Source organism: Natrix helvetica, assembly GCF_964273705.1.
Source record: "Natrix helvetica genome assembly, contig: HAP1_SCAFFOLD_214, whole genome shotgun sequence".
Classification (NCBI taxonomy): domain Eukaryota; kingdom Metazoa; phylum Chordata; class Lepidosauria; order Squamata; family Natricidae; genus Natrix; species Natrix helvetica.
The window spans coordinates 4,973-76,689 of NW_028113562.1; the positions used below are offsets into that span (position 1 = coordinate 4,973).

Sequence of the window (71,717 nt, forward strand, 5' to 3'; positions counted from 1 at the left end):
GACACATTTAGGGTGACATCTATTAAACCAGGATGACATAGAAACATTTGTGGTGCTGGCACGCCCTTGCGCAGAGCCCGCTAGAGGTATGAAAGTGCTTAGCGCATGGTTTCCTATGACGCTTGCTGACATCACCACCACCACTTCTGTCTCCTGTATCTCTGAGGATGGAGTTGAAGAGGAGGAGGAGGAGGGGACTGGGTGGTCCTTGATGCTTTCTGAGCATGGTGGTTTCCTTCAGAGGTTTCATGACCCAACTAGGGGACATCATCACTGCTAGAAGGGAGCAGGATTTGGGAAGGAGGAGGAGGAGGAAGAAGAGGAGTATTTGGGGTCCTTGGTGCTCTCTGAGCGTGGTGGTTTTCTTGCAGACATTTCATGACCAACTAGATAACATCATCAGTGCTAAAAGGGAAGGAAGTTTGCAGAGACCGCCTTCCTCTTCCTCCCTGCAAACCCAACACCCTTCTAGCACTGATAATGTTCCCTAGTTGGGTCATGAAACGTCTGCAAGAAAACCACCACGCTCAGAGAGCACCAAGGAACTCCACAATCATTCTCCTCCTCCTTCCTTATAGCACTGATGACATTATATAGTTGGGTCATGAAACGTCTGCAAGAACACCACCAAGCTCAGAGAGCACCAAGGACCCCACAGTCCTCCTCCTCCTTCCTCTTCCTCCTCCTCCTCCCTGCAAACCCCATTTCCTTCTAACACTGATGATATTATCTTGCTGGGTAATGAAACGTCTGCAAGAAAACACCAAGCTAATAGAGAACCACAGTCTTCCTTCACCTCCTCTTCCTCCTCCTCCCCACAAACCCCCACTCCCTTCTAGCACTGATGACGTTACCTAGTTGGGTCATGAAACGTCTGCAAGAAACCAACCAAGCTCAGAGAGCACCAAGGATCCCTCAGGTTCTTCCATGCTCAACTCCTGCAAGGGAGGACTTGCCTTCACACAACCCAACTCTCCCAGCCCTGGAATTACACCATTTTGGGGGGAGGGGGGGGGCAACACGATTCCTGGCCCTAACTCCGCAGTCTTAGGTCCAAATCACTGGAAAATTAACCCAGGTTAAAGTCTTCTCCACTCGGCAGGGCTTCACCTTTGCTTGTTCGTTGTTAACAGACGTGGTTAAATGTGTTCTTACACAGCCAGAGTGACAGGTAAGAGGGGTTTTTTTTACACTGATGAATTGCATCCTGGCAGCAGCTTTTGTTAATTTTCTTCTCATCAATAAGTCAGTGACTTTTTTCCCATTATAAAAATCCTGTACATTTAGTGAACTTTTTAAAAAGACTCCCCTGAAGTTGATGGATGCAACATTGCTTGGGCTCCTAGAGACCTCCCGAAGCTACCATAAGGCAGGCAGTCCTCAGCTTACGGCCGCAAGTGAGCCCAGAATTTAGGTTGCTAAGTGAGAAATGCGTTGTCAGTTTTGTGCCGTTTTACGACTTGCCTTGACCACAAAAGTTGTGAAGTGAATCACTGCAGGTGTTCAGTTGGTAGCACTTTTTTTCCTTTGGGAGAAAAGAAAAAAGAAAGAAAAAGAAAGAAAGGAAGGAAGGAAGGAAGGAAGGAAGGAAGGAAGGAAGAAAAAGAAAGAAAGAATGGAAAAAAACAGAAAGTCCAGCTGCCTCCTGAAAAAAGCACCTTTGTGACCTGGAGGATGGAGAATCTCTACGGACTTTCAGCTCTACAATTTGGGATGAAGACCCTTGGAACAGGGTGGGAGCAGGAATGGATTTCCAGAGGAAAAAATTGCAGACTACAGGAACCATTTGCACCACTCAGGGGACCTCCAGGTAGCCTCAAGGACCCTCTAAAAGGATGCAAATGACCAGCCGTCTGCAAGGAGTATAAATCCTTCCCTTCCCCACTATCCTGTCAGAGCTGAAGAAGCTTCCTGGGTGAGAAGAGAAATGTCTTCAAGGAAAAACAAGAAAGTCCAGTTGCCTCTTGAAAAAAGCAACTGTGGGGCAACTAAGACCTTGGATGGTTGAGGATATCCACAGACGTTTACGACCTGAAGTCAGAAGATTTAAGGTAAATGTTCCCTTCCACATCTGTGCTAGTCGTTCCCAACTCTAGGGGGCGCTGCTCATCTCCTTTTCAAAGCCGAAGAGCCAGCGCTGTCCAAAGACGTCTCCGTGGTCATGTGGCCAGAATGACTCAACTCCCAAAGGCACATGGAACGCTGTTCCCTTCCCACCAAAGGTGGTCCCTGTTTTTCTACTTGCATTTTTTACGTGCTTTCGGACTGCTAGGTTGGCAGAAGCTGGGACAAGTCACGGGAGCTCCCTCCTTTACGCGGCGCTAGGGATTCGAACCGCCGAACTGCCGACCTTTCTGATCGACAAGCTCAATGTCTTAGCCACCACGTCCCTCTAGTCCTCAACTTACAACAATTCATTTAATGACCATTTAAAGACTCGAAAGTCCAGTTGCCTCCTGGCAAAAAAATGCTCCCTTGGGACTATCTGTGCACCCAAAATTTATTGCAGGAAGGCCTGGTGTGGGAAGGTCCTCATTTGGCCTATCAACTCCCCGCAAAATAATCTCTTTTAAAAATTTAAAAAAATAAAAATGAGGTCCATAAGCATTCAGCTGACCTTGGCTGACCTCAGGATGCCCCAAATGCAAACTGAACACAAGCTGATTTCCGAAACTCTTTCATCAAGCTGTCAAGGGAGGGAGAAAGGTTTGCAGAGCAGCACGTTTTCCTGCTAATCAGCCCATTAATATTGGGATGATGCTCAGCCTGGTTTCCAAACAAGTTGGGGAGATTAAGAGATCCAGATGTCTGCCATCCATCAGCAAAGGTTGGGGGAAGATCTGGGATCTACAGCACCTGGAAGGACATTTATTTTCCACAACATCAGGAAGGCTTTCTGGGCGATTGCAAAATTGGAAACCCTTCCCAATGCCTGACTCTGCTGTTATATTATCCTGCTAGCTACTCTGTTATTTTGCTATTCTCTCTTATTTTCTTATTCTGCTACTTTCTTATTCTGCTTTTCACTTATTCTGTTATTCTGCTACTCTCTAATTCTACTACGAATTCTACTACTACGAATTCTACTACTCTCTGATGCTGTCATTCTGCTACTTTGTTTTTCTGCTATTCTTTTATTCTGCTATTCTTTTATTCTGCTATTTTGTTATTCTGCTACTCTCTTATTCTGTTATTGGGCAATTGAACTACCCATGACAACATTTTGAAAGCGATAAACAAGCTGGGTTGGCCCAGCTTGCTAAACCAGCTTCATTAAAAGTCTAGCATGTTGTGTGAATGTGCTAACTTAGTTTGTGGTGATGCAAGAAAGGGACTGGTTTAGTGTCTTGTGAGAAGCAAAACCCTCATGGGGGGGGGGGTGTTGTGTGAACCAGGACATCAGGTTAAGCCACAATTTCTCAACCTTGGCAAATTAAGATGGGTGGACTTCAACTCCCAGAATTCCCCAGCTCACAAACACAACAATATTTCCTCCCTCCCTCTCCCTCCTTCTTTCTTGCATTTTTCTTTCCCATTTCCTCCCTCCCTCCCTTTCTTCCCTCCTCTTTCTTTCTCCTCCCTCCCTCCCTCTCCCTCCCTTTTTCTTTCTCCCATTTCCTCCTTCCCTCCCTCCCTCTTTCCTTCTTTCCTTTCCTTTCTTTTTTTCCTTCCTTCCTCTTCCCTCCCTCTCCTCTTTCTTTCTCCTCCCTCCCTCTCCCTCCCATTTTCTTTCTCCCATTTTCTCCCTCCCTTTCTTCTCTCCTCTTTCTTTCTCCTCCCTCCCTCCCTTCCTTTCTTCCTTCCTCTTCCCTCCCTCTCCCTCCCTTTTTCTTTCTCCCATTTCCTCCCTCTCTCTCTCTTGCTTTCCTTTCCTTCTTTCCTCCCTCCCTCTCCTCTTTCTTTCTCCTCCCTCCCTCCCTCTTTTCTTTCTTTCTTTCTTTCTTTCTTTACTTCTTTCTTTCCTTCTTTCTTTCTTTCTTTCCTTCCTTCCTTCCTTCCTTCCTTCCTTCCTTCCTTCCTTCCTTCCTTCCTTCCTTCCTTCTTTCTTTCTTTCTTTCTTTCTTTCTTTCTTTCTTTCTTTCTTTCTTTCTTTCTTTCTTCTCAAGTTGGCCAAATCCTTCTCCCTCCCAGCAGGCCCCCACGCCCCTTAATAAGGCTTCAAGGACCTCTACTGCCACCCACTTTCTTTGGGGTCAAAGTCCCGTAATCCTTTAAGGCTCCATCACTGCTGAAGTGACCCTGTGACCAGCTCAGCTCAGCCGGTGGGACATAAACTCCAATCTTCCCTAAATGGTGTTGATTTCCTTTGATGGTCCTCCAAAAATGCATCCAATTTGTCCACTAAGCCAGCCTTTGATCTCTCCCAAATTTCAGCCTCTCAAAGAAAAGCCGTTTTCATTCCTTGCTCGTCAAACCCTCCCAGGTTATTTTTCCAAGTGGAATTGCTTTTGGCTGGAGCCCCCGGCCTTCCCCTTGTAAGAGAGCGGTTGAAAACAAAACGGGTAGTCCTCACTTAGTGTCCGTTCAAGGATTCGACAGGCAACCCCCCAAAGGTGCTCACAACCTAGTTTTTAGGGTGGCACTTTTCACCCTCCTGCGTGAGGATATTTTCTGGGTACTTTTGGCACCCAGATCACCTGGTTGTGATGGAGGCTCTTCTTGTTTGTTCCTTGATTAGACTATGATTTTCTGCTTCATTGTTTGTCTGGGGTTAATCCCTGCTTCTCTGGATGTTGGATGCTGGAGAGGAAGCGTTCTGGTCCAGCCTGATCAAGGAGCTGCTGCCAAGGAGGAGAGCCCATTCCCACCAATGCTGGAAAGGGGGAACAACAAACCTTACAGTCACTCACACTGATGATGTTATGCAGTTGGATCATGAAATGTCTATAAGAAAAGAACCACGAAGCTCAGAGAGCACCAAGCAGCCAACAGTCCTCCTCCTCCTCTACTTTCTCCTCCTCCTCCTCCTCCTCCTCTTCCTCCCTGCAAACCCCACTCCATCACTGCTCCCATCACTGACTACATTACCCAGTTGGGTCATGAAATGTCTGCAAGAAAACCACCCAGCTCAGAGAGCACCAAGGACCCCACAGTCCTCCCCCTCCTCCTCCTCTCTAAAACCACCATCCCCTTCTAGCATTGATGATGTGACCTAGTTGGGTCATAAAATGTCAGCAAGGAAATAACCAACTCAGAGAATGCAAAGGCCCCCACAGTTGTCCTCGTCCACCTCCTCCTCCTCTCCACAAGCCCCACTCCCTTCCAGCACTGATGATGTTCCCTAGTTGGGTCCTGAAACATCTGCAAGGAAACAATCAGGCTCAGAGAGCATCAAGGACCCCATAGGTCATCCCTGAGCTACAAATATTCTCCATTATAGAATTCTCCTTCTCCTCCTCCTTCTTCTTTTTTCTCCTCCTCCTCTTCCTTTTCTTCTTCTTCTTCTTCTTCTTCTTCTTCTTCTTCTTCTTCTTCTTCTTCTTCTTCTTCTTCTTCTTCTTCCTCTTCCTCTTCTTCTTCCTTTTCTTCCTCTTCTTCCTCCTCCTCCTCCTCCTCTTCCTTTTCTTCTTCTTCTTCCTCTTCTTCTTCCTCTTCTTCCTCTTCTTCTTTTCTTCTTCCTCTTCTTCTTCTTCTTTTTCTTCCTCCTCTTCCTCTTCTTCTTCCTTTTCTTCCTCTTCTTCTTCCTCCTCCTCCTCCTCTTCCTTTTCTTCTTCTTCTTCCTCTTCTTTTCTTTTTCCTCTTCTTTTTCTTCCTCCTCTTCCTCTTCCTCATCTTCCTCTTCTTCTTCTTCCTCCTCCTCTTCTTCCTCTTCCTCTTCCTCCACTTCTTCTCCTTCTTCATTTTTGAGATTTTTTGGCCTGTTTCCCCCCCCCCCCCAAATGGGCCAAAAAAACCCTGAAAACGGGGCGTGCAGAGGCCAAACAATGGCTGGCAGGTGGGCGGGGCTTTGGCAATATTTGTTCTATCAGACACACAAACATTTTCAGCCCTTTTGGGAGACAAAAAAGTGCGTCTTACAGTCCCAAAAATACGGTAAATAGACGTGGCTTTGGAAGAGAAGGCGGCAACCAAGCCAACAACCAGTCCTGGCCTGGGGGTGGTGCGTGGGTCTCAAAGAAATCAAGATGACAGTTGGAGTGACAGAATTGAAGCCTCAGCCCTCTTGATGGGTTCTTTTTAACCTCGCCCCAGGGAATCCGGAGATGGCCTGACAGTTGCTGAAGGCTTGATGTTCTGGGCGTCACCCCAGAGGACCAGATGGGGAGGACAGAAGGAAAAGGAAACCGTCTCTGTGTGAGGCTCATCCAAAGCGTTGATGCTTGAGGCATAAATATGATAGCATCTTCCAGTATTTGAGGGGCTGCCCCAAAGAAGAAGGAGACAAGCCATCCTCCAAAGCCCCTGAAGGAAGGACAAGAAGCAACGGGTGGAAACCCATCAAGGAGAGAAGCAACCTAGAGCTAAGGAGGAATTTCCTGAGAGTGAGAACAATTAATCAGTGGAACTGCTTGCCACCAGAAGTTGTGGGTGCTCCAACATTGGAGGCTTTTAAGAAGAGACTGGGCAGCCATTGATCCGGAATGCTGTAAGGTTTCCTGCTTGAGCGGGAGGTTGGACTAGATGACCTCGGAGGTCCCTTCCACCTCTGGTATTCTGTTTTGGGGTACGTCTAGTTTAAGGAAAAGAAAAACTAGGGGTGACATGATAGCAGTCTCCCAATATTTGAGGGGGTCAAGCTATTCTCCAAAGCCCCTGAAGGAAGGACAAGAAGCAATGGATGAAAACTAATCAAGGAGAGAAGCAACCTGGAACTAAGGAGGAATTTTCTTGACAGTTAGAACAATTTAATGGGTGGAATGACTGGCTTTTGGAAGTTGTGGGTGCTCTGGAGAAGTTTTGGAAGTTTTTATGAAGATTCCAGGCATCCATTTGTCTGGAATGGGGTGGGGTCTCCTGCTTGAGTAAGGGGTTGGACTAAGATCTAAGATCTTTCCAACCCTTTTATTCTATGTGTCAGGGTCCCAAGGAAGACCCCCCCCAACGAAAGACGACTCTGAGACTTGAGTTTCCTCAAAGATCCACTTTATTAGAGACGTCATATTGGCACATCTGGGAAAACCCGAATCTGAAAACTTCCATGTTTCCCCCACCAAACCAAAGTCCAAGCCCCTGCCCAGCACCCACGTGCCCATCACATGATCCAATCAGGCGCCATCCAAAACTGGAGAGGCCTCCCAGCCACGCCACCACCACTGCAGGGCAAGGTGTCCTTGACTCTCTGAGAAAGGAATGTTATTTTGAGTATATATATCACCCCTACTCCATATCATCCCCCTCCCGTTTTCCCACCGTAGGAAAAGTGGCAGGCCTGAAGGCCAATGCAAAAGAAGATGGCTTCCAGGCCTGACACTCGGTTAAATTAAAGTCCTCGATAGACTTGTAGAACAGATACAGATCCTCTAAGACAGGGGTGTCCAAACTTGGGAACTTTAAGACTTGTGGACTTCAACTCCCAGAATTCCCCAGGCTGGCTGGGGAATTCTGGGAGTTGAAGTCCACAAGTCTTAAAGTTCCCAAGTTTGGACACCCCTGCTCTAAGATGACTTCGCTCCGCAGTAGGAATGATAGAAGTCTTCCAATATCTAAGGGGCTACCCCAAAGAAGAGGGGGTGTGGAAGTTGAAGCCCGCCCCTCTTAAAGTTGCAAAGGCTGAAAAATATTGCCCTACTTCAGGGGTTTCAAACTCGATTTCATTGAGGTTGTTTTTGACCTCGGTGGGGGGGTGGGGGGGGCGTGACCAGGATGGGCGTGGCGATCTGGACATCTGTTTTCTGCTACGACGGCCTCCTGCAGCCCTTTGCCAGCGAAAACAGAGCTTGGCGGGGGGATGTGTGTGCTCTCCCGAGCTCCATTTTCGCTGGCAGAGGCGCTGCGGCCTGGTCTGTCACTATTTCCATGGTGGCTCTGTGGGCCGAATTCGGCCCTCAGGCCTTGAGTTTGACACCCTGGCCCTAGATTGCAGAAAGACATAGAAAATATTTCTCCTTTTTCCCTGCAAATCTTGGGTGTCCATTTTGCCAATATTCCTGCGGAGTTGGGCAACGTGGAACATCTGCCAGTCCAGAGGTGTCAGAGAAAGCGATGGGGACTGTGGATTTGTCAACACTTTCCTTGCCTCGTTCGTTCTCACGACATCCCCCGCCGATCTCTTTATGAGCTTCCCAACGTTGGACGAGTGGACTTCAATCCTCAAGAGAGAGGAGGGGGCGTCTCTTAAAGGATGGCCGGGGGGGGCTGCATTTGATTATAACGGGCTGCAGATGATTAGATTAAATCAATTAACGGAGGGATTCATTTCTGGCACAGGACCGGGCGTTCTGTTTGCAAACTCTGCGTGCGGCCAGGAGAGAAATGCCGGTCCAGTTCACCGCGGCTGTTTTTGCAAGAGATGGAATCCCTGCACAAATGAAGCTTTGTATTGCGACCGGCAAAGCATCCGTTTCACTCTTGCCATCATCCACACAACCACCCTAGCCTGGGTCATCCCTGACCAGACAGGGGGTCTCTGTTCAGGAAACCAAGGACTTGTTTAACTGTTTAAGCAGACAAAAAAGCCAATGCAATCCCGTTGCATTAACAGAGGGATACAATTGAGATCAAGGGAGGGACTAATACTGCTCTATAAAGCCTTAGTAAGACCATACCTAGAGTCCTGCATCCAGTTTTGGTCACCACACCATAAAGAAGATGTGGAGACTCTAGAAAGAGTGCAGAGAGGAGCAACCAGGATGATGAGGGGACTGGAGGCTAAAACATACAATGGACGGTTGCAGGAACTGGGCCTGGCTGGTCTAGGGAAGAGAAGGACCAGGGGAGACAGGAGAGCATCTTCCAATATTTGAGAAAAGGCTGCCACAGAGAGGAGGGGGTTAGGCTGTTTTCCAAAGCACCTGAAGGCCAGACAAGGAATAATAGATGGAAACTGACCAAGGAGAGATTCAATCTGGAAATAAGGAGGAATTTCCTGACAGGGAGAACAATCAACCAGTGGAACAGAAAATGTGGGAGCTTCATCACTCGAGGCTTTCAAGAAGAGACTGGACTGTCATCTGTCAGAAATGGTGTAGTGTCTCCTGCTTGGGGGAGGGGGTTGGACTAGATGACCTACAAGGTCCCTCCCAACTCAGTTAATCTATAAAACGTCTGTAAAAGTTTTGCAGCTAAGTTTGAGCCCTTGGCTGAAACTGTTGTCAAGATTGAATCTTTTTGCTTCTTCACAACCTTGACGCTTTTCAACTTGCCAATGAACTGGGGGGGAAGGAAAGGGGAAATATAATGCTGAGAATGTGTGCGTGGACCGAGGGGAGCCTGTGCAACCATCAAGGACACCACTGCAGGTGCTTGAGAAAGCAATGGACTGTTCCCATAATAAAAGGACGTCTCATAATTGGACAATGTTCTCACAGAAGGATATATTGCTCCCCACAGCAAAGAGAAGCAAAAGATGGTCAAATTGATTCTTGTATCCAAAGAAGAGAATATATCTCACTTGGCTTCTATGCTGAAATTGCTTCCGGCTTTTGTGCTTGCAATGGAAAAAATATATATGAAACTTTGGTTTTGTTTTTGTTAGCTAAGATAAGCTTATGTTCTAGAAATGGCTTGGACATACTGTTGTGTAAAAGCAAAAAGTTGTGGTTGTAATGTTGCCATCTTCTACTGTGCTAAAGACAGTCAGAAGTGCCTTTTTCTTTCATTTATACTATATTTCTTTACTTTTCCCTCACCTTTGTCTTAGTTTTCCACCATTTTTTCATTTTTCTTTGTAAATAATAATAATAATAATAATAATAATAATAATAATAATAATAATAATTTTATTTGATTAGCCGCAACCCTCTCCCGAAGGACTCGGGGCGGCGTACAATCAAAACAGATAAAATACAAATAAAGACAAACATACATACATAAAAACAAAGACATATACATGCGCATGGAAGGAGGTAGACTCATAAGTGAAAGACAATTAAAAACACAATTTAAAATCCCATTAAATAAAATTACTGAATTAAAAAACCCATCAGGAGCGTTATGAAATTATGGTTGAGCCAGGCCAGCTATTTGGAAAAGGTGGGTCTTGAGCTTTACACGGAAGGAGCGGAGGTCAGTAGTGGTCCTAATATCCGGGGGGAGGTCATTCCACAGGGCTGGGCCCGCCACAGAGAAGGCTCTGCTCCTAGGCGCCGCCCCATGGCACTGTCTGGTGGACGGCACCTGGAGAAGTCCCTCTCTGTGCGAGCGGATGGGTCGTAGGGATGTATGGGGCAGAATACGATCCCACAGGTAACTAGGTCCTGAGCCATGGAGCGCTTTAAAGATCGTAATCAGGACCTTGAAACGCACCCGGTAGACCACAGGAAGCCAGTGCAGCTCGCGCAGGAGAGGTGTCACATGGGAGTACTTAGTACTCCCCATAATCACCCGCGCGGCCGCATTCTGGACCAACTGCAGTCTCCGAGTGCATTTCAAGGGAAGCCCCATGTAGAGAGCGTTACAGTAGTCCAGGCGAGACGTCACCAGCGCATGGGTGACTGTGCGCAGGGCGTCCCGGTCCAATAGGGGGCGCAATTGGCGCACCAGGCGAACCTGGTGGAACGCCCCCCTGGCCACGGCTGTCACATGTTCATCCATGGACAGCCTGGCATCCAGGAGGACGCCCAAATTGCGCGCCCGCTCCACGGGGGCGAGTTGAATGCCCCCAATGGCCAGAGATGGAATTATCTGGTTGAACCGGGGGGCCGGAACCCACAGCCACTCCGTCTTGGAAGGGTTGAGCCTGAGTCGGTTGTCATCCATCCAGACCCGTACGGCTTCCACACACCGGGACGTCACTTCGACGGCCTCGTTGGGGTGGTTCGGGGTGGAAATGTACAGCTGAGTATCATCAGCGTACAGATGATATCCCACCCCGAAACCACGGATGATCTCACCCAGCGGCTTCATGTATGTGTTGAACAGGAGTGGCGAGAGGACCGACCCCTGTGGCACCCCACAAGTAAGGGGGCTTAGGGTCGACCTCTGCCCCCCTGCCAACACACGTTGCATCCGGCCAGAGAGGTAGGAGCCGAACCACCGCAAAACGGTGCCCCGGACCCCCAACCCCTCCAGTCGGTGCAACAGGATACCATGGTCGATGGTATCAAAAGCCGCCGAGAGGTCTAATAGGACCAGGATAGAGGAACAACCCCTATCTCTGGCCCTCCAGAGATCATCTACCAACGCGACCAAGGCCGTCTCTGTGCTGTGCCCGGGGCGAAAGCCGGACTGGCGCGGGTCTAGATAATCATTCTCCTCCAGATGTCGTGGGAACTGAGAAGCCACCACACTCTCTACAACCTTCGCCAAAAAGGGAAGGTTGGAGACAGGACGATAATTGGCCAGCTCCAGAGGGTCCAGGGAAGGCTTCTTGAGCAAGGGCCTCACCACCGCCTCTTTCAAGGTGGCCGGAAGAGACCCCTCACCCAGCGAAGCGTTCACTAGGCCCAGGAGCCAGTCGCGTGTAACCTCCCAGGATGCCAATACAAGCCAGGAGGGACACGGGTCCAGTAAACATGTGGTAGGTCGCAGTCGTCCACGCAATCTGTCCAAATCCTCGATGACAACCAAGTCAAACTCCTCCCAAAAAGGTTTCTCAAGACTCGCCACTGGCGTCTCGACTGGGCCACTGAAGGGGACCCAATCCTTCCGGATTTGAGCGACTTTATCCTGCAGATACTTCCCAAATTCCTCTGCCCTGCCCTGTAAAGGGGCCTCCCGCAGCCTCTGAAACAGAAGGGAGCGGGACACCCGAAACAGGGCGGCAGGGCGGTTCTCCCCGGATGCAATGAGAGCGGCACAATATTGGCATTTGGCCATTCTCAATGCCACAAGGTACGTCCTTAAATGGGCTCGTACCTGTGCTCGGTCAAATTCGGATCGGGAGGATCTCCAACGACTCTCTAGGCATCTCTTGCGGCGCTTCATCACCCTTAGCTCCTCGGTAAACCAAGGAGCCAGGGTGGATCGTTGCCGCCGGAGAGGCCGCAAAGGCGCCACCCGGTTCAAGGCCCCGGTAGTCGCATTATTCCACGCGGCCACCAGGTCCTCTACCCGAGGGCGGGTCAGGGCTGCCGGTGGTGGCCCAAGCTCCGTCTGGAACCTATCTGGTTCCATCAAGCGCCTGGGGCGGAACCATCTAGTATTTTCCGGTTCCACCTCCCCGCAGCGAGGGGTAGCACCAGGGAAGTCAAGTCGGAGGAGTGAGTGATCTGACCATGACAGGGGAGTGATGGTTAAGTCCCCTCCTCCCAGATCACTCAACCACTGGCCAGAGACAAAAACAAGGTCCAGAGTGTGTCCTCCCTCGTGTGTCGGGCCCTGAATCATTTGAGTCAGGTCCATGGCTATCATGGAAGCCATGAACTCCCGAACCCCCTCTGATGCTTCTCCCATCGATGGCAGGTTAAAATCCCCCATCACTAGAAGTTTGGGGGTCTCAACCGCCACCGATGCGATCAGCTCCAGGAGCTCAGGCAGGGTCGCTGATGTATGGCGGGGAGCCAGGTATACTATCAGCAGGCCCAACTGCCTCCCAGGGCCCCATTTCACAACAAGGGATTCACATCCGGACGTCTGTAGCACAGTGGACTCCCTCGGCTCTAAGTCCTCCCGGATAATCACTGCTACCCCACCGCCCCTTCCCCGGGCCTGGGGCTGGTGAAATGCTTGGTAACCTGGTGGGCACATTTCCATGAGGGGTAAACCTCCCTCATGGCCCAACCAGGTTTCCGTTATTCCCGGAATATTATTTTATGTTTTGAAAAGCCAATAAATACATTTTATATTTTGAAAAGCCAATAAAAGGTCATATATATCGACAATGTGCTCACCCAAGGATGGGGAGAAAGGAAAGCTATTGTTTAGCTAAGCAAGACTTTGCACGAGAAAATCAGAGCTGGTTTTGATCCTTCGGTACCCAAATGGTACCTCCAATAAAGGTTTACGTTTGGGAGTTCAAAGCTCTGGAGAAGATGTTTCCTTATTTTGAGTTGGCTAGTCGGACAGTTGACATAAACTGATTAATTGTGCATCTCGATGGTAATTTGGCAATGCAATCCTGGATTGAGGAAATAGCATCAAAATCACCATAGAATGGGTTCAGGGAAGCTAAGGGAAAGTGATGAGAGAGGGGAGGAAAAGGAGCGAGGGAGGGAGGGTAAGGCAGGAGAGAAGGAAGGAAAGGAGAGGAAAGGAAGGAAGGAAGGAAGGAAGGAAGAGAGAGGCAGGGAAAGAAGGAGGAAAGGGAAGGGTAGAAGGAAGGAAGGCAGGAAAGAAGGAAGGAAGGAAGGAAGAAAGTAAGAGAAAGGAAAAGGAGAGAGGGAGGAAAGGAAGGAGGAAAGAAAAGGGAGGAAGGAAGGAAGGAAGGAAGGAAGGAAGGAAGGAAGGAAAGAAGGAAAGAAGGAGAGAGGCAGGAAAGGAAAGGTAAGAGGGAGGGAGGGAAGTAAGGAAGGAGGGAAGGGAAGGGAAGAAGGAGGGAGGGAGGCAGGAAAGGATAGGAAAGTGGAAGGGAAGGAAGGAGACAGGCAGGGAAGGAGGAGGAAGGGAAGGAAGGAGGAAGGGAAAGAAGGAAGGAAGGAAGGGAGAGGGAGGGAAGGAAAGGAGGAGGAAAGGAAAGAGGAAGAAAGGACAGAAGGAAGTAAAGAAAGAGAGATGATAGAGCTAGCTAAATAAAGACAGAATACCGAGATATACTGTCTATATAAAGAGCAAAGGCATCATAAAGTGCATCCCGAAATAAATCCTGCCATCTCCACCTGACCCACAACCTGCAGGGACCTTTTGTCGTTTGGCAAGAAGCACATCCGTCCCTACACGACCCCATATAGTTTCCTCTCTCGGCTGGGCATTTGCTGGGAAGGAGACATTTTTGTGACCCATAAAACAGGGGATTTAGGCAAAGGGCCCCCCAGAGAGGCTGGGGGGTCAACAAGGCCCGTCATTTGATGGGATTCTTTCTCTCTCTCATTAGCAGCCCAAGAATGGACAGCTCGCTCTATAAAAGGCTCTCTATAAAGGCTGCCAAGACCACCCACCAGCTTTACACTCGCAGCCCCCAGACACGCTTGCATCCTCCATCTGTTGTACTAAAGACGCTCACTAAAGATTTATACACTCAGCCCGGCTCTGTTGTGGCTGAATGTTGCTGGCATGCAAAAGGGGGGGGGGGCTCGCAGGAAGCTCCAGAGCAGCTGAAATGTGGAAAGGGGGGTGGGTGGGATGGAAGCCCCACTATTCAAGGGTTTTTTATTTTATTTTTTACCTCCACCGCAGACGTGTGTCAGGGTTTGCAGAGAAGGAAAGTTCCCCTGGGCCCAGCAAACGTGGACAATAGCAACAGCAACAGAAACTTCTGGCTTAGACTTATATGCAGCTTCCCAGAGCTTTTACAGCCCTCTCTAAGTGGTTTACAGAGTCAGCATGTTTCCCCCCAACAATCTGGGTCCTCGTTTTCCCAACCTCAGAAGGATGGAAGGCTGACTCAACCTTCAACTGGTCAGGATTGAACTCCTGGCAGTGGGCAGAATTAGCCTGCAGTACTGCATTCTAACAGGAAGGAAGGAAGGAAGGAAGGAAGGAAGGAAGGAAGGAAGGAAGGAAGGAAGGAAGGAAGGAAGGAAGGAAGGAAGGAAGGAAGGAAAGAGAATGGGGAAAGAGGAAGGAAGGAAAAATAGCAATAAGCACTTAGACTTACAAGCACTTCACAGTGTTTTCCAGCCCTCTCTAAGCAGTTTACGGAATCAGCCTCTCTTGCCCCCAACAATCTGGGTCCTCATTTGACCCACCTCGGAAGGATGAGTCAACCTGGAGACAGTCAGGATCGAACTGTTGGAAGTGAGCAGAGTTAACCTGCAATGCTGCACTCTAACCACTGTGCCACCAGGAAGAAGAATGAGAAAGAGAAGAAGAGAAGAAGCAAGGAATGGAGGGAGGGAGGGAAGGAAGGAAGGAGAATGGGGGAAAGAAGAAGGAAGGAAGGGATGGAGGGAAGAAAGGAGGGAGGGAGGAACAGCATTAGCACTTATATATGCTTCACAATGCTTCCCAGCCCTCTCTAAGCGGTTTACAGAGTCAGCCTCTTGCCCCCAACAATCTGGGTCCTCATTTGACCCACCTCGGAAGGACAGAAGGATGAGTCAACCTTGAGCCAGTCAGGATCGAACTACTGGCAGTGGGCAGTGAATTAGCCTACAATACTGCATTCTCAACCACTGTGCCAACATGGCTGACAGGCAGGCGGGCGGGCGGAGGAAGGAAGGAAGGAAGGAAGGAAGGAAGGAAGGAAGGAAGGAAGGGAAGGAGAATGGGGAACAAAGAAGGAAGGAGGGAGGGAGGGAGGGAAGGAAGGGTGGGCAATAGCACTTCGAGTTACCAGTATATATCTGCTGAACAAAACTCAGCATTGGTGACAAGAAGGGCATCTGGCCAGTAAAAAAGCTCCATTCAATTGCCCAAGACTCCACCCTGCAAGGGATTATGGGGTCATTAAAAGACGATGATGATTGCGGTCACAAGCCGAGGACTTCCTGTGCTTTTTATTCTCCGGCGGAACGCTGCAAGGCATCCTTTTCCCAAGAGACCTCTGGGAGTCTCTGGGGAGGCTGCAAAACAGAGTCGTTAGATTTTAATTGATGCATTTTTCAATTAATGGTTCAGAGAAGGGGGTTTTTAATTAGTAAGGCTCCCCATTAGGATCCGGGCTGATGATTTACTGTAAGGAGATTAATGGGAGAAGAGCATCAAGGGACATCCTTTTCATCCCAGGAGGAGTAGCTGAAGTTCTGGGGGTCACTTTGTTCTCCCCGATTTTCTTTTTCAGCTGCTAAAGGACACCTGGGCTGCGTTCTCAGTAACTCAGTTTGCTAAACTCTTCTGCCCGCGGGCAAACTTTGATTTCTCTGATCTGCCTGAAGGCCACAGCTGGGATCCTTCTCTGTGGGTGCTGCAGATGGTACTTTTCGGCCCAGCCATCTCGGCTGATCTGGCCCAAAGACCAGAGGCAGCTTGTAGGCAGCGGAGATATAAATTCTTTATGCCTTTAAAGATGTTTTTTCTCTTGTCTCTTCCTCTGCAGGAACCAGCTAGAAGGAAGAAGCGTAAAAGCTTCTAGGGGCAGAAGTTAAAAGGATGGGCCCATTAGGCAATTTTCTCCAATTCTCTTAGAATAGAATATGGAATGGAATACAATAGAATAAGAATATGAATTAGAATAGAATATGGAATAGAATATGGAATGGAACGGAATGGAATAGAATAGAATATAGAATAGAATAGAAAATAGAATAAGAATAGAATAGAATAAGAATAGAATAAGGAATAGAATAAGGAATAGAATAGAGTCAGCCAATGGGAGCTTAAACAGATCTGAGTCTGTGCAAAGAATTGAAACAGAAACTTAAGCCGTCTGCGCTCTGAGAAGTAAACCAGCAGTCTGTCTGGGCTTGTCTGCTGATATGAAAATAACTGCTTGTGTTTGCCTGTATCTCTCCTGCCTTGTGTTTACCTGGAAGAGCCACCTGTTGGGATTGTACATTTATTCATCTATTCTTATGTACATAAGGAAGTTAATGAGTCCTGCAGCATCCGTTGTCTTTGTGTGCTTTCTGGATTTGATCTTTCTGCAACAAACTCTGACGGTAGTTCTGCTTCATCAAAGAAAGAGAATATGTCTTTCCAATCAGCCTCCACGTTATTTCCAGCATCTTTCTCCCAGCTTGGAAGGGAACCAGATGGATTTTTTTCTTCCAGCACTTGATTAGGCTGTGATTTATTGTTTGATTGGTGGTTTGAGTTGGCAATTCCCTCATTGGGGTATTGTTCGTCGCTTCCTTAATAATCTTGGTGTTAATCCCTGCTTATCTGGGTATCTGAAAACCCGGCACTCTAGACAAATCCACAGGCATGTAGAGGTAAACAACATCTACACACCATTGAAAAGAGACAGCCAAGAAGGTAAAAAATGCCTCTTCGCCAGCAATCAACACTCAGGTGAACAGAGAGCACACCAAGATTCATACTACACCAACAATCAAGCAACAAATAGTATCCCAATCAAGAAAGTGATGGGGACAGGGCAAGCCATTAGTATATAAAAGGAGAGCAAACCCCACTCCCTACTAGCACTGATGATATTCCCTAGATGGGTCATGAAAGGTCTGCAAGAAAACCACCAAGCTCAGAGAGCACCAAGGACTTCATAGTTGGTCTCCTCCTCCTCCTCCTCCTCCTCCTCCTCCTCCTCCTCCTCCTCCTCCTCCTCCATTCCCTTGTGACACTGATGATATTCCCTAGTTGGGTCATGAAATGTCTGCAGGAAAACCACCAAGTTCAGAGAGCACCAAGGACCCCACAGTCCTCCACCTCCCTCCTCCTCCTCCCTCCCCCCCTTCTAGCCCTGATGATGTTCCCTAGATGGGTCATGAAATGTCTGCAAGAAAACCACCAAGCTCAGAGAGCACCAAGGACCCCCTTCAGTTCCACCCTGAGCTGCAAAGATTCTCTTCTATTAATATTCTGACTATTATAGTTGGAGACCATTATTCTCCATTGGTTCTGACCCAATTGTCAATTATCCATTTTTTCCCGTGCAGCTTGGATTTGTTGGAAGCCGGCAAGATGCAAATGACAATTGGCAAGGTTTACGCATGCATTCGATTCCTCTTCTTAGAGCCTCCCAAGGCTGCCCGTTGTCCAGGGCTGAATGGCAAGAGAAGGATTCGCCCGAAATAACCGTGCCAATGTTGTGAAGGGTAGCTGTTGCCCTGGCAGTTTATTGTCGGATTCCACAGACTGAAGCCCAACCATTTCAAAGGCAGCAGCTGCTCTTTGGAAGAGGCGGCCGAGGGAGAAATGACAGCGGCATCGCTGCAGAGATTATGCCAGGCCTGCCAACTGCCAGAACAGAAAGACAATCAAAACGAAACTGCTGCCATTAACTGAACGGGATATTTGCAGCTCAGAGCTGAGCTGTGGGGTCCTTGCAGACGTTTCCAAAGCAGGTAACGTCATCAGTGGGTCTTGGGCTAATAGGGAGCTAATCCCACAAGCGCTAGCTCTGACGATAGCAATAGCGCTTGGACTTATAGACCGCTTCACGGTGCTTCCCAGGCCTCTCTGAGCGGTTTACAGAGCCAGCCTCTCTTGGCCCCAACCATCTGGCTCCTCATTTTAGTGACCTCGGAAGGACGGAAGGCTGAGTCAACCTTGAGCTAGTAAGATTCAAACTGCTAGATTGCTGGCAGTCGGCATGCAGCAGAAGTAGCTTGTAGTACTGCACCCTAACCACTGCGCCACCACGGCTCTGATGATCTCATGTAGCTGGGTAATGAAATGTCTGCAAGAACAGAACCAAGCTCAGAGATCACCAAGGACCCCACAGTCCTCCCCCTCCCCCCTCCCCCCTCCTCCCTGCAGACTTCCGTCCCTTCCGGAACTGATCATGTTAGGTTGTTTGGGTGATGACATATCTGCAAGAAAGCAAGCAAGCTCAGAGAGCACCAAGGACCCCATAATCTTCTTCCCCCTCCTCCTCCTCCTTCCTCCTCCTCCTCCTCCTCCTTCCTCCTCCTCCTCCTCCTCCTCCTCCTCCTCCTCCTCCTCCTCCTCCTCCTCCTCCTCCACACAAGCCCTACTCCCTACCAGCACTGATGATGTTCCCCAGTTGGGTCATGAAATGTTTGCAAGAAAACTACCAAACTCAGAGAGCACCAAGGACCCCATAATCTTCCTCCTTCTCCTCCTCCTCCTCCTCGCAAGCCCCACTCCTTTCTAGCACGGATGGCGTTCCCCAGTTGGGTCATGAAACATCTGCAAGAAAACCACCCAGCTCAGAGAGCACCAAGGCAATTCAACCCTGAGCTACAAATATTATCTTCTCTCCGTTCCTCCAATCCCGTTTCTTCACCTGCATTGAGTAACAGTCCACCAGGCTCCAGGAGAATTCAGCGGGATGTCCAAGGACAACCTGAGCAGGTGAGCAGACTCAGAACCAGGAGGCCTGGCAGGGCGAGGATTGGCCCATGAGGGTTGTAGCCTAGAAGCCTAGGAGATGAGGGCCTTCTCGGTGGAGAAGCTCCAAGCTTGATGGAGCTTGGAGCGTAACCAAGGAAACCAGGCAGCCCAAAGGATGATGCTTCCAAGCTTGTGCAGAGTGTGGCCAGGAGCCCACAACACCAGGTTGAAGGAGATTCTCCTGCTTGAGCAGGGGGTTGGACTAGAGGACCTCCAAGGTCCCTTCCAACTCTGCAATTCTGTAATTTATGAGTTGGCCTTCTTCCTCCCACTCAACGCCCCTCATCCCCAGTGGCAAAGAACTATTGGAAGAGAACATTTTCAGGAGAGGCTTCCTCCCTCCCCCCCCCCCAATTTGGGGGGTTTCTCTGGAACACCCCTTCTCCCCCCCTGCAAATGGATTGTGTCCTCTTTGGGGGAAAGAAACGTAAGCCTCTCCTTTCCCCAAGGTTTTCAGCGGCTACAATAGGTTGGCTGATGCAGCTCACCAGACAGTCAAATTACATCTTTATTTCTATTTTGCCCTTCAGCAAAAATGGCAGAAGGGCTAGGAAAATCCAGTCACATATACGGAAGGGAAAGAAAGAAAGAAAGAAAGAAAGGAAGGAAGGAAGGAAGGAAGGAAGGAAGGAAGGAAGGAAGGAACAAAAAGAAAAATAGAAATACAGAAGAGGTCCAAATTGGATCTCAGCACAGGGAAGTCCTCATCCTCATCCTCGTTTCACTCCGGTTCCCGCCAAGCGATCCCATTTCCATTCATTTGGCGGAGCCGAAAGCAGAGTGCTGACCCCCCCATAATATCCGGGATGTGATTAACTGGCTGGGTCTGGGGAAGCTCCCCGTTTTCTTCTCTCCTCCTCCTCCTCTTCGTCCTCCTTCCGAATGAGGAGGACATAGACGACGCAGAAGGACAGGAAACAGCAGATTTCGAATAAAATCTGGATGCCCACAAACCTGGGAGAGGACAAAAACCACGAGAGTCGTTTGCAACAGCCTCCCTCGCTTGCTCCTCTGTTGCGCTAAACGAGAGCCATGAAATCCCGCCTTAATAAGAATTAAGAATTAATTTTTTAAGAATTCTAGCCGATAAACTCAGCGTTTGCCGGGGTATTTATTTATAGAGGGGAAATGCCCAGACCAAACGTAATTTCTAATGTTGGATTTTCCCACTTACTAGAGAGGGGCCCCTTGTGGAGGACTGTGAAGCTGTTACCGTGGCAACTGCACAGCAGGAGCCATTTTACAGCAGTGCAGTAGAAGCCATTTTAAGGCACAACAGGCTGTATCATAACAGAACATATAGCCCGAAGGCTGTTAGGGGTGTCTTACCACCCACAATATTTGTTTCCAGGGAGTAGGAAGTCAGGATCAAGCAAAGGGAGAGGACTTACCTTTTGCGGAAGGCTGTGTGGTTGTAGTATCGACACCCTGTTCTCTTTTTGCACTTATATTGCCACAGGAGACAGGTTGTGTCGATGGCACTGCCGTAGACCACAGGCGCAGGCAACCAGGCTGAGAAAGAAGCAAAGGGTTCGAATCCCAGTAAGGGTATGGCTAGCTGATGAGAGCTAAGTAGCTTGAAATAGATCTATACTAGACTCCCTTCATTTATTTATCAGCAAAAATGCAACATGTATGTATGTATGTATGTATGTATGTATGTATGTGTGTGTGTATGTATAGTCCTTGACTTATGACAGTTAATTTAGTGGCCGTTCCAAGTTACAATGGCACTGAAAAAAGTGACTTATGACCATTTTTCACACTTACGACACACTTACAGCATCCCCAGGGTTAGTGAACAGAGTTCAGAGGCTTGGCATCTGATTCATATTTATGACGGTCGCAGTGTCCTGGGATCATATGATCCCCTTTTGCGACCTTCCAACAAGCAAAGTCGATGGAGAAGCCAGTGTTGTGGCCCCCCAGCGCCCAGCAGATCTGGCAGCAGAGTCGGAGAGTGAGGAGGTTGGGGAGGAACCTGGGCCAGTCCTGGAGTCTGGGGAAGGCTCTGATGAGGGCTCTGTGTCGGGGGCAGAGAGAGGGACAGGGCCGTCTGACAGTTATCAGCTGCCTTCGGAGTCAGACATCAGTGGGGCAGAAGAACAGCTGGAGCCTGTTCCCCGTGTGCGCATGTGCAGAGCTGCCAGAAGACGAGAACAACTAAGAAATCAAGGTCGATGTGGGAGTAAAGCCAGAGGTGGACGGTGAATGGCCCCTCCCATTTTGCAGGAAACAAATCATTCATGAGATTCGTTTCAGGAGTGTGAAGATCTGTCCGTGAATCTCAGAGACTCTGTGCCCAGCCTTTCGGCGTTTGGAAAAGATTTCCATGGCAGCTTTCCAAGCTAGATGAGGTCTGTGGTCATAAATACTCCTTTGAAAGACTGTTTGCCAGGCTTTTGATGAAGAGGAATGGGAGGAATTCACATTCGTTTAATCAAAGGGGTTTTGTCGGGACCAGGACTCTGCCTCCTGCTTTTTGGGAAACCTAAGTCAGAAAAGCAAGATTCACTCAACAATTGTGTTACTATCCTGCAGTGATTCGCTTAACAACAGTGGCAAGAAAGAGCGTAAAATGGGACTAACAAATGTCTCACTTAGCGACAGAAATGCAGGGCTCGATTGTGGTCGTATGTCCAGGACCACCTATACATTTCCTGCCACTGCCAGATGCTTGTTTTCCCAGGGAGGGCCTGCAGCTGTGGAAGGGAGGCCTCCTCTTCCGTTTCCAGCCCCTGTTCCTAAAATGTCATTTCCATCCTGGGGAATCGGCTGAAAATCCCCCCACCCCCCCCACCCCTCCTTAAGCTGGGAAAATGGGGCCTTTGTTTCCTGCCTCTCCTGGCCCTGAACTGTCCCAGGTGCTGAAGCTGCAGGCGGCTGGATCTGCTCAGTTGAGCCCTTCCTGCTTTCCCATCCCAGGAGGGAAGGGAAGAGGGAAGAGGGAAAGGGAGGGGAGGAAGGAGAGGAGGGGAGAGGAAAGGAAAGGAATGGAAAAGGAAGAGAGAGGAAAGGAAAGAGAAAAAGAAAAGAGAGGAAGGGAAGGACAGGGAAGGGAGAGAGGAGGGGAGGAAGGAGAATGGAGGAAGGGGAGAAGGAGGAAGTAAAAAGAGGGTGGGAGGAAGGATGGATGGAGCAAAGAGAGGGTGGAAAAAGGAGGGAAGAAGGGAGGGGGAGGGAGAGGGAGGGAAGGGAAGGAGGAGGATGGCAAGAAGGAAGGAAGGAAGGAAGAAAAGGATGAAGGGGAGTTGAGGAGAGGGAAGGGGAGAAGAGGGAAGGGGAAGGAGGAAGCAGGGAAGGCACAATGGGAAAAAAGAAGAAAAAATGAGAGGAAGGGAAGAGGGAAAGGGAGGAGAGGTGAGGAAAGGAAAGGGAAAAAGAGAGGAAGGAAAGGAAAGGGAAAGGACAGGGAAGGGAGTGGAGGGAGGAAGGAAGAAGAATGGAGGAAGGGAAGGAGGAGGAAGGAGAAAGAGGGAGGGAGGAAGAGGAAGAAGGGGAGGGAGAGGAAGGGAAGGAGGAGGGAGAGAAGAAAGGAAGGAACAAAAGGAGAAAGTAAGAAAACGATGAAGGGAAGGGGAGAAGAGAGAAGGGGAGGGAGGAAGCAGGGAAGGAGAATGGGAGAAAGGAAGAAAAGAAGGGAGGGAAGGGAGGAAAGGAAACGGAGGGCTGGAAGATGTGCTCTGCATTGTAATGACATGCAGGAAGGCCCATGAGGGACGAGGGGAAGAGCTGCCTAGTGGTCAGAGAAAGGAACTTAGGAAGCTCCCACCCTCACTGATCAGGCTGCAAAGTGAGAAGGCGGAGGACTTGCAAGGGTCGGTTAACGCCACCTGACAATAAACCATCATGAGTTGCCTTGTCTACCAGGTGTGCCTGGCGGGCTGGCAGCTGTTCTGATCCCCCTGACGGAGCCTGGCACAGAGCCCCTTGGCAGAGTAGAGTCGGCAGAGAACTGGGCACGTCTGAGGCCCTGGGAGGAGGGAGGGTGAGAACACCAACCCAGCCCCGGTCTGATTTAAAAAAAAAAAAAATCACACATTTGTTTAAACCTCAATCTGCTTCTTAGATTGCTAAAAATTCAGCCCATATCCCAGGATTCCCGATGGAATTCCAGCCTTGCAAGTTGACTTACCTAGAACTCTCAAGAGCATAAATTGCAGGCCCAGGGCGAAGGATTTGTCTTGTTTCTTGACGCTCCTAAAACTCCAAAGAAAAAAGTTTGGGTTGGGAATAAATATGCACATAAGGCAAAGGTAAAGGTTCCCCTCGCACATCTGTGCCAGTCGTTCCTGTCTCTAGGGGGCGGTGCTTATCCCCGTTTCAAAGCCGAAGAGCCAGCGCTGTCCGAAGACGTCTCCGTGGTCACGTGGCCTGCATGACTGAACGCGAAGGCGCACGGAACGCTGTTCCCTTCCCACCAAAGGTGGTTCCTGTTTTTCTACTTGCATTTTTATGTGCTTTCGAACTGCTAGGTTGGCAGAAGCTGGGACAAGTAACGGGGGCTCACTCCGTTACGTGGCACTAGGGATTCAAACCGCCAAACTGCTGACCTTTCTGATCGACAAGCTCAGCGTCTTAGCCACTGAGCCACCGCGTTCCTTCAAAATGTGCACATGGGGGAGGGAGAATATTGGGGCTCTCTTTCAAAAGGCAACTGGGCTGGGGTTTTTTTTTTTTTTTTGCTCCCCCTTTGTAAAGATAATCAAGGCTGAACACAAGTGAATAAAGGAACGAAGGGCCCCTTGCTTGGCTTCTTCTTCGGCTACCTGAGAACCAGGACGAAGGCCGGTGTGTGGGAGAGGCTGGCTAAGAATCCGGATATCGCAGCGATGATAACGAAGGGCATCAAGAGGTGCCCACAGGAGGAGCTGCAGTGCCCGGGAATAGCGTACCCGATGGCATTGTTGGTGAGGATGCAGTTGCATTCGGTGTAATTCTGAAGGAGAAGGAAGGAAGGAGGAGAAGGTCAGGGAAGAAAGAGCAGAATAACAGAAGGGACCTTGGAGGTCTTCTAGTCCGACCCCAGACACAAGGAGTGTCCATCCTTGGAACTTTAAGATGTGTGGACTTCAGGTCCCAGAATTCCCCAGCCACCAAAGTGCCAGGAGTGTCCAAGACTTGGCTGGCTGGGGAATTCTAGGAGTTGAAGTCCACAAGTCTTCAAGTTCTCAACCTTGGACAAGCTCTCAACCCTAAATCCTTTCGGACAAATGATTTGAAGTGGACTTCAACTCCCAGATTTCCCCAGCCAACCTTGTCCATGAGTCCACAAGTCTTAAAAGTTGCATGTAGGCAGGAAGCAGACTCACCTTTGTCAATGGGCCATTAAAAGGCCTAGGTCAGTCTATTCTACATAACAAAGATCCCCCTTCAGCTCCAGGGTGATGGGATGAAGGCATGATAGTATCAGCCCTTTACCCATCTCACCACAGGGCACCTGGGAAGAAGCCCTGTGGGGGTTTGGGAATGAAACCACAGTTAGTGAATTCCAGGCATTGACCACTCTGTTGCAGAAGTCATATTTTCTGCAATTGAGTTTGGAGCGGTTTACCTTGCGTTTGTATCTATTGTGAGCTTGTGTGCTTAGAGGTCTTCTAGTCCAGCCCCCTTCTCAAGCAGGGGACTCTGTGTACAGTGATGTACAACTTGGGAACTTCTAAATCTCGTGTTCTGGAAGAGGCGGTTTGCCCACAGTTGTTCTGAGTCGTGCTACAAATCTCAGCCTTTCTTTTCGGAGACAGGCTCCTTCGAAATCTGCAGCGCTTCCCGCTCCCCTCCTCGCATCTGTAGGAAGTTAGCACCCACCCCTCTCTCCTAGAAAAATGAAATATCCTGGGAAATATTGAAAAAACAGAGTATTATATTTCTCTGGATCAGAAATGGAGAAACCTGTTTTTAGGCAGGAAACAGAGTCACTCTTAATAGCCCCCGCCTTTGTCAATTTAAAAAAGGGGGGGGCGGTGGCTGGGTTATTCTACTCTACATAACAAAGGTATGATTAGCCTTCTACAGAAACTCACCACAGGGCACCTGGGGAGAAGCCATGCTCTACCAAGCATGGACTCAAAAGACAGCCTAGAGAGTTGCCCCTGCATGGCCCCATGGGAGCCTGACAACCAATCAGAAGGCAGGGTCAAGATCAAAGGCCAGAGAGGGCATAAAGCCAGGGACTTTCAGCATCTCTGCCCTCTTTTTCTTCTTCACCCAACATCTGGAAGCATCTGCTGATCCCCCTTTCCTGCTCAGGAGCTCAAGCCACGTGATCCTGTCCACCATTAAAACCATGTTTCCAAGCAGCCTCCGTGTCTCCAGAGACGTTTTCCCCACTTGGGACTGAATCCAGAAGGACATCTCTTCCAACAATATAAAGGAATATAAATGTGAATGCAATAAAGGTGCATTAGTACTCTTTCCAACCTGAAAGCAGGAAGGGAATTTTCTACCTACCAGGATGGTCTTGGTGATGGGGTTGATGTTGATTTTGGTGCAGCCTGCAAAGCAAGGGGAGATGTATTCCATGCGGTCCTGCCCACAGACCGGGTTGAAAAAGGAGAGCGAACAATTGCACTTAAGGTTGCAAGCCGTGATCAGCTGCCAATAGCCAGAACTATCAAAGGGGGGAAAATAGATATATAGTTATATATATTGTTAGAAATTCTGCTTATAGGTACCACCACAGAGCAAATAAAGAGCACAGTCACCATGCTCAACTGCTCTACTGTTAACAAGAAACAGAAAATTCAACCTAGAACAAAAGAGCGTAGAGCAGTGTTGGTGAACCTTTTCGTCACCAAGTGCCAAAATCAGAAAGTGTGCGCATGTGTGCTGGAAACTGGAAGAACAGCTGCCCGGTGCGCACGCGTGTGCTGGCCAACTGTTCTTCTACGTTCTGGTGCTCCTGCATGCGCAAAGATCAGCTGACCGGTACCCATGTGAGCCCAGAAGCTGAAAGAGCAGCTGGCGATGGGGTGCATGCCCAGAGAGAGGGTTCTGTGTGCCCAAGTTCGTGTACCTTCCGGAGTAGTCCAGCCCTGCGATCCTCTGGGTGGGACACCCCAGGAAGAGGAGGGGGACGTCAAAGAGGGCACAAAACGCCATGCTGACGATGCACAGGAGAGTCGCCTGCGGGAGGGAGAAACTGAAGCTCTTCATGATGGCCCCACCAAGTATAATTCCCAGCATGGCTCCCGGGATGTTGAGGGCACCTGCGGGTCAGAGGGAGAGAGCACAAAGGGGATGTTTAGGGCTGCCCCAAAGAAGAAGAGGGGGTCGCGTTATTTCCCAAAGCCCCCCAAGACAGGACAAGAAGCAACGGATGGAAACTCATCAACCTGGATGTCAGGCCTGCAGCCATCTTTTCTTCTGGCTCTTTGGCCTGCCACACTTTATGTTACACTACTATGCATTTTCTATGGTGGGGAAATGGGAGGGGGGATTGTACGGAGTTAGATGATATGTAGCCATAACAACATTCTTTCTAGAAAGCCAAGGTCATCCTTTGTCTCTGCACCTGACCGGAATTGGATGGGTGGAAGCTGCCAGAGTGGCAGTGGGAGATGGGACCATGGGATGGGACTTGTGGGTGGGGGAGAAAAGATCTTGAACTTTCAACTGGGTGGGGAAAACCGGGAAGCTTTCAGATTTGGGTTTTCCCAGATGTGCCACCGTGGCTCTCTTCATAAAGTGGAACTTTTGAGGAATCCTTTGCCTCGGATTCTGATTTAATTTTTGGATGCTATTTGGAACTCCCTGACACTGGGATTGAAGAGAAACCTCTTAACAATGAGGACAATTGACCAGTGGAAGGACTTGTCTCCAGAAGTTGGGGCTTTCAAGAAGAGACTGGACAGCCACTTGTCTGGAATGACATAGGGTTTCCTGCTGGAGCAGGGGGTTGGGCTAGAAGACCTTCAAGGTCCCTTCGAGCAATATTCTGAACTGAATTGAATTGGGTATATTTAGTCTGGTGAAAAGAAGGACCAGGGGGGGGGGACATGATAGCAGTGCTCCAATATCTCAGGGGTTGCCCCAAAGAAAAGGGGGTCAACTTATTTTACAAAGCAACTGAAGGCAGGATAAGAAGCAAGGGATGGAAACTAATCAAGGAGAGAAGCAACTTAGAGCTAAGGAGAAACTTCCTAGCAGTGAGGACAATGGACCAGTGGAACTGCTTGCCACCAGAAGTTGTATCACTGGAGGCTTTTAGGAAGAGACTGGAGACTTGTCTGAAATGGTCTACGGTCTCCTGCCTGAGCAGAGGGCTGGACTAGAAGACCTCCAAGGTCCCTTCCAGCTCTATTCAGATTCTGAATGGCGCACCTGCGTTGTCTGGCATCCCAGTTGGTACTAGGCTGGGAGGTGGGTTTGTTGGTTTTGGGGTGGTGGAGGTCCTACCCTGATGGGCCACAGCCATGTGTGGGCCATGTGCGGGCCAGACACACTGTGGCTACTTCAGTAAACCATGTGCAGAGAGTCCTTGACCTACAACATAGTTACAGACAATAAGGGCGGGATCTATATTAGAATTAGATAAATAAAGAATTATATGGGAACAGCAATTGGAGCGTTCGGCATCAAAAGGGGGAAACGAAGGCTGCCATGTCAAGGGCCCAGAGTCGCTTTGATACAAGTAGTCCTCGACTTACAACAGTTCATTTAGTGACCGTTCAAAGTTATAACGGCGCTGAAAAAAAGTGACTCATGACTGCTTTTTGCAATGACGACTTTCAGCATCCCCACCGTCACAGGATCGAAATCCAGACACTTGGCAACTGACTCGTAGTTACGACGGTTGCAGTGTCTGGGGGTGATGGGATCCCCTTTTGTGACGCTCCGGCATGAGAAGTCAATGGGAAAGCCAGGTTCGCTTAACAACAGATTACTCACTTAACACCAGCAGGGATTCACTTAACAACTATGGCAAGGAATGTGGTAAAAGGGGAGCAAAATTCACCCGACCACTGTCTCGCTTAGCAACAGAAGCGTTGGGCTCCATTGGGGTCGTGAGTTGAGGACTACCTGGAAATATTCATGACCAGGTAGCCCTTAGGTAAGGGGTGTCCAAACTTGGGAACTTTAAGACTTGTGGACTTCAACTCCCAGAATTCCCCAGCCAGCCACGCGTGGCTGGCTGGGGAATTCTGGGAGTTGAAGTCCACAAGTCTTAAAGTTCCCAAGTTTGGACACCCCTGCCTTAGGTAAAGGTAAAGATTCCCCTCGCACACATGTACTAGTCATTCCTGACTCTAGGGGGTGCTGCTCATCTCCCTTTCAAAGCCAAAGAGCCAGCGCTGTCCGAAGACGTCTCTGTGGTCATGTGGCCAGCATGACTCAACTCCCAAAGGCGCATGGAACATTGTTCCCTTCCAACCAAAGGTGGTTCCTATTTTTCTACTCGCATTTTTAACGTGCTTTCGAACTGCTAAGTTGGCAGAAGCTGGGAGAAGTCACGGGAGCTCACTCCATTACGCGGCACTAGGGATTTGAACCGCCGAACTGCCGACCTTTCTGATCGACAAGCTCAGCGTCTTAGCCCCTGAGCCACCGCGTCCCAGGTAGCCCTTACCTGGCCCCAAAGGTGCTTTTTCAAGACAACCACGACTGGGATGACTTCCACTCTCCATAGACGCCTAGCCCTTACCTAGGATCATGTTGGCCACGGAGGCGGACAGAGTAAATTGCTGCTCCAGGAATTTAGCCAGGAAAGTGGACAAGCCAGCAATCATGGCCGAAAGGTTAACCATCGCGAAAATCACCATGACGAAAATCGGATTCTTGAGGTTTCTCAACAAGACCAATGGGAACACTGCAAATCCCGGAGGGAAAAAAAGAAGAGCAAGGTTGCAGAAAGGAAAGATTAACAACAGGTGCCAAAGACAGATATGGTCCTCGACTTACGACCACCATTGAGCCCGATATTTTTGTTGTTAAGCATTCAACGTTTGCTGAGTGAGCTTTGCCCCATGCCACAACTTTTCTTGCCACAATTGTTAAGTGAGTCACGCTGTTTTTAATGACTGGTCAAAGTTACAAGTGACTTTATAACCGTTTTACACACTTAGGACCGTTGCTATATCCGGTGGTCACCTGATCAAAATTCAGACGCTTGGCAACTGGCATGTACTTATGACTGTTGTATGTCCTGAGGCCTTCCGGCAAGCAAAGTCAGTGTGGAAGCCAGATTCGCTTAACAACCGTGTTTGGGACTTAATAACGGCAGTGATTCCTTAACAACTGTGGCTGGAAAAATGGGGCGAAACTTACTTAAGAACTCTCTTGCTTAGCAACGGAAATGTTACGCTCAATTTGTGGCCGTAAGTTGAGGACTATTTGCATTTTTAAAAATCGCATGTGTGGTTGTGTCTGCCCTAAACCTATAAAAATGCGGCCAGCCGTGGCAGTGATGTTGTGTTTAGTCCTGTTACAATCTTACGACTGTCACTTAGAAGGGAAAAGGGGGCTGAGAGATCCCTGGGAGATTTAGCCCAAAGGTGCTTTTTTCAAGAGGCAACTGGACTTTCTTGTTTTTTTCTTTGAAGACGTTTCGCTTCTCATCCAAGAAGCTTATACAATAGTAGAGTTGGAAGGGACCTTGGAGGTCTTCTAGTCCACCACCCCCGCCTAGGCAGGAAACCCTATACCGTTTCAGACAAATAGCTATCCAACATCTTCTTAAAGACTTCCAGTGTTGGGGCATTCACAACTTCTGGGGGCAACTTCTGTTCCACTGATTCATTGTTCTAACTGTCAGGAAGTTTCTCCTCAGTTCTAAGTTGCTTCTGTCCTTGATTAGTTTCCACCCATTGCTTCTTGTTCTACCCCTCAGGTGCCTTGGAGAATAGCTGGACTCCCTCTTCTTTGTGGAAACCCCTGAGATATTGGAACTCTGCTATCATGTCTCCCTTAGTCCTTCTTTTCAAAGCTTCTTCAGCTCTGACTGGATGGTGGGGAATGGAAGGATTGATGCTCTTTGCAGACAGCTGGTCCTTTGCATCCTTTTAGAGGGTCCTTGAGGCCACTTGGAGGTTTGTCTGGGTCCTCAAGAGTCCCCTGAGTGGTGCAAATGGACTGTTCCGAGAAGATTCCACACCCATTTGCGCTACTCAGGTAACGGTCCCAAAGCCATGAAGGGATGTAAAGGTGACAACAAACATCTTGAATTGCACCCGGAAGCAAATCGACAGCCGATGCAACTCCCGCAGGAGAGGTGAGAGGGGAGACATGTGCACCTCGGGGTCTGAACAAAACCAGTGGTGGGATTCCAAATCTTTTCCTACTTGTCCTATGAGAGAGCGCTTTATGAGCACAGCACTCAAAACCCGCCCTCGGTGTGAGCGCTGGTGAGCCGAGCTGTTTCTTAGCTGCTGAGGTGGGGCAATTTGCTCTACTGTGTGAATCAGCTGAGCTAAAAAACAAGGGAGTCTAGGAGAGGGAACGACAGGAGTGGGAGGGCCGGGCCAACCAGAGGTGGTATTTGGCGGTTCTCCGCACTACTCAAAATTTCCGCTACCGCTTCGCCTGAACTGTTCCAAACCAGCTGAATGCCACCTCTGGGGACACTGCATTTGGCACCAACTGGAGCTTCCGGATGCTCTTCAAGGGCAGCCCCATGTAGAGTGCGTTGCAATAGTCATGGCTAGGGCATGAGTGACCGTGAGGAGGGATTGTCTTTGGAAGCGAGCGAATTCAGTAGAATCCGATGAACCGGAGATGAAATCTATACTGATGCAACCTGGAAAAGGGGAAACGTGGTTCTCTCCCCCTCTCACTGCTCCCTCCAGAGCAACATTTCTGTACCTCTCTCTTCTACACACTGCAGATATCAAATTTTAATTGTTTTTCGGACGGTGAGTGCTTCAAGTACAGGGAGGCTTTATAAACTGGGGGCGAATAATATCGCAACATTCAAAACCTGGAAGTTAAATCTATCTCAGAGCTCAAGCAATATTAAAAATAATAATAATAAATAAATAAATATTTATTTCTTAGCCGCACCCTCTCCCGAAGGACTCGGGGCGGCGTACAATGAAACATATGAAATAAATATGTGGACAAAACAAACATATAACAGAGACATATACCGAGACATACACAAGGAGGAGGTCGGCTGATGAATAAAAAACAATTAGAATACAGTGATTAAAAAACCCCTAAATAATTAAATATAATTAAAATACCCAATTAAAAACCCGTCAGGAGCGATATGGTTAGATCAAAGTTGAGCCAGGCCAGCTGCTTGGAATAGGTGGGTCTTAAGCTTAATACGAAAGGAGCGGAGGTCAGAGGTATTCCTAATATCCGGAGGGAGGTCATTCCACAGGGCTGGGCCCGCCACAGAGAAGGCTCTACTCCTAGGCGCCGCCCCCCGGCACTGTCTAGTGGACGGCACCTGGAGGAGGCCCTCTCTGTGCGAGCGGATTGGTCGCAGGGATGTATGGGGCAGAATACGATCCCGCAAGTAACTAGGTCCTGAGCCATGGAGCGCTTTAAAGATTGTTATCAAAACCTTGAAACGCACCCGATAGACCACAGGAAGCCAGTGCAGCTCGCGCAGGAACGGTGTCACATGGGAGTACCTAGTACTCCCCATAATTACCCGCGCGGCTGCGTTCTGGACCAACTGTAGCCTCCGAGTGCATTTCAGGGGAAGCCCCATGTAGAGAGCGTTACAGTAGTCCAAGCGAGACGTCACCAGCGCATGAGTGACTGTGCGTAAGGCGTCCCGGTCCAGTAGGGGGCGCAATTGGCGCACCAGGCGAACCTGGTGGAACGCCCCCCTTTCCACGGCTGTCACATGGTCATCCATGGACAGCCGGGCATCCAGGAGGATGCCCAAATTGCGCGCCCGCTCCACGGGGGCAAGTTGAATGCCCCCAATGGCCAATGATGGAGTTAATTGGCTGAACCGGGGAGCTGGTACCCACAGCCACTCCGTCTTGGAGGGGTTGAGCTTGAGTCGGTTGTCATCCATCCAGATCCGTACGGCTTCCACACACCGGGACATCACTTCGATGGCCTCGTTGGGGTGGAAAAGTACAGCTGAGTATCATCAGCGTACAGGTGGTATCCCACCCCGAAACCACGGATGATCTCAAAAAAAAAACGTGTATGTGAAATCTGGGGGGGAAAGGACAAGCGGATCTACTTTCCTTTAAAACAGGGGGGTCCAAACTTGGGAACTTTAAGACTTGTGGACTTCAATGCTGGATGGGGAATTCTGGGAGTTGAACTCCATAAGTCTTAAAGTTCCCAAGTTTGGACACCCCTGATTTATATATATGGGAATAGCTGGGAACATTCAAACAATTAACTTTCAGGTTTTATAGGCCTGTCCTTGAACCAAGGGAATTTAATTGTGTTCCCAGGCCTTATCTTTGCTCACATGATCCCTCCTGCAGAAAAGTTCTTTGCTCGCAAATCAAGGGCTCCAAGATCTGGCAGGATTCCCGACAGGTTCAGCATCTCAGGAGAGCCCTTATATATATTCGTTTACGGGCAGTCCTGGACTTACGACCGCCATGGGAAGCAGCGATTCTGTTGCTAAGCGAGGCAGTGGGTAAGTGGGTCGCAAACTGAATGGATGAAACTCCCTCCCCCAGGGTTGCTGAGTGAATCATTGGAGTTGTTAAACAAATCATTAAATGGCTGTTAAGTGAATCTGGCTTCCTCCATTGACTTTCCGTGCTGAAAGGAAGGTCGCAAATGTAAATTTGCTTTTCTGTAATTCTTGAGAAAGAATTGGAATTCGAATGATTAGAATTAGAATTAATTGGAATCAAAAATGGAATTGGAATTAATTGGAATTAGAATTAGATTGAAGTAGAATTAGAAAATTAGAATTGGGATTAGAGTTAGAATACTTTACTTGGCCAAGTGTGATTAGACACACAAGGACTTTGTCTCCAGTGCAGAAGATTTCGGCGTCCATGCAAAGCAACAGAGTAATAATAATCATAATAATTACACCGAATAAGATGGGGTAAAAAAGAAAGATAATTTTCAGGCCTGCAGCCATCTTTTCTTTTGCATCTTTGGCCTGCCACACTTTCTATTCTTCTACTATGCATTTTCTATGGTGGGAAAACGGGAGGGGGGATTGTACGGAGTTAGATGCTAGGTAGCCATAACAACATTCTTTCTAGAAAACCAAGGTCATCCTTTGTCTCTGCACCTCTGCACCTGACCAGAACTGGATGGGTGGAAACTGCCAGCGTGGCAGTGGGAGATGGGACCATGGGATGGGCTTGTGGGTGTGGGGGGGAAGATTGTGAACTTTCAACTGGGTGGGGAAAACCAGGAAGCTTTCAGATTCGGGTTAACATGGCTCTCTTCATAAATTGGAACTTTGAGCAATACTTTGCCTTGGTCTCTGATTTAATTTTGGATGCTATTTGGAACCTGGACAATAATACTGTAATAATGCCAACGCCATACACCATGGGTGAATATACTGAGATATACGAGTACTGAGAAGTTTTGCATAATTACATAACTATCAGTGCAGCTAAGTTGAGGCAATACCACGTCAAGGGGCAGCTGATTGCTGTGGTTATGTTTTAATGGCCTCAAAAGGCTTTCGAGAGCAACAAAGACTCCAGAGGGACATTTACAAGAGGAGTTGAAATATCTAATTACTTGTCTCAGTCTCCCTCAAGAGACCGAAAGTCAGAGCTGAAAGTCAGCTTCAGCTAAAAGGGGAAATAGAGATTTTTTTCGCCCTCTGCAAGAAAGCCGTAAAAACAGGTAATTCTTGGTGTTTGAGTCACCAAATATATAAACCCTATACTTGGTTTTGTGGAAATACCATCCCAAGAAAACATAAATTGAGATTTGAAAGAGGCACCTATAACAACAAAAAAAGAAAGGGAGAGAGGAGGAGAGGAAGAGGAGGGAAGGAAGGAAGGAAGGAAGGAAGGAAGGAAGGAAGGAAGGAAGGAAGGAAGGAAGGAAGGAAGGAAGAGGTAAGGAGAGGAGGGTGGAAGGGAGAGAAAGAGAAGGAGAGAGAGTAGGAAAGGGAAGAGGAGGAGTAAGAGTAGGGAGAGGTAAGGGAAGAAGGAAGGAGAAGTAGCTTTGGCCTCCTCTATCCAATGCAAAGATGAAACATGCCAGCAGTTTGGGGAGTGGCATCAAGCTGGCCATGCCCATCCAGTTGGCCATGCCCACCTGGTTGGCCACACCTACCCAGTTGGCCATGCCCACCCAGCCATCCATGCCTACCCCAGCCCCGTGGCTCTCAATCAAATTGAGTTTGACACCCCTGCTCTATAAAGAGGGTAGAGAAGAGCAGAAAGGATGATGAGGGGACTGGAGGCTAAAACATATGAAGAACAGTTGCAGGAATTGGGCAGGTCTTATTCTGCTGAAAAGAATCTAGTCTACTATTTGAGAAACTGCCACAAAGAAGAAGGGATCACCTCATTTTCCAAAGTACCCGAAGGCAGGACAGCAAACAACGAATGGAAACTCATCAAGGAGAGAAGCAACCTTGAATTAGGGAGAAATTTCCTGACAGTGAGGACAATTAACCAGTGGAACATCTTGCCTCTAGAAGTTGTGGGTGCTTCATCACTGGAAGTTTTCAAGAAGATGTTGGATAACCATTTGACTGAAGTGGGGTAGGGTTTCCTGCCTAAGCAGGGGGTTGGACTAGAAGACCTCCAAGGTCCCTTCCAACTCTGTCATTCTGTTATTCTAGTCTCCAAAGCAGACGACTGGACAAGAAGCAATGGATGGAAACTAATCGAGGAGAGAAGCAACCTAGAACTAAGGAGAAATTTCCGAACAATGAGGACAATTAACCAGTGGAACAGCTTGCCACTAGAAATTGTGGGAGCGCCATCATTGGAGATTTTTAAGAAGAGATTGGATAGCCATGTGTCTGAAATGGCCCAGGGTCTCCTGCTTGAGCAGGGGGTTGGACTAGAAGACCTTCATGGTCCCTTCCAACTCTGTTATTCTGTTAACAGGAGAGAAGAGCAAGTCCTGTTGGCAGCATATGCACCAAAGACAAATTCCTTGTGTGTCCAATCACACTTGGAAAATAAAGTATTCTATTCTAGCACCTCCAAGACACCTTTGGGCCACTAGGAAAAATAAAATACTGACTTTCTGCCTAAACAGCAGTTATTCCTAACTCCATATCCCAAGAATAGGAAGGGAGGAATCTTAAATTTCTCATTTTGGAGCAAGCTGTACTTGCAATCAATACTCTGAGGCAGTGTGTTAACGCAAAAGAGGACTATTCTCTCTCTTCTTCTTCTTCTTTTTTTTAACACATTTGGAAGGACCAAGGTCCATAAATATAGGTTTCCTGCCTCGTGGCAACCGAAGACCTTTAAATCAAACTGTCCTCTTCTAATACGGATAAGAGGCTTCCTAAATTTTGTTCCTCCTGCAATTTTCCCTGTTCCTTTTCATTAGGGCAATTTATCTTGCGCCCTTTCTTCTGGAGAAAATCTGTATCTTTGAAAAATGGAAGCTTAGGACATTCATTTAGGAGGGTGGAATTAACGTGTTCAGGGCATTAATGAGCCCGGGAGCCATATATAGGGATTTATATATAATTCACGTTGGAGAGGAGTGTGAATTATACATCAATAAAGGAAGATCCATATCCTTGGTCAGCTAGGAACTTCGCTCTGCTGTGTCCAGAAAGCCGGAGAAAAATGGGAGGTTAAGGTTTAATCTATCGATTAGAAGAGATATGAGGGTTCAATTATGTTCGGGGAAATCTCAGTGAGGCACCTAGTGTTCTTTCTTTATCAGGATTTTATCTATAGGGCCTTTTTTATATTATTCTTTTTTTAAACCGGAGAAACAAAACTTCCAAGACCAGAAGGGATTTAGAGAATGAAGGAAAATAAACTTAAGGAGGAGAAAAAAAAGCCAATGAGAAAAGACCAAGGAAAGGAGACTCACAATATCACCAGGTTGGATGTGGCGTAGTTGGCCATGGGAAGTTAAACACAGCGAATGGGCTGTGGGGCGCATTGTCCCAATCCACCCCGGGGCTATTGTGGCCAGCCATTGGCCAGAGAAGCTGGCAGCAGATTCGGAGAGTGAGGAGGTTGGGGAGGAACCTGGGCCAGTCCCGGAGTCTGGGGAAGGCTCTGATGAGGGCTCTGTGTCGGAGGCAGAGAGGGGGCCAGGGCTGTCTGACAGTTCTCAGCTGCCTTCGGAGTCAGACATCAGTGGGGCAGAAGAACAGCTGGAGCATGTTCCCAGTGTGCGCATGCACAGAGTTGCCAGAGGAAGGGAGCAGCTAAAGAACAGGGGTCGACTTGGGAGTAAGGCCACAGGTGGATGATGAACGGCCCCTCCCAGAGGAAATAAAAGAGGGAGCATCAGGGGAGTGGAGTTTGCAGGAGGCCATGAGTTCCCTTCATTGGTTCGTGACACTCTGAGACTCCTGGCCAAGTTCTGCAGATCTTGGCCTGGCAGCTCTCCAAGCCAGAGAAGGTCTGTGACCGTAAATCCTCCCTTGAAAGGCTTTGCTGGAGGTGAAGGAGCAGAATTCACAGTCAGTTAATAAAAGGGGGTTTTGTCGGGACCAGGAGTTGGCTTCAGGCTCTCGGGAATCCTCGGTCAGAACAATGGCGAGTGAGGATTTTGGGAGCCGTCCAGGTGAATGAATGACTGATGGAGAAACCCGCCAGGTGAGTTGGCCACCTGGGCCAAAGACTTACTTTTGATGAACTGGATGAGGGTGAAGCCTTCCTCCTCCAGGGTTTTATTCTTAAGCTCCTCAGAGACCTCTTCCTTGGTCATGTCTGCAATGTTCTTTCGTGCGGCCTCATCCTAGGAGGGAGGGAAATGGAAGATTCAAAACAGAGAAGGGCCCCTTCTGGGAGACTCAGTCCCTGGGCAAAGGTTCTAAAAGTCACTTCCCCAAAGTCAGAAGTACTCCCTGCCACTTGGTCCATGTGCATGGACCTGGGTTTCGGAAGATAATTCCGTTTGTTCAATTTAGAATAGAATAGAATAAAACAGAACAGAACTGAATTCTTTATTGGCCAAGTGTGATTGGACACACAAGGAATTTGTCTTTGGTGCAGATGCTCTCAGTGTACATAAAAAGACAAGATACATTCGTCAAGATAATGATAGTCATAGGGTACAAATAAGCAATCAGGAAACAATCAATATAAATCATAAGAATACAAGCAACAAAGTTACAGTCCTGCAGTCATAAATGGGAGGAGACGGGTGATAGGAATGATGATAAGACTAATATCCCTAATAAGGAGGAACAGAAAATTCCTCCTTATTTCTAGATTGAATCTCTCCTTGATCAGTTTCCATCCATCGTTTCTTGTCTGGCCTTCAGGTTCTTTGGAAAATAGCTTGTCCCCCTCCTCTCTGGGGCAGCCCCTCAAATATTGGAAGATGCTCTCCTGTCTCCCCTGGTGCATCTCTTCTCCTGCAACCGTTTCATATATTTTAGTCTCCAGACCCCTCATCATCTTTTTTGCTCTTCTCTGCACTCTTTCTAAAGTCTCTACATCTTTTTTTATACCTTTAATTATTTAACATCTTTATTATTTTTTACCAACGTCCCAAAGTTGCTTTTTCCCAAAAAAGGCAGCTGGGCTTTCTTGCTTTTTATTTTCCCCTTGGAAGTCATTTCGTTTCACATCCAAGGAGCCTCTTCAGTACCACCGTTTTTTTTTATTAAAAAAAGCGAAGTTATTATGGGGGCTTTAGAAGAAGAGGCTGAGAGAAGGCAAAAGGTTATCTCTGCCTGTTAATGAGAAGAGAGAGACAGCAAGCCAGCCAGAAGTTGAAGGGAGGCCTCCACCAGAAGCAGCCGCGTTGGATTCCTACGAAGGAGGCACTCGTGATGCTCCGGAAGGCTTGCAAACGCTCCAAAAATAAAAGAGGAGATGCAATTTACGATAAACGGTTTTAGAAGATTTCAGTGTGTCTGGAGATGCTGAGAAGCAGCGAGAAAGGAGCGGAGGAAATGACATAATGGAGCAGAGAGAGAGAAGGGCCCCAGTCCCAAGCCAACGAAAATCAAAACGTCCTTAAAGAAAAGGGGCTGCCAGCCACGGTGGAAGCAAATAAGTAGATTAAGCCACAATCCCCGCGGAGGGGAGTCATTAGGGAACAAGTGGATAGAACTGATGGAAGAGAATCGCTGGAGCTCAGGGGTCGCACTCTGGCGTCCTTGGTGCTCTCTCAGCTGGGTTGTTTTCCTGCAGACGTTTCATGACCCTAGTAGGTAACGTCATCAGTGCTAGAAGGGTGGGGGGGATTGAGGAGAGGAGAAAGAGGAGGAGAAGTAAAAAGAAGACTGGGAAATCTCTGGTGCTCTCTGAGCTGGGTTGTTTTTCTGCAGACATTTCATGACCCTAGTAGGTAACGTCATCAATGCTAGAAGGATGGGGGGGATTGCGGTGAGGGGGAAGGGGCGGAAGAGGAGGAGGAGGAGGAGGAGGAGGAGGAGGAGGAGGAGGAGGAGGAGGAGGAGGAGGACTGTGGGGTCTCTGGTACTTTCTGAGCTTGGTGGTTTCCTTACAGATGTTTCATTAGCCAACTAGGGAACGTCATCAGTGCTAGAAGGGAATGGAGTTTGCAAAGTGGGGGAGGAGGAAAATGGGGGGAGGAGGAAAATGGGGGGAGGAGGAGGAGGAGGAGGAGGAGGAGAAGGAGGAGGACTGAGGGGTCCTTGTTGCTCTCTGAGCTCAGCTGCTTTCTTGTAGACATTTCATGACCCACCACGACATCTGAATAGTGTTAATGGTTCCTGTAGTCTGCAATTTTTATGGAAATCCGTTCAGACTCCCACACCATTTGGAGGGTGTCCATCCCAAATTGCAGGCCCCTGAGGACTCTGACCAACTTCCAAGTGGCCTCAGCGACTCCCTAAAAAGGATGCAAAGGACCAGCTGTCTGCAAGGAGCGTCAATCCTTCCCTTCCCCACCATCCAGTCAGAGCTGAAGAAGCTTCTGAGAAGAGAAATGAAAAAAAAAACAGAAAGTCCAGTTGCCTCCTGAAAAAAGCACCTTTGGGAGAACCCTGAACCTGGAGGATGGAGAATCTCTACGGACTTTTAAACTGTGGATGCTGTTTAAAGGCAAGAGCCTATATATATATATATATCCGCCTCTCTGATCAGCGATCAAGATAAAAGGTTAGTTAGGGGCCAGCCAGGTTGCAACGCCCTGCGTGAGGTTCACGGCAGAAGCTCCGGCGTTCTGCATTCAGACCGGGGAGGTGAGAAGAGAATGAAGGTTAGAGTGAGAAACTCGAGGGAGGGAGGAGTGGAGCTGGAGAGAACATTTCCACGGAGAGAGGTCCAAGCAGAACGATAGTGAGGGAGATTGTTCTGCGGAGGGAGGATAAGAGATGCGCTTGTGGATGCCGAATTAATCACAGACGTTCTGGACAGGAGTCAGGGCTGCCGTCACTCTGCTGAGGGCACGTCACTATCCAAGGTCACATCGTGAACAGCAGGAGAATGATACATGGCGCAAATAGAATAGATGCAGAATAGAATTTGAACAGAATAGAATATGGAATGGAATGGAATTTGAATAGAATAGAATATGGAATGGAATGGAGTAGAGTAGTATAGAATAGAACAGAACAGAATATGGAATGGAATAGAATAGAATAGATGCAGAATAGAATAAAATAGAATAGAACAGAACAGAATATGGAATGGAATGCAATGGAATAGAATAGAATAGAAAAATGGAATGGAATGGAATGGAATGGAATAGAACAGAACAGAACAGAACAGAACAGAATAACAGAGTTGGAAGGGACCTTGGAGGTCTTCTAGTCCAACCCCCTGCCTAGACAGGAAGATCTCTTGTCATGTGAGATATTTTATTTTCCAACTGACGAGGAGCTTCGTCGTTTCATGAGCCTTCACTTAACCGACCCAGCTGACATAGAGTCACAAGGGTTTTGACGTTGTCCAGTGCATTCTTACCTCTTTCGGCATTTCTCTCGGGAAGAAAAAATAAGGGATGGAGGCGATGGCCACCGTGCTGGCGGCAAAAATGAAGCCGAGCCACCAGGCCCCTACCCAACGGGGATCCTTGTTAGTGATGTGGACTTCCGCTGAAACAGAAGCAAAGGAGAGAGGGACTAAGCCAACTTGGTTAAACCATGGGTGGCACTGAGTGGGAGATCAGAAGGGCTGCCTCTTTTTCCCTGATGTGCTGATACGTGTGGCACTTCCAGAGGTGGTTTTCCAAAAGGCAGCTGGACTTTCTTCGTTTTTTTTCTCTTTGGAGGATGTTTTGCTTCTCATCCAAGAAGCTTCTTCAGTTCTGGACTGTAGAACTGAGGAAGCTTCTGGCATGAGAAGCGAAACCTCTTCAAGGAAAACCCACCAAGAAAGTCCAGTTGCCTTTTGGAAAAACATCTTTGGGACAACCATGAGCTGGAAGACTGAGAATCTTCATAGACAGACAATCGTGATGAAATCGTGATTTCCACAACCTGCATTAATCATTCTGTTCTCCTCCTCCTCTCCACAAACCCCACCCCCTTCTAGCACTGATGATGTTACCTAGTTTGGTAATGAAACATCACTGCCACCATCATGACCTCACCATCCCATCATCATCATCAAAGAGGATGGACAAATGGGATTTTATTTTTCTTGAAAACAGGCCCAGGTAGGTGGAAGGTTTGTCAGCTCACCTGAAGAAACTTTGTCAATGTCGACATAGAAACGGAGCATAAATGATCCCAAGATGAAGGCAATGGCCGGACCAAGGGCGGTTGCAGCAAAAATGAACCCTAGATAGAAGAGGTGGGGGAGAGGATTTATTTGGGAGAAGAGAAAATGTGGGGAGAAGAGAAGAGAAGAGAAGAGAAGAGGGAAATAGAATAGAGTGGAGTGGAATGGAATGGAATGGAATGGAATGGAATAGAATAGAATAGAATAGAATAGAATACAGAAGAGAAGAGGGAAATAGAATAGAATATAGGATAGGATAGGATAGGATATAGAGTAGAACACAACACAACACAATACAACAGAAGAGAAGAGGGAAGTAGAATAGAATATAAGACAGGATAGAAAATAGAATAGAATAGAACAACACAACACAACAGAAGAAAAGAGGGAAATAGAATAGTATAGAATAGAACACAAGAGAAGAGAAGCTGGAAGGGACCTTGGAGGTCTTCTAGTCCAGCCTGCGGGAACTTGCCTATATAGAGAGGGGAGTTGGTTGGGCTGGCGAAGTCGTCTATGTAGGAGATGCCGAAGGGCTGGATGGGCACCCCACCAATGCCCAGCAAGGTTTGCCCAAAGAGGAGCAAGATCAGGATCATGTTACTCTCCCTCTGGCTGCCGGTGCAGACGTCCGTCGTGGGCCCTACCCGACGTGGGAGGCAGATATCCGTGGTGTTACTCGACCCTGGGGAGTCAAAGCCAGAAGGTTGTGTCGTCCGTTCTCACAACTCTCTGGGCTGGGAGAATCCCTCCTGCTGCCCCAGTTGGGATAAGAGAGCCCGGTTCCTATTTGACCCAAATTGTACAGGTAGTCCTCGACTTACGACTGTTCGGAGTTACAACGGCACTGGGACCCGTTTTTCACAGTTACAATCCTTGCAGCCGCCCGTGATCAAAATTCAAACACTGACCCGTATTTGTGACGGTTGCAACGTTCCCTGGGGGAGGGGGTGTCACGTGACCCCCTTTTGCAACCTTCCGACCAGCGAAGTCGGGGGGGAGGGGAGCCAGATTCACTGAACAGCCGTGTGACTAACTTAACAACTGCAGGGATTCATTTAGCAACGGTGGGAGGGAAGGCCGTTGCACGTTGAAACATAATACAGAATAACAAGAGTTGGAAGGGTCCCTTGGAGGTCATCTAGCCCAACCCCCTGCTCAAGCAGGAGACCCTCTACCATTCCAGACAAATGGTTGTCCAGTCTCTTCTTAAAAGCCTCCAGTGATGGAGCACCCACAATTTCTTGTGGCAAGCTGTTCCCCTGGTGAAGTGTCCTCCCTGTCAGGAAATTCCTCCTTAGTTCCAGTTTGCTTCTCTTCTTAATAATAATTCTTTAGTGTCAGTGCACAACATATCTACAATGAGGTTAGTTGAGCTCCCTCAGTGCAGCCCCCTAACACAATTCACAGTGAAGACAAAAACATTAAAATATCCCATACCCAATAAATCATATTAACAAAAGCCCAGTCCCGTTACACCAGTGTGAACATGTTACACATTGCAAGTCCATCGTACTACTTAGTTATGCTGTTACTTCGCATTCAGGAGTCTGACAGCCCACTCCTTGATTAGTTTCCATCCGTTGCTTCTGCTTGGAGAATAGTTTGAGTCCCTCTTCTTTGTGGCAGCCCCTGAGATATTAGAAGACTGCTATCATGTCTCCCCTAGTCCTTCTCTTCATTAAACTAGACATACCCAAAATTCCTGCAACCGTTCTTCGTATGTTTTAGTCTCCAGTCCCCTGATCCTCTTTCTTGCTCTTCTCTGCACTCTTTCCAGGGTCTCCAGATCTTACACATGGTTTCAGTTGTGATTCCTCTAAACGATTTTCCTTATAGCTCCTCATCTATAGACCAGGGGTGGGTTCTATCGCCATTGGTATCAGTTCGCTGCATGCACATGTAGAGTTCACTGAGAATTGTTCTGTGCACACGCAGAGAACATGAAAAACTACTAAGAAATATGCTCTCAACGGCAGCAGTGACTGGGGAACCAGTTTGGGGGGGTGGCCAGCCTGGGTCGCTGCTGGTTCTGCGACCAAGGCCAAATTACCACTACCGCTTCGCCCAAACCGGTGTGAACCGGTAGAAACTCACCTCTGCTATGGAGCGAAATCTTGCCAAACTGAAGTAGATTATTTGACCCCAGAAAACAGAGATTCTGGGAACTGTTAGGGAGGAGCCATCTTCACCCGCGCTCTCTGACACCTGATCTGTTTCTTTGACGTTTCCAGGTGTCGAGTTCAAACATCAATAAAGGCCATGCATCGCTGTCAATCATTCCAAGCGGTTTTTCTTCAATTGTTTTTAAGTTTCCCTGTCTATCAATTAAGTCTCTATATCTTAGCATTTTGTTCAAATCTATAAAATTTGGATGGGTCGTCCTTTCTGTCGGTGATAGCCAATTCGGAATTTTCACATAGTGGGTTTTTTTTTATTTTGAGCCATTTTTGCAATAACGCTCTTCTAATTAAATGTTTTTGAAAGTATTTGTGCGTTTTATTTTTATCATCCCATAGGAATGTGTGCCAGCCTGCTTGCAAATCATGGCCTTCCAGAGTCGAAATTCTTTTATTCTTTAGCTCTATCCAATCCTTCACCCATGTTATTGTTACTGCTGATGCGTATAGATCCCAATTTGGTAATGCTAAATCTCCCCTCTCCTTGCTGTCTTGCATTGACTTTAGTTTAATCCTCGCTTTTCGTCCCTGCCAAATAAACCTAGCGGTTATTTTGTTTAATTCTTGAAAGAATTTTTTACCCGGATTAATAGGCGCGGCTTGCAACAGGAATAAGATTCTTCGTAAAATATTCATTTTAATTGTCACTATACATCCCATGAGTGGTAATTGAATATTTTTCCAATTTTCTAAATCTTTCTTTATTTGTATCACTAATCCAAGCGGTTTTTGATCTACAAAAGGGATGCTGGGAACTGCATGCTGCCCCAAATTGTACTCTTTTTTTTTTCCACCTCAAAAAAGACAAAAGCTTAGAAATGTGTATTTTTTTAATGTATTTGTTTCTTATGTTGGTTTCCAGGCCAGCGGGGTTTCCATTGACTCTTGAGTCGTTCTCCAAGAAGGAGGCAAAGAATTAGGAGTCTAATCAATAAATAAAATTGTAATAGGTCTTACATAATTTCTTCTGTTATATAATAAATATAATAAATCGGGGACGTAATTATAGAACGTGGCTTTACAGGAAAGCAGAGAACGGCTTAGTCATTTGTCATTTAGGAGAGCTGGACATCAATGGATTGTCCCTCAGTTCCACATTTAAAATCTGAAAAAGCGAAGAACGTTTATAGAAAGTCATCCCAAAGGTGTTTTCTCCCAAAAGCAACTGGACTTTGTTTTTCCTTAGAGATGTTTTGCTTCTCATCCAAGAAGCTTCTTCAGTTCTGACTGAATGGTGGAGAGATGGGTTCCTACCAGTTCGGACCGGTTCGGTAGTGGTTTGGTGGCCTGGGTCGCTGGAACCGGCAGTGACCCAGGCCTGCCATGCCCCCGGACCGGTTCTCCTACGGGGCCGCCATCTTGATTTTCAATTCTGTGCATGCGCAGAACAATTGTAAATGCACAAATATAATTGTTTCTCATTTCTTAACGTTTTGTGGATGCGCAGACCTATTTTTGTGCAAATGTGGGCATCCATGGAATTTTTGCATGCACCGAACCGGCAGTAATGCCAGGAGTAACCCAACCCTGGAATGGTGGAGGATGGAAGGATTTATATTCGTTAGTGCTCTTTCTGAGGATTGCAGGAATATCTGAAAAGCTCAGAAGGATTTTCAACCCATGCAACTTGCATGCACGCTTCAAACCCAAGAATACACTCAGACAGGAGCTGGTCCAGCCCAAGGATAAAACACCCAGACATAAACTGAGCAATGTGACATAGGCAGTACAATGTGTCAACATTCTGAGTAATGTACCCCTTAAAAGCAGATGTCTGAGGCAGATAGATTCCTCCAAGGACATGTTTATTGGCTACACCATATCGGCACAACTGGTGAAAACCAACTCTGAAAGTTCCTGCAGTTTTCACTTAATTTAAAGAGTAAAACTTCTCCTCTCCCAAGTGTCATCAGTCACGTTGTCCAAGGAATATGGCTGGCGGGCTCCTCTCCTCCTTCATCAGCCACTAGATATGATGACCTTGGCATAAAAACTTTCTTATGTCAGGCCTGCAGCCATCTTTCCTTTTGGATCTTTGGCCTGCAATTTCTATGGTGGGAAAATGGGAGGGAGGATTGTACGGAGTTAGATGATAGGTAGCCATAACAACATTCTTTCTAGAAAGCCAAGGTCATCCTTTATTTATTTATTTATTTATTTATTTTATTGAACTTATTAGTCGCCCCCTCTCCCCACAGGGACTCGGGGCGACGTACAGAGCAATAATCAAGATAGCACCATAAAATCGTGCAGAGGAGGTACAAATAAGTCCATAAATAAGCATACTTACAAAGTTTAAAACCCCAAAAATATTAAAAACAAAATTTCCCATTGTAAAATGACCTGGGGTGGCAAGATAGTAACGTTATGCCAGGCCGGCTTGACAAAACAGGTAGGTCTTCAGCTTCATACGGAAGGAGCGAAGATCGGTTGTTGTCCGGATGTCTGGGGGGAGGTCATTCCAAAGGGTAGGGCCCACCACAGAGAAGGCCCTACTCCTGGGCACCGTCCCCAGGCACTCTCTAGAGGACGGCACCCGGAGTAGCCCCTCCCTGTGTGAGCGAGTGGGTCGCAGGGATGTATGGGGCAGGACGCGATCCCGCAGGTAACTAGGCCCTGTGCCATGGAGCGCTTTGAAGATGGTAATCAGTACCTTGAAGCGCACCCGGTAGGCCACAGGAAGCCAGTGCAGCTCGCGCAGGATAGGTGTTATATGGGAGAATCTCGATCTCCCCATAATAACCCGCGCAGCTGCATTCTGGACCAACTGCAGTCTCCGGGCGCACCTCAAGGGGAGCCCCATGTAGAGAGCGTTACAGTAGTCCAGGCGGGACGTCACCAGCGCGTGAGTGACTGTGCGCAAGGCCTCCCGGTCCAAAAGGGGCCGCAACTGGCGCACGAGGCGAACCTGGAGGAACGCCCCCCTTGCCACGGTCGCCACGTGATCTTCTAAGGTCAGCCGATCGTCAAGGAGGACGCCCAAGTTGCGCGCCCCTTCCACCGGGGCTAATTGCTCATCCCCGATGGTCAGCGATGGAATATGCTGATTGAATCGGGAAGCCGGGAACCACAGCCACTCTGTCTTGGAGGGGTTGAGCCTGAGCCTGCTGTCATCCATCCAGACCCGTACGGCTTCCAGACATCGGGTCATCACTTCGACAGCCTCGTTGGGGTGGTTTGGGGTGGAAATGTACAACTGAGTATCATCAGCGTACAGATGGTAACTCACCCCAAAACCACGGATGATCTCGCCCAGCGGCTTCATATATATGTTGAACAAGAGAGGCGAGAGAATCGACCCCTGTGGGACCCCACAAATGAGGGGCCTTGCGGTCGACCTCTGCTCCCCCGTCAACACACATTGCGTCCGGCCAGAGAGGTAGGAGTGGAACCACCGTAGCACGGTGCCTCCAATCCCCAACCCCTCCAGCCGGCGCAATAGGATACCATGGTCGATGGTATCGAAGGCCGCCGAGAGATCTAATAGAACAAGGATGGAGGAACAACCCTCATCCTTTGCCCTCCAGAGATCATCCACCAACGCGACCAAGGCCGTCTCCGTGCTGTGACCGAGTCGGAAGCCGGACTGGCGCGGGTCTAGATAATCATCTTCCTCCAGGTGACGCGGAAACTGCTGAGCCACCATACTCTCAACAACCTTTGCTAAAAAAGGAAGGTTGGAGACAGGACGATAATTTGCTAGTTCCTTTGGGTCCAGAGAAGGCTTCTTGAGCAGGGGCCTGACCACCGCCTCTTTCAGGGCGGCCGGCATCCGGCCCTCCCCCAACGAAGCGTTCACCAGCCCCAGTAGCCAGCCTCGTGAGCCCTCCCAGGAGGCCAGCACCAACCAGGAGGGACACGGGTCCAGTAAACATGTGGTGGCCCGCAGTCGCCCGCGCAACCTGTCCAAATCTTTGATGACAACAGGGTCAAACTCCTCCCAGCATGGTCTCTCATGACTAGTCTCGGACGTCCCCACTGGAGCACTGGAGTGGGTCCAACCTCTCCGGATATGATCGATTTTATCCTGCAGGAACTCTCCAAATTCCTCTGCCCTGCCCTGCAATGGGGGGTCCCGCTGCTCCTGTGACAGAAGGGAGCGGGTCACCCGAAACAGGGCAGCAGGGCGGTTCTCTGCGGACGCTATAAGAGTGGCACAATACTGACGTTTGGCCACTCTTATTGCCACAAGGTAGGTCCTTATGTAGGCTCTTACCTGTGTTCGGTCAGCTTCGGAGCGGGAGGATCTCCACTTACTCTCCAGGCGTCTCCTAAGGCGTTTCATCGCCCTTAGCTCCCCGTTAAACCAGGGGGCCCGGGTCGATCGTGGCCGTCGGAGAGGCCGCAAAGGCGCCACCCGGTCCAAGGCACCGGCAGCCGCACTATTCCATGTGGCTACCAGGTCCTCAGCCCGGGAGCGGGACAGGTCAGCAGGAAATGGCCCAAGCTCAGCCTGGAACCTATCCGGTTCCATCAGGCGCTTGGGGCGGAACCATCTGGGATAATCTGGTTCCGCCTCCCCGCGGTGGGGAGTAGCGCCAGGGAAGTCAAGCTGGAGAAGTGAGTGATCTGACCATGACAGGGGCGTGATGACTAAATGCCCTCTTCCCAGATCACTCGTCCACTGGTCGGAGACAAACACAAGATCCAGAATGTGGCCTCGCTCGTGAGTGGGGTCCTGAATTACTTGAGTCAGACCCATGGCTGTCATGGAAGCCATGAATTCCCGGGCTACCTCGGATGCCTTTCCCGTTGACGGCAGGTTGAAATCCCCCATCACTAGTAGTTTGGGGGTCTCAACCGCCATCTCCGCGATCCGCTCGAGGAGCTCGGGCAGGGCCGTTGATGTATGGCGGGGAGCCAGGTATACTATCAACAGGCCCAACTGACTCCCTGGACCCCACTTTACGCCCAGAGACTCACAACCAGATGTCTGCAACACAGTGAATTCTCTCGGTGCCAGATCGTCCCGGATGATAATTGCTACCCCCCCACCCCTACCTTGGGCCCGTGGCTGGTGGAATACACGGTAACCTGGAGGGCACATTTCCCTGAGGGGCAACCCCCCCTCCGGGCCCAACCAGGTTTCCGCTATTCCTGCGAGGTCCGGCTCCCCCTCTGTGATCAAGTCACTGATGAGGGGGGCCTTGTTAACCACGGACCTCGCGTTACATAACATCAGCCTAAGGCCCAGGCTCTGCTGATCCTGTCCACCTAGTCTGCGGGGGTTGGTGCAAGCGACCGGGCGTATCCAGTGGCCCCGGTCTGCCAACCGACTATACGTTCTTCTGGTGTCCTCGCGCCTGCCCCTCCCTACGACCGTCGTGATTGGAATTCCCCTTATAGGGATGTTATTTCCTCCCACCCGCTCCGCTTCGCTACCTTCCGTCTTGACCCTCCCTTCCGTCTTGACCCTACATGTTGGCCTGGTTGTATCCATACCCCAGGGCCAAACCAACCCTCCCCGCTCCCTGGAACCCCTTAAAAGCTTTGTCTCTGCACCTCTGCACCTGACCGGAACTGGATGGGTGGAAGCTGCCAGCATGGCAGGGGAAGATTGGACCATGGGATGGACTGGTGGGTGTGGGGGCAAGACCTTGAACTTTCAACTGAGGGGGGAAACCGGGAAGGTTTCCCCAGATGTGCCAACATGGCTCCCCTAATCAATTGAAACTTTGAGGAATACTTTGCCTCGGACTCTGGTTGACTTTTGGATGCTGTTTGGAACCTGACTTTTTATTTTGACTGTTAGCTGGGCTGGCTACTTCCCCTCTCAGGCTTCGGGGCAACTATGAGGCAGCACAAGATGGTTTCAGCCAGGTTCCCTTCAGAGTTGACACAATGCAGGGAGAACATGTACAGGTCTGTGCATTGGGGAAACAAAACAGCCACAAACACAAGGCACAACAGAGCAGAGCAAACCCATCAGGAAGAGATTCAGGGGTCCATCTGCACTTGAAAGACAGACGCCATGCTTTTGGAGACAGCAAACTCCCCTTTCTGGACAGAGAGAACCGTTTGGAAGAGGGATCAAAGGGTCCATCTCTACATTAAGATTGAACAGCCCTGCCTCAACAGAAGGAGAGGAATAGGACACCACCAGGAGGCACCACTCCTGTTTACAACACAATCCTTTTAGCAGCTCCACACCCATTTGCACTATTCAGGGGACCCTGAGGGCCCCAACGATTCTCAGAAAGAGTACCAATGGCCAGACGACTGCAAGGAATATAAATCCTTCCATTCCCCACCATTCAGTCAGAACTGAAGAAGCTTCTTGAATGAGAAGCGAAACCTCTTCAAGGAAAAAAAACAAAGGAAGGTCCAGTTGCCTTTGGGACAACCATGACCCGGAGGGCGGAGAATTTCCATAGAAGCTTCTAGAAAGTCCTTACCAGAAATGGACTGATCGTATTCGTAAGGCGGAGAGACAAAGTGTGGGAGGGAAATGACCAATCCAGCCACAGATACGAGGATGGCGCCGCAGCCAATGAGCCGTGGCCTGTGGACGCGGCTGCCAAAATAACTCACAAAGATGATGAGCATCGTATTTCCAACCTGATGAAAGATGAAAGAGATGTTGGGTAGGCCTTTAAGAAGGCTGAAGAAACGAGACAGCCAGTCAGGTCAAACTACAATGGTGGTCATGGGGGGGGGGGGTTTTCTGGGGGGGGGGAGGGACTAATAATGTTTTAAATCATTAAATCATAAAACCCATTAAATCATCAAATCAAGAAAATCGTACAACTCATAAAATTGTAAAAATCATCAAATTATCACATTCATTAAATCATCAAAATCATTAAATCATCAGATTGAATCAGCGAGTCCTGAAATTAAAGAAATTGTAACTGTCATCAAATCATCAAAATCATTAAATCATCAACATCATCCATTCATCAACATCATTAAATCATCAAAAACACTAACAAAAAGAAAACACATCTGGGCAAAATTAATAAAACAAAAAGCAGACATAATATGTCTACAGGAAACACATATCAAACAACAAGACATAAAATACTTAGAATGTCCGAAATTGGGGAAATTATATACAGCATCGGCAGAAGAAAAAAGAAAAGGATTAGCAATTTATGTTAAAGAGAGAATAAAGACAAGCTTAATCTATGCAGATCCAAGGGGAAGAATATTAATTTTAGAGATATGGATAAACCAAAAACCAATATTGCTGGTAGCAATTTATGCCCCAAACGAAGACCAGAAAAATTTCTATAAAAAATTACATGAAAAAATCAGAGAAATTGGAGGGGAAAACATCTGTATAATAGGAGACTATAATGCCATAGTAGATAGCAAAATAGACTATGTAAGTGACAAAAAAACCAAAAACAAAAAAAAAGTATTACCAACAACGTGTATGGAGATGATGGAAGAGCTAAATCTAATAGACATCTGGAGAAAAATGGAACCAAATAAAAAACAATTTACCTTTTACTCAAATCCACACCAATCTTGGTCACGGATCGACATGGCATGGATGAATAAGGAAATCGGGGAAGAAGTATATAAAATTGAAATACTACCAAACACCTGGGCAGACCATAACCCCATTAAAATAATCTGGAAAGGGGAAAAAAAAAACTAGACGAAGATGGACATTAAACCTGCAAATATTAAAAGAAAAAGAATTTATCCAAAAGTGTAAGAGTGAGTTGGGACTATTTCTCAAAGAAAACACAAAAGAACAGACATCAATACAAAACCTATGGGATACCATGAAAGCTTACATACGAGGAATCATTATAGCTTATTCAGCAAAAAGAAATAAAGAAAAATGGGCACAACAGAAAGCATTAGAGAAGGAAATTGAGAACCTAGAAAAAGAACTCCAAAACAAACCACAAAGTGACAAAATTAGAAAAGATTGGATGCTAGCGAAACACAAATTAAACATACTAGTCCAGGAAGAAATAGTAAAACACTTAAAACTAACGAAACAAAAAATTTTTGAACAAGCAAATAAACCAGGAAGGTGGTTATCTTATAGATTGAGAAAAGAAAGAGAAAAAAGACTAATATATCAACTCCAAGAGGAAACGGGTGAATTACAACACACAATGGAAGGGAAAAAAAAGATTGTACATAAATATTTCGAGAAGTTATACAAGGGGGAACAAGTAGATGACAAACAAATACAAGAATATTTGAACAAAGAAGAACCCCCAGTAATACCGGAAGAGATGAAAGAAATGCTAACGAAACAAATAACAAATATTGAACTGAAACAGGCAATTCAAAAACAGAAAAATAATAAAACACCAGGTCCAGATGGATTCCCAGCAGAATGGTACAAAACGATAAACGATCTGAATGAATCAATAGAACCCCTAATGTTGGAGATGTACAACGAAACATTGACGAAAGCAAAAATACCAAACACATGGAGGGAAGCATACATTACGTTAATATATAAAGAAGGTACAGACCACAACCAAATTCAAAATTACAGGCCAATCTCGTTGCTGAATGTGGACTACAAAATATTTGCAACAATAATAGCGGAGAGACTAAAAAGATTACTAAATGATTACATACACCCAGATCAAAATGGATTTCTCCCAACAAGACAAATTAGAAATAATACCAGAATAATTGCTAATATCTTGGAGTACTATGAGGTGCATACAGAGAAACAAGTGGCACTTGTATTCCTGGATGCACAGAAGGCATTCGATAATTTAAATTGGCAATACATGAAACAACAAATTAAAAATATGAATCTAGGAAATAAATTTGAAAAATTAATAGAAACAATATACTCCACCCAAAAGGCAAGCATACTATTGAATGGGGAGAAGACAGAGTCTTTTGAAATAACGAAAGGAGTGAGACAAGGCTGCCCACTATCACCTCTGCTTTTTATTCTGACGCTAGAAAGCCTTCTGATACGAATTAGAAAAAACCAGGAAATAAGAGGAACCAAAACTAAAAAGGAAGAATACAAAATACAGGCCTTTGCAGATGACTTAGTATTTATCATAGAAGATCCATTAGAAACAGGGAACAGGTTAATGCAAGAAAAATATGGAGATGTGGCAGGACTAAAAATTAATAGAGAAAAGACTAAAATAATAACCAAAAATCTGAAGGAAAAACAGAACAAAGAATTAGAAAAAACAATAGGACTCCAGGTAGTAAAGAAAGTCAAATATTTAGGAATATGGCTAACTGCAAAGTGCTCAACCATAAAAGAAAATAATTACACAAAATTAGTGCAACAAATAAAAAAAGACCTAGAATTATGGGGGAAACTACAACTATCGCTATTAGGGAAAATAGCAACTATAAAAATGAACATACTACCAAGAGTCCTATATCTATTTCAAACAATCCCCATAAAACTAGAGAAAACTTTTTTTACTGAATTGAATAAAATAATACTAAAATTCATCTGGCAAGGGAAAAAAGCTAGGATAAAACTGAAAGCATTACAGGACGATAGAAGCAGAGGTGGTATGGGACTACCTGACTGGGAACTCTACTACAATGCAGCAGCACTAATTTGGATTAAAGATTGGATAAATCTAAAAAACAAAAGAATATTAGCAATAGAAGGCCACGACCTACAAACAGGATGGCACTTTTTCTTATGGGAAGAGAGTAAAAAGAAGCAAAAATATTTCCATAGACATTACATTGGAGAAGCATTAATTCAAGTCTGGAATAAAATTAAAGCAAAACACTATATGAAAATACCGGCATGGCTTTCCACCATGGAAGCCATGATACACCCCAATACGCTAGATTTATCAAAAATGGTTAGATATAGTGAAATATTAGATAACCAGGGGAATTTGAAAACGAACCAAGAACTAAAAGAGAATAATATCAATATAGATTGGTGGCCATACCTCCAATTACAATCAAGATATAAAAAAGATATAAAAGAATATGGAATATATACGGAATTGCAACAAATAGACAAAATCTTAACTGGCCCAGAAAACAAATTTATAACGAAAATGTATAAATATTTGTTAGAAATAAACTTAGAAGAAGAAATAGTTAAAGGATGTATGATAGCATGGGCCAAAAATTTTGGTTATAACATAGATCTAGCGGATTGGGGAAAAATTTGGAATATAAATTATAAATTAACGAGATCAGCGACACTGAAAGATAATATATATAAAATGTTTTATCGTTGGCACCTACCACCAACAAGATTAGCAAAAATGTACCCAACACTGAAATCGATATGCTGGAAATGTAAAAAAGAAGAAGGGACCTACTACCACATGTGGTGGACATGCCCGGAATCGCAAAAATACTGGAAAAGAATCTGGAAGTGGGCACAAGAAATTACGGGGGAACAAGTTAAGTATAAACCCGAAACCCTTTTATTAGGAATAATTAAAGGGAACTATACAAAAAAAATTAAATATTTACTAACACATATATTAACTATAGCTAGAATTGCCTTCGCCCAATGCTGGAAGCAAAACAATACACCGCCAGACGAATTAGTGATAAAAAAAACTTTGGAGTGCGCAGAGATGGACAAACTAACTCAAAAATTACAGGACAAAGAAGAATCGGAATACTACGAAATTTGGAATAAGTGGTATGAATGGTTGGATAATAAGAAAAACATTTAAGCCGAAAACAATATACATAAATAAACATAGAACTGTATATAAAAATAGGTAAATATGTTAAATATCATAAAAATGTATAGATAAAATGACATAAGGATTGTAATATATGGTAAAGAGAGGAAAACATACATAGATACGACGATGTAACATTGTACAAACTGTTGATATAAAGAGTGTAATATGTGATAAAAAGACAAAAACAATAAAAATTATTCAATTAAATCATCAAAAACATTAACTCATCAAAATTATTAAATCATCAAAATTATAAAATCATCAAAATTATAAAATCATCAAATCAACAAAATCATTAACTCGTTAAATCATCAAAATCATTAAAACATAAAAATCATCCAATCGTATAAATCCTCAAACTCATTCAATCATCAAACCCACTAAATCACCAAAAAACAAAACATCAAATCACAAAAATCACCCAACTGTAAAAATCATCAAATCATCACACTCATTAAATCGCCAAAACATCAAATGATCAAAACCACCAAATCATTAAATCATACCAAAAAAAAAACCACGCCATGAAATCGTGAATCAAACGTCAATCACTTGACAGTGAGATGCGCAGCATGTAAATTTAATAAATAATAATTGCTTAATCAATTAATGCTTTGCACTAAAAAGAAATGATTGACATGATTATCACTCCTTAGAAAAAGGGGTGGTTTTTTTCACCCAGTATCCAATTCTTTTTATTCGATGTTATTTTAATGAGTAGATCCTATAGAATTAGATCGTGTTCTGAAATATTCCTGAGGGGACAATAGATCAATCCTTAAATACTGGGCGGGGGGGGGGGATAATTTCTTATTATGAAAGAGAAAAATAGAACTGGGAATCCTTTCATTAAAAAACCCAAATCACTTTATTGAAAATCTGCAAAGAAATGAAGTATTGCTTTTTTATTCTGATGGCGAAGGTTCTATCAAAAGGGCCAGAGGAATAGCTGCAGGGTCAAGGGGAAGATTCTTCTCCACACCTTCCATTCCCTCCCATGGAGTTGACGGAGGCACAAACGGAGCTTGATGCCTTTGGTCCTGTGGCCATGGGCAGGATCCTTGGCACTGGGAGTGCAGCCACCTGGGTTTTAGATCCCTCCTCCCCAAAACCTCCTCCCTTCTAGCACTGATGGTGTTCCCTAGTTGGGTTATGAAACGTCTGCAAGAAAACCACAAAACTCAGAGAGCACCAAGGACCCCACAGTTCTCCTCCTCCTCTCCACTCTACAAATCCCCCTTCCTTCTGTTCCTCCTCCTCCTCCTCTCCACAAGCCCTACTCTCTTCTAGCACTGATGATGTTCCCTAGTTGGGTTATGAAACGTCTGCAAGAAAACAAGCAAGCTCAGAGAGCACCAAGGACTCCACAATCATCCTCCTCCTCCTCCTCCTCCTCCTCCTCCTCCTCCTCCTCCTCCTCCTCCTCCTCCTCCTCTTCTCCCCAAACCCTCATCCCTTCTAGCACTGACGATATTCCCTAGCTGGGTAATGAAAGGTCTGCAAGAAATCTGCCAAGTTCAGAGAGCACCAAGGACCCCACAGTCATCGTTCTCCTCCTCCTCCTCCTCCTTTTGTCCTTCCCTTTTTCCTGCACTCCGCAAACCCCACTCTCTTTTTGCCCTGATGATGTCACCTAGTTGGGTCATGAAAGGTCTGCAAGAAAACTAACAAGCTCAGAGAGCACCAAGGACCCCACTGTCATCATCCTCTCCCTCCTCTTTCTCTTCCTCCTCCCCCTTCTCCTCCTCTTCCTCCTTCTCTTTCTCTTCCTCCTCCTCTTCTCCTCCTCCTCCTCTTCCTCCTCCCCCCAAGCCCCCCTCCCTTCCAGCACTGATGATGTTCCCTAGCTGGGTCGTGAAACGCCTGCAAGAAGCCCACCAACCTCAGAGAGCACCAAGGATCCCACAGTACAAATATCCTCTTTCATGGGCGTCATCGATTCTAAGACTTAACAGTTCGTGTTTAGGTAGATTAATAGTAGCAATTAATAGTAGGGATAGCCATTTACTAATAGCAACGGCAGCAGGAGAGGCCCGGCCTAGCGGTGAGAAGCGTTGCAGGGGCTGAAGGGGGTACCTCGTGGAAGGAGGCCACCATGCCAGACGTCTGGCTGGAGAGGCCAAAGCGCCTTTCGATGGTGGAAATGGAGCTTTTCATGTAGCCGGACGTCATCAGTTGCGTGAGTTGCAGGAACCCGTGGCACAGAACGAAGAACTGCAAGGAAGAAACGAGGAAGGGTCAAAACCTCTCTGGGACCCTCCGATGAAACGCACCCGCTGTCCAAAGAAGTAGTCCGCCACGCACCACCCTTCGCTTAGCGACTGCTTGAAGTTGCAACTGCACCGGGGGGAAAGGGGACCATTTCCCCCCACCTACGACTGCTGCCAGTGTGCCCACGGCCACGGGATCAAAAAATTCAGACGCTGGGCAACCAATGGTGGAGAGGGGCGCTGTATGGGCATTCGGCCTATTTGAGAGGAGGGAGGGAGGGCACAGCAACTCAGAGACCGAGGGGACATTTTAAGAGGTCCTGGGTGATCTCTGAGCTTGCAGACGTTTCATGACCAAGCGAGGGGCCATCATCAGTTTTGTAGCAGGGCAGTGCTAGGTAGCCCGGATAATGTTACCTAGTCTGGTAATGAAACATCTGCAAGAAAATAATCAAGGTCAGAGAGGATCAAGGACCCCACAGTCCTCCTTCCCCTCCTCCTCCTCCTCCTCCTCCTCCTCCTCCTCCTCCTCCTCCTCCTCCTCCTCCTCCTCCTCCTCCTCCTCCTCCTCCTCCTCCTCCTCCATCATCCTCTTCTAGCACTGATGAAGTTACCTAGCTGGGTAATGGAATATCTCTCCAAAAAACCACCCAAATCAGAGAACATTAAGAACCCTCTTTCTCTTTCCTCTTCCTCCCTGGGCACCCCAACTCTTTTCATCCTAATGATGTTCCCTGCTTGGGTCATGAAACGTCTGCAAGAACCCCCACCAAGCTCAGAGATCACCCAGGACCTCTTAAAATCAAACAGCGCAAACAGCACCAAGGACCATTCCCTGCCCCTCCTCAGATCAGCCCTGAACTACAAATATTCTCTCCTGTAAAGTTATTCTTCAATGCCTTTGAAAGCTGAAGCCATTGTATGTTGTTGAGTGCCATTTCACGATAATAGAATAGAAAATAGAATAGAAAATGGAATGGAATAGAAAAGAGAATAGAATAGAATAGAATAGAATAGAATAGAATAGAATACAGGAATAGAATAGAGTAGAGTAGAGTAGAGTAGAATTCTTAATTGGCCAAATGTGATTTGTCACACAAGGAATTTATCTTTGGTGTATAAGCTCTCAGTGTACGTAACAAAAATAAAATACATTCATCAAGAATCATAGGATGCAACACTTAGTGATAGTCATAGGTTACTAATAAGCTATCAAATCGTACTAGGAAACAAATAAAAAACAATATAAATTGAAAGCTGCAAGCAACATGGTTATAGTCATAAGTGAGGAGAGATACATACTAGGAAGGAAGAGAAGCATAATAGTAATGCAGCCTTAGTGAATGGTTTGACAGTGGGGAGGGGATTATTTGTTTAGCAGAGGGATGGCATTCGGGAAAAAAACTGTTCTTGTGTCTAGTTGTCTTGGGGTGCAGGGCTCTATAGCGTCGTTTTGAGGGGAGGAGTTGAAACATTTAATGTCCAGGATGCGAGGGGTCCGTAGATATTTCCACAGGCCTCTTTTATAAGATTACAAGATAGTAGCTGCAGCTGCTTTGATTTTCGCTGTAGTTTTACTTGAGTTTATCTGCATTGTGTGAGGAGTTTAGGTTTGCAAAGGACAAGGCTGTCTACAAGGAAGAGGGGTGGGTGGGTGGGTGGGTGGATGGATGACAGATAGATAAAATAACAAATCGTCCATCACAGTTAGAACCAGACGTAGTGACAATAAAGACAGAAATATTTCTTTGTGCTTGTGCTCAAGGACAATTTCTTTACAGGTTGATTAACAGTCTCTTAAAACTTCTTATGGAATAGAATAGGAATATTGAATAGAATGGAATAGAATAGAACAACAGAGTTGGAAGGGACCTTGGAGGTCTTCTAGTCCAACCCCTGCTTAGGTAGGAAATCCTACACCACCACAAAACCGGTCATACGCCCCTTTTTCAGTGCTGTTGTAACTGCGAATGGTGACTAAATGAACCGTTGCATGTTGAGGACTCCCTGGCTATGTACATGTACAGCGGGCCAAACAGAGGATTGAATTGTCAAATTGCTTTTCCTCTTTGGAGCCAAATCACGAAACAGACTCCTTGTCGTTGTCGTCCCCCCACCCCCCAAATGCCCTTTTTTATTTGGCTAATGTGAATTCCTAGCATTCACAGTCCCGGCAAACAGTCTTTCAATTGCAAACACAGACCTTATCAGTCCTTGGATAGTTGCCAGATTGATAGCTTCCGCAACGCTGTACCAGAAAATGCATGGCAAGGAGTCTTGCAAATCTTCACACTAATGAACTCATGGCCTCCTGCAAACTCCACTCCCCTGTCGCTCCTCTTTTATTTCCTCTGGGAGGGGCCATTCATTGTCCACCTGTGGCCTTACTCCCAAGTTGACCCCTGTTCTTTAGCTCTTCCCTTCGTCTGGCAACTCTGCGCATGCGAACACTGGGAACAGGCTCCAGCTGTTCTTCTGCCTCATTGATGTCTGAAGGCAGCTGATAACTGTCAGATGGCCCTGACCTCCTCTTTGCCTCCGACACAGAGCCCTCATCAGAGCAGACTCCAGGACTGGCCCATGTTCCTCCCCAACCTCCTCAATGTCCGAATCTGCTTCCAGCCCTTCTGGTCACTGGCAGGCCACAACAGGCTGAACATGTACTTACTTTGATGGTGTAAAATGGATTTGAGCAGTAAAACCTTCCAAACGGAGGTGGAGATTTCTCTGCCATTTTCTCACATCCGCGGCGTATTTCTGTGGGGAAAAAAAACCAGGCTAGTTAAGGCTCCAAGGATTCCAGTTGGTTTACTTCGATGAGCAAATGAGGGGGGAGGGAAGGGGGGCTTCTGCCAGTTTGCCCCAGAACGGGCGAACCGGTATTAGTGGCGGCAGGAGGCTCCGCCCATCCGCCTGGATGCTTCTGTGCACGAGCGAAGCGGTAGTAAAATTAATTGAAACCCATCACTTGAGGGGGGGAGGGGATATCCGCCGGGCAAGGAGTACAGACGACCACTATTAAGCCCAACGTTTCTGTCACTGAGCAAGACAGAGGTTGTTAAGGGAACTTTGCCGCATTTTACGGCTTTCCTGGCCACTGTTGTTGAGCAAATCGCTGCAGTTCTTAAGTTAGCAGCACGGTCGTTAAGCGAATCCGGCTTCCTCGTTGACTTTTGCTTGCCGGAAGGCCCCCCAAGGGGAATTAGAGACGCGGCGGCGGTCATATATATGAGTCGTTTGCCAAGCGTCTGAATTTTGATCATATGACCACAACGGTCGTAAGCATGAAAAACGGTCATAAGTCACTTTCTTTTTAGTGCCGTTGTAACATTGGTCACCGAACAAATGGTTGTAAGTTGAGGGCTACCTATAATTCCAACAAAAGGCCTATTCTTCCAGATAGAAGCTATAGTTTCTCCAGGACAGCCCCGCCCTACCCCACCCCACACCACCCATCAAGCCCACTCCCCATATCAAAGCTACCAAGTCCTCCTCTTCCTTCCCTCTTCCCCCATTTCTTTCTCTACTCTTTCATTTCAGCCTAGTTTGAAGGCTCGGGGAAAGGGTGGGATGCCTACGAGTCCCATCATAAAATAAAATCTCCAGAGAAAGGAGATAAAAATTGGCTGAAAATATCACGATCAAACACAATAAAACAATTGGAAGGGACCTTGGAGATCTTCTAGTCCAGCCCACTGCTCAAGCAGGAGATCCTTCCTCTCCTCCTCCTCCTCCTCCTCCTCCTCCTCCTCCTCCTCCTCCTCCTCACACAATAACACAGTTGGAAGGGACCTTAGAGGTCTTCTAGTCCAACCCCCTGCTCAAGCAGGAGACCCTTCCTCTCCTCCTCCTCCTCCTCCTCCTCACACAATAACACAGTTGGAAGGGACCTTAGAGGTCTTCTAGTCCAACCCCCTGCTCAAGCAGGAGACCCTTCCTCTCCTCCTCCTCCTTCTCCTCCTCCTTCTAACACAATAACACAGATGGAAGGGATCTCGTGGGGGGGGGTCTTCTAGTCCAACCCCCTGCTCAAGCAGGAGATCTTATACAATCCCAATCAAACGGTTGTCCAATATCTTCTTAAAAACCTCCAATATCGGAGCATCCCACAACTTCTGGTGGCAAGCTGTTCCAGTGGTTAATTGTCCTCACTGTTAGGAAATTTCTCCTAAATTCTTGATTGCTTCTCTCCTTGGTTAGTTTCCACCTGTTGTTTCTTACCTTGAGAATAGGTGTAAGCCCCCCTTCTTTGGGGCAGCCCCTCAAATACTGGAAGGCTGCTATCACAGCATCTCTAATGATGAGCTAATTCATCTTAGAGGCTGCATCTTTTGTACAAACCTTTTAAGGACTTATTCAACATGGAATCCTAGGGTTGGAAAGATCTCAGAGGTCTTCTAGTCTAACCCCTGCTCAAGTAGAAGACTCTATACTATTCCAGGCAAATGGCTTTCCTATCTCTTCTTGAAAGCCTCCTGTGATGAAGCGCCCACAACTTCTGGTGGCCAGCTGTTCCACTGGTTAACTGTCCTCACTGTCGGGAAGTTTCTCCTTAATTCCAAAGTTGCTTCTTATCCTACTTTCTGCTGCTTTGGAGAACAGGTTGACCCCCCCCCCCTCTTCTTCTTTGGGGCAACCCATCAAATAATGGAAGAGGCTGCCAAAGTCACGCACTCACTGATGATCACCTTCAAGACCATCTTCTATTGATTTTTTTTTCCAGTTCATTTTTTCCACTCAGTTCAAAGGAGGCTCTAGAAAGAGTGCAGAGAAAAGCAACTGAAGATAATCAGGGGCCTGGAGGCTAAATCGTGGCTAAGACAGGGACCGTGCCAGGGTTCCAAGTAGCATCCTCAATCAAATAAGACCCCTAGGCTAGAGATGCCTCAAAGTTCCAATTTATCAGAAGAGCCACGTTGGCTCATCTGGGAAAACCCAAATCTGAAAGCTTCCAGGCTTTCTTTCACCCAAAAGTTGAGAGTTCAAGATCTTGCCCACAGCACCCACCTGTCCATCACACAGTCCAATCCGTCACTGTCCCAAAAGAAGTTTTCTCCCAGTGACGCCCCTCCAGGTGCCTGGGTAAGATGACCTTGACTCTCTGAGAAGGAATGTTATTATGACTACAAAGCTCCCAGGCTCCATACAATCCCCCCTCCCAGTTTGCCACCGTAGAATATGTAGCAGGCTTGAGGCCTACTGTAAAAGATGGCTTCCAGGCCTGACAGACAGATGAGAAAGAGGTAGAAGATGGACGGAGTGATAGGGATGACAGACAGACAGACGTAATGTCAGGAATGCAGCCATCTTTTCTTGTGGATCTTTGGCCTGCCACACTTTATATTATTCTACTATGCATTTTCTATGGTGGGGAAATGGGAGGGGGGATTTTATGGAGTTGGGTGATATGTAGCCATAACAACATTCTTTCTAGAAAGCCAAGGTCATCCTTTGTCTCTGACCGGAACTGAATGGGAGGAAACTGCCAGCATGGCAGTGGGAGATGGGACCATGGGATGGGACTTGTGGGTGTGGGGGAGGAAAGATCTTGAACTTTCAACTGGGTAGGGAAAACCGGGAAGCTTTCAGATTTGGGTTTCCCCAGATGTGCCAACGTGGCTCTCTTAATCAATTGGGACTTTGAGCAATACTTTGCCTCAGACTCTGATTTACTTTTGAATGCAATTTGGAACTCTGACATTGAATAGTTTGCCTACTGCAATTGTGGATGTTTTCAAGAAAAGATTGAACAACCGTTTGTCTCTGATGGAACAAGGTCTCCTCCTTGAGCAGAAGGTTGGACTAGAAGACCTCCAAGGTCCTTCCCAGCCTTAGGGTTCTAGGATTCAGTTATCGCATCTCCTCCTTCTACGCAACATGGACATTTCCTGAAGCTGTTCCTATGGGGCCACCGTTGCAGAAATCCCGAATTTCACGCCTCGAGGTTCCTCCCACAGGTATCACCCCGAGCCGGGAAAGCTGCTGTTGACAGAGGCCCATTTGACACATGATGCTTCGTTCCCCTCCTCACCCGGGTAATTCTATTTTCTTCCAAGAATGGAGACACGGAGAGGCTAATGCAATTGAGGTGGCATTTAGGTTGTCAAGCTGGGTCCTGTCAGGGCAAGCAGAACTGAATTAAACTGTTTTGTTTTCCAAGGGAGAAGAAAAATGAGATAAGGCACAACTCCAAGCGCACAAGCTGTTTGGTGTCAGCTGACACTTGTAAGTAGCCTTGCTTGACTTTTGTACAATGCGCTGGGGGTGTTGCACACTTCTCCTCCGTTGTATCCAGAGCTGGTATTCAGCCGCTTCGGACTGGTTCGCCCCAAACCAGTGGTGGAAATTGCAGGTGGGCCTGCCGTCCTATTTAGGCACGATTGCAAGCCATGCGATCAAAACACATGCACGGAAGGCTGAGGGCACGCACGCTCATATTTGCGAACCGGCAGGGAAAAAGTACCATATTTTTCAGAGTATAAGACACATTTCCCTTCGCCCTAAGCGAGGGTGAAAATTTTGGGAGCGTCTTATACACCGAATGTAGCCAAAAGCAAAAGGCACGAAGGAGGCGATGGTCTGTGGTAATCCCTGCAGCCTGGAGCAGCTGATTAGGGGTATTCCGGGAGGCAGACACCCCCCCCCCCCAATAGCTGCTCATGCTGAATCAGGCTGCAATAATGTGCTGAAGCTGGCCTGGCTGTTTGCTATTTGCAGCAAGGGACATGTCAAGAGTTTGCAGCAGCAATCATATCCAGAAAGCATGGATGGGTGGGTGGGTGGATGGGTGGATGGGTGGATGGGTGGATGGGTGGGTGGATAGATAGATAGATAGATAGATAGATAGATAGATAGATAGATAGATAGATAGATAGATAGATAGATATAGATGATAGATAGATAGATAGATAGATAGATAGATAGATAATAATAATAATAATAATAATAATAATAATAATAATAATAATAATAATAATAATAATAATAATAATAATTTGAATTTATTAGCCGCTCCCTTTCCAAGTAGGACTCGGGGTGGCGTACAATGGAGCATATAAAACATAGAAGATGTAACAAAACACATAAACGTACATACATACAGAACACACATACACGGAGGAGGTAACAAATTACATCATTTAGACAATTAAAAATCAGCATTAAAATACCCCAATTGTAGGAAACCCAATATGCAGTTAAAAATTTGACATTTAAAAGACAATTTAAAAAACAGTTAGGAGGAATAAGGGAGATTACGATTGCGATTGAGCCAGGCCAGATAATTGAAAGAGGTGGGTCTTCAGCTGTACACGGAAGGAGCGGAGATCGGAAGTAATCCTAATGTCACGGGGGAGGTCATTCCACAGGGCTGGGCCCATCACAGAGAAGGCTCTGCTCCTGGGTGTCGCCCCCCCGGCACTGTTTGGCGGACGGCACCCGGAGAAGTCCCTCTCTGTGTGAGCGAATTGGTCGTAGGGATGTGTGGGGCAGGATGCGATCCTGCATGTAACTAGGCCCTGTGCCATGAAGCGCTTTAAAGATCATAATCAAAACCTTGAAACGCACTCGGTAGACCACAGGAAGCCAGTGCAGCTCGCGCAGGAGAGGTGTTACAGGGGAGTATCTAGTCCTCCCCATAATCACCCGCGCGGCCGCGTTCTGGACCAACTGTAGTCTCCGAGTGCATCTCAAGGGAAGCCCCATGTAGAGAGCATTGCAGTAATCCAGGCGAGACGTCACTAGCGCATGATAGATAGATAGATAGATAGATAGATAGATAGATAGATAGATAGATAGATAGATAGATGTAGGTAGGTAGATAGATAGATAGATAGATGATAGATAGATAGATAGATAGATAGATAGATAGATAGATAGATAGATGATAGATAGATAGATAGATAGATAGATAGATAGATAGATAGATGATAGATAGATAGAGATAGATAGATAGATAGATAGTAGATAGATAGATAGATAGATAGATAGATAGATAGATGATAGATAGATAGAGATAGATAGATAGATAGTAGATAGATAGATAGATAGATAGATAGATAGATAGATAGATAGATAGATAGATAGATAGATGATAAACATGGACAGAAGTATGATTGGATGGTGTGATTGTAATTAAACTGACTGTGCAAACATCAACAAATTACTCACATGGAGCTAATTAAAAAAGTGGGGGTGGGGAAGGAATGTTCACAACCACGCTTCATTATCCTGCCTCATCTGCACATAAATTACTTTTCAATACTCAGGGATGGGGGACGGTTCCACGCAGTGCCGCCAATTCCTCTTGGCTGCAGTTTTTGGCTCCATCTGAGATCTTCTCCGACTCATCTTGAGAAGCAACAGCGCCACTTGAGCTACAGCCATATCTTTCCGGAGGCCACACCATGAAAAGCCATCCAACGGCAATAGGGGGAAAGGGTAGTGGGAGTTCACTTCTGGGCCCCATTCGTCCTGTTGGGTGTCGTCCACAAAGCCCTGTTCATTTGAGACTAAGAAAAAGGGAATAACAAACTTGGACGGGACCTCTGAGATCTTCTAGTCCAACCCCCTGATCAAGCAGGAAACCTATACCAGGGAAGGCGAACCTTTTAGACACTGAGTGCCCAAACTGCACCTGTGCACATGCCCAAATGGAAAGCTGTGCACGCATGCCCACAAGCGTGCAAAAGCATGCCAACGTGCACAAACCTGCGCATGCGCGGCAGAGATCCGAAGACCAGCTGGCAAGAGGTCAGATCTTTTTCTTTCGTGAGCTTCTGTTTTGTCCTTTGCAGGGAAACAGAAGCTCAGCAAAGAAACGCCACGGAGATCCGACCTGGGGCAACGGTGCGCATGCCAGCAGAGAGGGCTCTGCCTGCCACCTGTGGCACATGTGCCATAGGTTTCCCATCACGGCACTATACCATACCAGGCAAATAGTTGTCCAGTGTCTTCTTGGAAACCTCCCAGTGATGGAGCATCCACAACTTCTGGAGGCAAGTTGTTCCTCTGGTTAATTGTTCTCACTGCCAGGAAATTAATTCTAGGTTGCTTCTGTCCTTGGTTAGTTTCCATCCGTTGGTTCTTGTCCTGCCTTCAGGGGCTTTGGAGAAGAGGTTGACCCCCTTCTTCTTTGGGGCAGCCCTCCCCCCAAATGTTGGAAGATGCTATCATGTCACCTCTGGTCCTTCTTTTCGTTAAACTAGACGTACTCAAGATAGACCAGAAGGTAGGCCTTGCCTTATCCTATGGAGCCATGTTTCTCAACCTTCTCAACTTGAAGACGGGTGGATTTAACATCCAGAATTCCTCAGCCAGCATACTAAAGATGGCTCTGGTAGTCTTGGAGACAAAAAAGAAGAAGCATCTAACGAAGGATTAAAGACGTGGAGACTCTAGAAAGAGGGCAGAGAAGAGGATTAGGGCCCTGGAGGCTGAAGAAGAACGTTTGCTGGAACTGAATATGTCTAGTTTAACTAAAAGAAGGATGACAGTGTTCCAATATTTGAGGGGCTGCTCCAAAGAAGAGGGAGTCAAGCTACTCTCCAAAGCACCTGAAGCAACGGATGGAAACTAACCAAGGAGAGAAGCCAACCCGGAATTAAGGAGAAATTTCCTGACAGGGAGAACAATTAAACAGTGGAACAGCTTGCCACCAGAAGTTGTGGCTGCTCCTCCATCACTGGAGGTTTTTGAGGAAAGACTGGACAGCCACTTGACTGTAATCGTCCAGGGTCTCCTGCTTGAGTAGGGGGCTGGACTAGAAGACCTCCAAGGTCCCTTCCAGCTCTGTTATTCTGTAATTCTGCAAGGATCGCCTGTTTGAGCTGGGGGTTGGACTAGAGGACCTCGAAGCTTCATTCTCATGGCTGGACGGATGGCTGGATGATATGCTAAAAGGAGCTCAATCATACCTTAGAAGATTTTAGATGCCACGATAAAGAGACCAGATTGTCAGCAACTCCCTAAAAATATTACAATGATGAGAAGTCAGGTGCCATTTGTCAACTTAATCACATTTTTGAGACGGGGGTTTCTTAATGCATGACGGACATCTGGTGGGTTTGCTTTGACAAGCCTCACACTCTGAGTAGTGAGCGAGTGAAACGTAGGTTTGGGTAGCCCAACCATTAGAGGGGAAAATAGCAGGCTCTAAAAAACCCATTCTCGGGTGAGTGCCGAATGTCATTCCCCTCATCCCTCTAGTCCTCAACATTTCTTTTTAGGAATAATTTGGCTGCAGAAATGGAGGAAATGCTTACAAAAGCCGGAAAGGAAATGAAGCGGGCCAGCTAATAACCACAAATATTTCCTAGAAGACAGACGTACAACTCGGCATGAGCTTCTTAGCTGAGATGAATGGCCCGAAAGTAACAGAATTAGATTTCCCAGGGACTGTCCCTGCCAATTACGGTGTCTACAAGATTGTTTCCAGAAGTTCTGGAAAATTCTGCACCTTTTGATGTATAGATAATATTGATTGTGAGTCTTAAACTCTTTTACGAATTGTTACTAATTCTCTCCCTCCCTCCTTCTCTTGTTCTCTTTCCTAATCTCTCTTTCGTTGTCTCTCTCTCTCTTTCTCTTCCTCTTTCTTTCTTTCCTTTGTCACATTCTCCTTTCTCTCTTTCTCCCCTTTTCTCTCTCTTTTTCTTCTTTCTTTCTCACCCCTTGTTCTTTCTCTTTCTTTCCTTCCGTGTCACTCATTCTCTCTGTTTCTTGCCTTCTCTTTTTCTCATTCTCTCTCTCTTGCTTTCCTTTCTCTTTCTTTTTTCTCTTTCTCCTTTCCTCTCTCCCTCTCTCTTCTTTTCAGTCTCTCTTCTTTTTATTCCCTCTCTCCCCCCTTCTCCTTTTAAACCTGCCCTCTGTTTTTGCCTGACTTTTCCTCTGCTTTTCACAGTTAGCCAGCTGTTTTCTTCCTAACATTTATTAAATAAAAATCAAGCTATATTTTTGCTAACTGGATTGAGTGATTGGCTAGCTTGCTCTGATCTGAATAGAGGTATTTGAGTGGGAATATGCTGATGCACAGAAGGGACACGGTGGCTCAGGAGCTAAGACACTGAGCTTGTCGATCAGAGAGGTCAGCAGTTTGGCGGTTTGAATCCCTAGCGCCACGTAACAGAGTGAGCTCCCGTTCCTCGTCCCAGCTTCTGCCAACCTAGCAGTTTGAAAGCAGGTTAAAAATGCAAGTAGAAAAATAGGAACCACTTTTGGTGGGAGGGTAACAGCGTTCTGTGTGCCTTCGACGTTGAGTCATGCCGGCCACATGACCACGGAGACGTCTTCAGACAGCGCTGGCTCTTCGGCTTTGAAATGGAGATGAGCACCGCCCTCTAGAGTTGGGAACGACTAGCGCAGATGTGCGAGGGGAAGCCTTACCTTTACCTTTATGCTGATGTACAAACTAAGTTAGAAATCCCCCGTGGGAATTTTCCAACAACCAGGAGATTGAAAGACAGCAATTGGGAATGTTGTGCCTTGAAGAGAGAAGCCCACGGGGAAATTATCTGACTCAGAAGGAAGGCTTGTCTTCTATTGTTCATCGTGTAGGACACAGGATAATGGATTTAAGCCACAAGAAAACCCTTGCTGACAGAATGTTGGAAAAACAATTCAACAGTGTGATCAATTACTGAAAGGGTTGATGGATTTGCCTCTGGATATGTTCAAGCACAGGCTTGTCATAATTTTATTCTATATCACACATTTATATCTTCTTCAGAGATGATTTCAGTGGATATGGGCAAAAAAAAAAAAGGGGGGGGGAAGTAAAATAAAAGTTGCAAACATTCCCAAGGCCCAACCCTCCCCCTCCTGTTTTCACAAGTCAAATTGTAGAAATTCCCACCATAGGCTCTTACTAATTCATTCTTTCAAATAGAAATCCCCCTCATCGTTTGCTTCTCTTTTAAGGTTTAGGAAATTGAGGATGTACAATTTAAAAATATTAGAAACCAATAGAGAAGATTATTTGCAGCTCAGGGTCAAATGGCGGGATCCTTGGTGATCTCTCAGATGGGTGTTTTTTTTTGTGCAGACATTTCAATACCCAACTAGGAAACATCATCAGTAGGAGGGAGTGGGGTTTGCGCAGAGGAGAAAGAGGAGGAGGAGGAGGAGGAGGAGGAGGAGGAGGAGGAGGGAGGGAGGGAGGGTGACTGCAGCGTCTTTGGTGCTCTCTGAATGGCTAGTTTTCTTGCAGACGTTTCCTGACCCAACTAGGTAACATCATCAGTGCTAGAAGGGATCAGGGTTTGCAGAGAGGAGGAGGAGGAGAAGGACTGTGAGGTCCTTGGCGCCTTTTGAGCTAGGTTGTTCTCTTGCAGATGTTTCCTGACCCAACTAGGTAACATCATCAGTAGTAGAAAGGAGTGGAGTTTGCAGGGAGGAGGAGTAAGAGGAGGAGGAGGAGGAGGAAGATTATGGGGTCCTTGATACTCTCTGAACTTGTCTGTTCTCTTATAGACGTTTCCTGACCCAACTAGCTAACATCATCAGTGCTAGAAGGGAGTGGGGTTTGGTCTTTGCAAGCAAGCCATTTGTATATAAACAGAGAGCAAAAACACCCTTCCTCCTAGCACTGACGACGTTACCTAGTTGGGTCAGGAAACAACCAAGCTCAGAGAACACCAGGGACCCCCACAAAAATATTAAGAGACTGGCATATTTCCGCATCAAACTTTGAAATCAGCAGAGGAAGGACCCATCGATCTAAAATCATGCTGGGCATCAGAAGGGCGGAGGCTACGATGGGGGAGTCTCCCAACTTGACAACGTTAAGACTGGTGGACTTCAACTCCCAGAATTCCCCAGCCAGCCAGGCATGGCTGGCTGGGGAATTCTGGGAGTTGAAGTCCACCAGTCTTAACGTTGCCCGGTTCAAACGGTGATGCATTTCCCAACTGCTTCGTTCCTTGTAGGTTTCATTTTGCGGCATCAGTCCACGTCGATCTCTATTGGTTTAATTTTGCATCCTCATCTCGTCCTCTGCAACCCCACCCTGCTCTAGCACTGATAATGTTACCCGCTTGGGTCATGAAACGTCTGCAGGAAACCCACCAAGCTCAGAGAGCTCCAAGGACCCCATAATCTTCCTCCTCCTCCTCCTCCTCCTCCTCCTTTCTTCTCCTCCTCCTCCTCCACCAACCCCACTCCTTTCTCGCACTGATGATGTTACCTACTCGGGTCATGAAACATCTGCAGGAAACCCACCAAGCTCAGAGAACTCCAAGGACACTATAGCCTTCTTCTTCCTCCCCCTCCAGTCTGTACACCACACTCCTTTCTAGTACTGATGATATTGTCTAGTAGGGTAATGAAATGTCTGCAGGAAAACCACAAGCCCAGAGAGCACCAAGGACTCCACAGTCCTCCTCCTCTTCCTCTTCTACCTCTTCCTCCTCCTAGTCATCTTATCTTCCACAAATCCCATCCCTTTCTAGCACAGATGACATTACCTAATTGGGTCACAAAATGTCTGGGTTGGGTCATGAAACATCTGCTAGAAAACCACCAGGCTCAGAGAGCACTAAGGACCCCATAATCTTCCTCCTCCTCCTCTTCTTCCTCCTCTCCACAAACCCCATTCCCCTCTAGCACTGATGATGTTCCCTAGTTGGGTCATGAAAGGTCTTCCAGAAAACCACCCAGCTCAGAGAGCACCAGGGACCCCCCAGTTCAGCCTTGAGCTCCCGTGATTCTCTTCCAAGGGACGTCTTGTTTTCACCCTGAACCCATAGAAAGGAACAGGCATCGCCCTGAGAGGTTTGCAGCCAAATTGCAATTTCTCACAGGGCAGAAAGGTGGATTTATTCAATATGTAACCGGAGAGGAAGTTTATTCGACTTCAATTAAATGAAATCAAGCAAAGTAACATTTAGATTTTTATCCTGTGATCACCTGCTATTTTGGGGAGTTTGCCCTCAAGGATAAATGCCTGCTTGCCCAGAACAGGTTTTTCACCTCTAAAATCCTCTGTTGTGTTTTGAAATCCTTCCAGTTCATAGTTGCAGAATTCTCTGGACATGACCACATTAAATTAGGCCCACATTTCGTTTCTTTCGCAGAAGTATCCCTCAATTGGAATACGCATTGGTGGGGTTTTTTCATCCTTTTTCTGAGTTATATACCAAAGCGTTGGCAGAAAACCAACGTTTCTCTTGCGGTAAACCTCGATTTTAAATGCTCTCTTTGTTTTCTTGTACGAAGCTCTTTGCCATTTCAAAGATTGCTTTGGGGGAATAAGCACCCTTTATCCTGGCCGCTTTTCATGTTCAATCCAACTCCTCTCTCATCTGAATTTCCAGTGCGGGATTTTAAAAAGGTGAACAGAACGGGACAGGCAGATTTAAAAAAACAACCTTGAGACGCTAGAAAGAGTGCAGAGAAGAGCAGCTGAGAAGATTAAGGGACTGGAGACTAAAACATATGAAGGACGGTTGCAGGAACTGGGTAGCTCTAGTTTAATGAAAAGAAGGACCAGGGGGGACATGAGAGCATTTGAGGGGCTGCCACAGAGAGGAGGGGGGTTAACAAAAACGGAATGCACATGTACAGTATAGGTGGTACCTTGCTCAATAGTAGCAACTGTGAGAGGGATCTTGGAGTCCTAGTGGACAACCATTTAAATAGGAGCCAGCCGTGTGCAGCAGCTGCCAAAAAAGCCAACACAGTTCTAGGCTGCATCAACAGAGGGAGAGAATCAAGATCCCGTGAAGGGTTAATACCACTTTATAAGGCCTTGGTAAGGCCACACTTGGAATCCTGCATTCAGTTCTGGTCACCACGATGTAGAAAAGAGGTAGAGACTCTAGAAAGAGTGCAGAGAAGAGCAACAAAGATGATTAGGGGACTGGAGACTAAAACATATGAAGAACGGTTGCAGGAACTGGGCATGTCTAGTTTAATAGAAAGAAGGACCTGGGGAGACATGATAGGCAGTGACTTGATAGGCAATATCTCAGGGGTTGCCACAAAGAAGAGGGAGTCAAGCTATTCTCCAAGGCAACTGAGGACAGAACAAGAAGCAATGGGTGGAAACTAATCAAGGAGAGAAGCAACTTAGAACTGAGGAGAAATTTCCTGACAGTTAGAACAATGAATCAGTGGAACAGAAGTTGCCTCCAGAAGTTGTGAATGCCCCAACACTGGAAGTCTTTAAGAAGATGTTGGATAGCCATTTGTCTGGAACGGTATAGGGTTTCCTGCCTAGGCAGGGGGTTGGACTAGAAGACCTTCCAACTCTACTATTGTATTGTATTGTATAACCTATTCTCCAAAGCACCTAAAGGAGGAGAGGAGGCCTGTGGGGTCCTGGGTGCTCTCTGAGCTGGATTGTTTTCTTGAAGACGTTTCATGACTCAACTAGGTTACATCATCAGTGCTAGAAGGGGATGGAGTTTGTAGAGAGGAGGGGGAGGGGGAAGAGGGGGAGAAGAGGAGGAGGAGGAAGAGGACTGTGGGATCCTTGGTGCTCTCTGAGCTGGGTAGTTTTCTTGCGGACATTTCATGACCCAAGTAGGCAACATCATTAGTTCTGGAAGAGAGTGAGGTTTGCATTGATGATGTTACTTAATTGGTCCCTCAGTCCCCATTCTTCTTCTTCTTCTTCTTCTTCTTCTTCTTCTTCTTCTTCTTCTTCTTCTTCTTCTTCTTCTTCTTCTTCTTCTTCTTCTTCTTCTTCTCCTTGTCCTTCTCTTCCTCCTTCTTCTCCTTCTCTTTCTCCTTCTTCTACTCTTTATTCTCTTTCTTCTGCTCCTCTTCTTTCTCCTCCTCCTCCTCCTCTGTACAAACCCCCCACCCTTCTAGTACTGATGATGTTGCCTATTTGGATCACAAAACATCTGCAAGAAAACCACCAAGCTCAGAGAGCACCAATGA

The 71,717-nt window shown here is 47.0% G+C and overlaps 1 protein-coding gene across 1 annotated transcript; it reads right to left on the reverse strand.

Moving 5' to 3' along the window:
* Positions 1 to 19,919: 19,919 nt before the first annotated feature.
* Positions 19,920 to 58,569, reverse strand: SLCO2B1 (solute carrier organic anion transporter family member 2B1; the record flags this gene model as incomplete). The annotated part of the gene is made up of 14 exons (XM_081971836.1): positions 19,920 to 20,061; positions 20,499 to 20,619; positions 23,243 to 23,307; positions 23,877 to 24,046; positions 25,558 to 25,717; positions 26,123 to 26,315; positions 28,751 to 28,915; positions 36,795 to 36,906; positions 40,053 to 40,183; positions 40,772 to 40,870; positions 41,287 to 41,496; positions 49,387 to 49,549; positions 55,702 to 55,839; positions 58,504 to 58,569. The coding sequence occupies 14 exons, from the start codon at positions 58,567 to 58,569 to the stop codon at positions 19,920 to 19,922; spliced, it is 1,935 nt and encodes a 644-aa protein (XP_081827962.1).
* Positions 58,570 to 71,717: the final 13,148 nt, after the last annotated feature.